This window comes from Lolium rigidum, chromosome 1 (assembly GCF_022539505.1).
Source record: "Lolium rigidum isolate FL_2022 chromosome 1, APGP_CSIRO_Lrig_0.1, whole genome shotgun sequence".
In the NCBI taxonomy this organism is placed as follows: Eukaryota; Viridiplantae; Streptophyta; class Magnoliopsida; order Poales; family Poaceae; genus Lolium; species Lolium rigidum.
The window spans coordinates 60,191,184-60,263,272 of NC_061508.1; the positions used below are offsets into that span (position 1 = coordinate 60,191,184).

General features: G+C 43.3%; 1 protein-coding gene and 1 pseudogene across 2 annotated transcripts; both read left to right on the forward strand.

The window, feature by feature from the left end:
- Positions 1 to 9,873: 9,873 nt before the first annotated feature.
- LOC124673913 lies at positions 9,874 to 12,916 on the forward strand (annotated as a pseudogene).
- Positions 12,917 to 19,033: 6,117 nt separating this feature from the next.
- On the forward strand, positions 19,034 to 24,403 carry LOC124685406. 2 transcript variants are annotated; one of them, XM_047219748.1, is made up of 5 exons: positions 19,034 to 19,096; positions 19,335 to 20,185; positions 22,780 to 22,896; positions 23,019 to 23,452; positions 23,582 to 24,403. In XM_047219748.1, exons 2-5 carry the CDS (start codon positions 19,424 to 19,426, stop codon positions 24,219 to 24,221), a joined length of 1,953 nt encoding a protein of 650 aa, XP_047075704.1. In that variant the 5' UTR covers positions 19,034 to 19,096; positions 19,335 to 19,423; the 3' UTR covers positions 24,222 to 24,403. The 2 variants fall into 2 exon arrangements, with proteins under 2 accessions (XP_047075704.1, XP_047075703.1); XM_047219747.1 differs by lacking the exon at positions 19,034 to 19,096 and having other exon boundaries at positions 19,198 to 20,185.
- Positions 24,404 to 72,089: the final 47,686 nt, after the last annotated feature.

Sequence of the window (72,089 nt, forward strand, 5' to 3'; positions counted from 1 at the left end):
GGTAACAACGCAGGCGGGGAGTTAGATGAATGGTACGGTGGGGGGTGGCCGCAGGGGATGGTTGCCTTCTGCCTCTGCTTTGCCGCGGCGGTAGGCCTCCTGCCTTCGATTTCTGCCGCACCCGGGCAGTCGCCTTGGCCGGTCACGGTTTAAGTTGATGCATTATTTGTTTGTCTAAAAGAAATAAATTAAAAAAGTTAGCTTTCAATAACCGATCACGGTGAATGTCAAAATTTTAATATTTCACTAATTTTTAAATAATAAAAATAAAAAGGTCGCGTGCTAAAAGCTGCTCGCTCGTAACAAAAGTAAATCATGCATTAGAAAATAAATGTTCATGTTGTCCAACAATTGTTCACGGACATTCAAAAAAATGTTTATTATTTTACAAAAATATTCTATTTTCGAAATAGATTCACAAATTCTAAAAATAAATCATGCATTTCGAGAAAGTGAATTATATATGTGCATTTAGAAATAAAACTGGAAGACCCGTGGCAATGCACGGGCATTTATACTAGTTTCTGCTTTAACGTTTACATCCATACGCCACAGCTGCTCTTCGTGTCTTGAAATTAGGCGTTCCTACTTTTGTACAGAATTAACATAGTAAAGGCACATAGCACGCACGATAAAAATTCAGGAAACGAAACGAGTGAACAAGTGAACCGTTCAACTGGAAGCCCCACCGTTTCTGTTGCTCACAACTTATCAACCCTCTGCCACATTATTTATTAACGGAAAATATAAAAATTTACCTATCTAAAAATTTAATTTAATTTAGGATATTTATAGGGACTTTTTTGGTTTATAATTTATCAACCCTCTGCCACGTTATGTATCAACGGTAAGTAATTTATCAACCCTCTGCCACGTTATGTATCAACGGTAAATGTGAAAAATTACCTACCTAAAAGGTTAATTTATTTTAGAATATTTCTGGGGACTTTTTTGGCTCACAATTTATCAACCCTCTGCCACGTCATGTACGGTAAATGTGAAAAATTACCTACCCTAAAAGTTAATTTATTTTAGAATATTTCTGGGGACTTTTTGTCTCACAATTTATCAACCCTCCACTACGTATTTATCAATGGTAAATGTGAATAATTACCGGCCCAAAACTAATTTAATTTAAAATATTTTGGTGACATTTTTAGCTTATAATTTATCAACCCTCTGTCTGTTATATATCAATGGTGAATATGAAAAGTTACAGAACCAAAAAGCTTATATTATTTAGAATATTTTGGGGACATTTTTGGTTCACAATTTATCAAACCATTCTACTAGTTATTTATTGGCGGTAAATATCAAAAGTTATCGACTCGAAAAGCTAATTTTATTTAGAATATCTTTGGGGCATTTTTAACGCCCAAATTTATCAACCGCTCTGCCCGTTATTTATCAATGGTAAATGTGAAAAGTTATCAACCCGAAAAACTAATTTAATTTAGAATACTATTGAGAACATTTTTAACTCATAATGTATCAACCCCTCTGTTCGTTATTTAGCAATGGGAAATGTGAAAAATTTAGAAAAAAAACTGTTGTTTATATCACCAATTGGTACTTTCTTGCTTTGCGATCTTTTGATAACTCTCTTTTCTTGCCATTCAGAACTGAGGCCGCTTTTGTTACTATGCTAGATTCTGGATTCTTATTTTGTGTTATCCAATGAATATCATTGAAAATTCAGATAATGATGCGATGGTAAGACTTGAAGTAATATACAGTGCACTTAGTATCATTAGAAATTAATACCGTGATGTTGTTCATGTCACTCAGCACCTAGATCTTCATGATATTATTGATCTTCAGGTTGATGCCCTTGATAAGAAATACATCAGTACAAAACTAGGCCTATTTATTATGTTTGTGTGTAAATGCTCCCTCAGTTCTTTTCTATCATTGCTACATTTGTCTTGATATTGGTAAAAAAACTATTCAGGTGATGTCAGTCCGTTGCTTAATTAATTTGCTGTTTTACTATCACCAATTTATGTGGCTAATCATGAATGAGAAGGATAAAAGGAGCCCAACAGCACTTCGTGAGAGGGGTTGCATCTCGGTGAACTTTCTCCTACATTCCCTCCTCTTACCTCTTTTCTGCGCTTCTTTTCTTTCCATACCCCTGTTCCGATCATGCAACGGCTGCCATATTGTTCCCTGTTTTGCATTACTTATACAGCTAAGAAATCAGGTACTAGAAAGGAATATCTCTTATAAGGTGTTTCAGCAAAAAAATCTTATAAGGTTAGCACATCATGCTTTTACATGTGTACTCCTTATCTGTAAATTATTTTCCCTTTCGATGTTGTCAAGAAACACTTCTCCCTTCGTCTCTGACATACAAAAATGCTCTACTAAGGAATTATCTCATCCTTTCAGTCATGTGTAGTAATATTTACATTTGAATGAAAGTAAGTAGTATCAGTTTATATCTACATTTGAAAGAAAGGAAGCAGTATCAGTTTACCTGGCTTGACGAACTCTGTAATGAGATCAGAAACACTGTTAATATTATGCAACACATTACTCTGCAGTAAGCTTTTGTTTTCTCCATTTACAAATCAGCCAACAACCAAGCAGTTAACTTTAATTTCTATAGGAAACTAACGATGTTTCAACTGTGGAGAAGATACAGTGTTCTATGTTCGTCGTCCAATAAATGCTAAAGAGCAGCTCATCTGCATGGTATAACTTACTAAATCTATCTTCTAGGATTAAGAAAACGATATGATGCTTGGACTTTGTCTATTCTAATTTAAGATTTACTCCTGCATTTCACGAAATCATGTCTAATAGTGCAAGGTTACATACATTTTCTGTATGGGTGCATGTTTTATTATTATTAGTATTATCTGTCAATTTTGGAGGAGAAATCATTGGTGTTTACGCTGTCCTAATATGCGAATATGTATATATTACAGGAGGTTTAGTTGATGTTCTTTGTTTTGGTTAGTGCTTGAAGAAGGAAAATTATGTATACTACTGTGTTTTAGTTGATGATCAGTCACCGAGTTGGGTGACAAAGTTTGACCTTCGGTTTTTCAGAGGGCAAGGTATCATCTATGCAACACTGTGCTCAGTAGATTTAATACTTGGTGCCACAACCATTTGTTGTTCTACAATCCACACCTCTTCATTACCTCTAATCCTTCCATTCCGACCAATGATTTTTTCAAGAGATTCATACTGACTATGGGCAAGTCACAGCAAACTGAGAAGATAAAAGCTAGAGATAGATAATGTGTAGTGGGATACATTGGAAATGCACTCCACCTAATTTCGTAATTCTGATCATATTTTCTGCTATAAGCGATGTAGTATATGATCCATTCTCTGAAAATTATTCCGTTCCTTCTTACTTAGCGCAATGCTCTGTAATTTTCCCTGCCAATAACTTAGCTTCACTATCCGTAGCTTACAGAAACAGTGAGATCAGAAAAAGGTCTGAAGATACATGCAATGGATGAGAATGGTACCCCCACCTTGGAAACAAGAAACATTATATATCTAGAAGTACTGGACTATATGTAGAAATGCTCGCTGCACCCTACACGTGCAGGAATGTTTGTTTGTGTTCTTATGCTTTTTCATTCAAATATGCTGTGAAGTCAGCAATTCCTATTATTTGTTTTTCCTTTGTTTTCAAGATGCATTTCATCAAGAATTCCAGGTGATTAGTGATATCTTTTCGCTATGGTCTCCCGGGAGGATGTGCTATGAGACGGATGGCTGTTGTGCTCCTTACAATGAAGTTTTTGTTGTGATTCTTACGGCTGATCTATAGGCTTACCTGTAGCTGATCTTTCTATCCGTGGGTTTGACAAATCTTCCTTTGAAGTGTAAGGCTGTACCGTAGTTTTTTTTTGTAACAACAGCGATTGATGTGTGCTTGGTAACTTGTGGATGATTTTTCCTAGCGAATGGTGGTAGCTTTACAGTTGATCTACGGTCCCTCTTAATGTTCCATATATGTGGGGATGTGACTTTGTGTTGTTGTGGCTGACATAAATAAGATTGACAGATTGGAAGGCCAACTCTGTTCTTTTTGTTTAATTCTTAATTAAGATTTTATCCAGTCGATGCCTTTTTCCCCCTAGAGACAAATCATTCCAAGTCTTTAGAGCTACTTACATGAACACTACATCTACTCGGGCCATCAAATTACAACCTGAAGTAAATACATCTTCCAGGCACCATTGCTTATCCATACTGCCACAAATCCCTTACAGCCATCGATACATGAACACTACATCTGTTTGGGACATCAAATTACAACCTGAAGTAAATACATCTTCTAGGCACCATTGCTTATCCATACTGTGACAAATCCCTTGCAACCATTGATATCATTTTACGGACGTGCCTCTCTTGCAACCATCGATATCATCTTACGGGCGCGGCGAGAGTTCTTATAAATAACAAAGCAAGGCCATCACCACTACCGTCTACCGCCCAAAAATAAAAACACCAACTCTACTATGACCTCCAAAAAACCAAACAACCCCAATTCTTATTCAGAAACTACAAGTGGCGGTAGCCTGGTATTCTTCAAAATTCGGAAACAACCATTTAAAGTTTCAAAAAAAAATCTGGAGAAAAGTTCTTGATATAGGCAATGATGTATTCTACAGATCTTCAAAACCTCAAAGAAAAATAGTTAGTATTCTAGGCTACAGAATGACAAAATCTAACTATCTTGGGATTTGAAAAGTTGATATTTCAGATCTACAATTCTGTTAATTTTGCACTGTCCAGAATATAGATTATCTCACACTGATTTTTTGCACACTGATAGATTGAATAATTGTCTACATTTAGAATTTTTTTCATGTTCTTTTGATGTTTTAAATTGTTGATTTCTAATTTTCAAAAAAAAAAACAGCTACATGTTGCATGTCCTACATTTTGCCACTCACATTCTTATTAAGCAATAAAATAAACAAGTCAATTCCCCTCGGCGCGGCGTGCCGCCGCGCCTTTCTTTGCTAGTATGAGATAATAGCAGGACAGATAAAGGCCCGGCCATCCTCTCTCTTTTCCCCCTTTTTCCTCTCTCTCTCTCTCTCTCTCTCTCTCACGCCGCCCGGCCGCCTCAATTGCACGCCGGAACAGCGCCTCCCGCCGCCACCTCCGGCCACACGCTCCGGCCACCCGAGGCCGACCCCGGCTGCGCCGACGCCACCATCCGCCTCGCCTCGAGGCGCCGCACCCCGTCGTCATCTTCACCGGGCCCGGGGGCCATCGGAACGCCGGCACCCTCGACGGCTGAGCCCCGCGCCGCCGTCGTCACCATCACCGGCTGCCCCCATGGTGAGCCTCCTCCCCTTATCCCCTTTCTAATGTTTTTTTGTAGACCATCGGATCTAGATCCGGCGGATAGATTTAGATCCCTGACCCGAATCCCGGCAAGTTAGGACGCGCCACGCGTCGGCCTAGTCAGCACGCCCAGTCAGCATCCAGTCAAACCTTAGTCAAATTTAAATTCAAATGCCAGATTGGCGTCCCAACTTAGAAAATCGATATAAAATTAACCGTAAGTCCAAAAATTACAAACTTTATACCGTTGGAAAAAGCTATTAATCTGTAGAATCAAGCCATGCATAATACAGTACTAGTTATGTGATAACTTTTGCACCATAATTCAAAACAGAGAATTCTACCTTTGCCACTATAAAAATTGTGTAAAATAATCCAGTGGTCCAAAATTTAGAAATTTGTAGTCTCTGGAATCCTTAGAACATGTAGATCATCATGGAACCAGTGTTTACCAAAGTTGATACGTGCACAAACTTGCTTTTGCAAATATGGTCAAATCATTATTCTGACAATAATTCAAATTCTATAAACTATTTTTGAATGATTCCAATTGCTATAGTCTTGTATTAACGTACCCTATACAGAGATGTTAGGTTTAGATTTCTACAAAACATAAAGGTTATAGTACCTAATTTAAATTGGTGTCTATGCATTATTTAAGTTACTAATAATGTTGTAATTGAAATCTTAATAAAACAAATACAACCAGAGAACTTTACCAACATTATAAATACCAGAGAACCGCATTTGCAACATCTTCACATCAACTAATTGTGTGAAGTTAAATCGTGCATATCATGCATGCATACATGTCTATGATTGTTCATCTTGAATATTATGTTTATTTTGCTTTTGTTTGATTGATTAGATTGTGAAGGAGATCAAGGCTACACTTGCAATTGTTGCGAGTGTGCTGGTTGCTTTGATCAAGGCAAGTGACATTTAAATCCTACCTATTTTATGTTATGCATTAGTGATTTTAAATTAGTATGCATGGTAGGGTTTTGTTTTTGAAAGTAAAATATTATGCTATGCTAGCAAACCCAGTAGTGTGTAGCCACTCCTGAACCCACTGTTAGAAATGCTTAGTTTGCCTAGCAACATCAAATGCCAATGCTGTTTCATTGTTTGGTTGTAAGTGTTTGAAAATTGAAAATTAACAATCTCAATGAAACACCTGGGTGGAATGGTTGTATGGTGGGCGGCTACTCAGGACCACGTGCCCTAGTGGATTTAACCAGTGGACTTAAATGGGGGTTATCACCTGAGAGTTCGCAGATGTAGAGTGGTTGCTCTGGACCGCACACTTGGTGGATTTAACCAGGGGATCGTGTGGGGGTTTACTACCTGTAAGGGGTTTTAAGCCTGTGAGTTTCACTTGTGGTTGGCCACCCAGGAACAAAGAGATTAACAAGTCGTTCATGTTTAGATAGCTTCCAGTGCAGCCTTATGGTATTATGGGCTCTGTCAGGATTAATTAAGTTGTGAGGTTCAACTTGTTTGCTAGACATTCGGATGTGGCGACGGCCAATGGGAACGGGTCTAGCTGGTATTATTGAATTCTCCTTCTCAAAGATCTTGTCTCATTCTTCTCTCTGGGTAGAATGGGTCGTAAGGTGAAAGTGCACAACCTCTCGAGAGTTAAACCTAAGATCTTAGCTGTGTCCCCGGTTACGAACAATTTGAGCTCCTGGACAGGGATTGTACGGAAGAATCTCATCACCTTTTCTGAATGTATTAAAATTGTGTAAACAACTCTATAAAACTCATGATGGATGTAACCATGTGATTTCTTCTAAAACTCATGGTGGATGTAACCATGTGAATTCTTTACCCTTGAAACTCATGGTGGATTTAACCATGAGGCTTTTTATAATATCAATCAAAGTTTTCAAAATGTTTTATTTTAAATAAAATATACGATAAAATTGGTTTTATGCAAATTAGCCCAAGACTCCACTTGCCAGATATCATGTAGTTAGTCTTTCAAAATTGCCACCAAATATGTGTCATTTGCCAGTACATCATTGTACTGACCTCCATTCGTGGGGCTGCATATTCAAACGTGCAGGTTCATCTGAAGAAGATTACTAGGTTGGGTCTCGAGTCTGCATTCCAACATGTCTGCCTGTGGCACATGAAGATGATGGAGGCTCCATGCTATTCTATTTCCGTTGTGTTAGACAATTTGAACTTTATTCGAATGCTAGTCATTTGGACTATGCCAGTTGTATTTCCCTTTATTTGTCGTACCGGATCATTACGTTGTAATGTTGATACTATTGCTATGTTTACTACATTTTGAAATGTGTGTGCTATCAGTGATCCCGCAGATATCACTATACACAGGTGTTCTACCTTTGTTAAAAGGTAGGGCGCTACACCAACCACCCCGGCGGCCAGGAACAGCGAGCAACCCCCCATGGACCACCCCTCCATGAGCATGAACAGAGGCAGAAGCAAGATGAGCAGGCCCTCCATCGGCATGCCAAACCAGAGGATGACACGGCGAACGAACCATCCCAGAAAAATCCAAGCTAAGAAGAAGAGGAGAAATTCAATAGCAGAAAAAGAAAGAAAGGAAAGAGGCGGACGGAGGACAGAGGAAAACAGGGGTTAAGAACGATACCTAGGAAGAGGACACGCAGCGGAACACCGCTCCACCGCTAATGGCGTGGCCTCACAACATAACAACGGCAGGAACATATGTGTCCGGTCGAACAGAGACAGAGACAGTGCGGACCCATAATAGCAGCATGAAAAAGGTTAGGCACACACGGAAGGAAGGAAAGAAATCAAGAAGGAGACAGAGGCAAACCCAAAAGGAAAAGCAGGACGTCCCCATACGTGTACACGAAATCAACCGGATGCACCAAACCACACGTGTGAGCAAACGGTCTAAGCAACAAAATTAACCAAAAATCTCAGAAAAATCAGATCTGTTAAGGTTTAGTATAGTAGTTATTTAAAAAAATAAGGGGCCATACTAGGAAGAAACTAGCAGCATTGTGTTATTAATAGAGGTACTTCCGTACTTGTACGCACAATATCGAAAATGCAGTACGGAGACTTGAACTCGGTGTGTTGAGAGCTATCAGCAGCGCTGCTACCTTTTTTTTTTTTTGAACAAAAGAGGGGTCTCGAAGGACCCCAAACCAGCTGCGTTAAAATATCGTTGGTGGGTTTCTGACAGGACACTGAAAGAAAACAGAAATTACAGCCTGATCCTGGACTTTTACACAGAAGACCTCAGAAGAGCTACCAGAAAAGCAATCAAATCCCCGGTCTTCACCACCGCAGAAGAGCTTCCGTCGTCGGGCACCTCGCCTCCGCCGGGGACAAACCACTTGGCAGACAACTAGGCGCTAGCTCCGGCCGAAACTCAGAGAAGGGCCTCCGCTCTGGAGGTTGTAAAGACAGCCATCTTGGCGTCTAGAAGAGTCGCCCTTGCGGCGAAAGATCGCGTCGGCAAGCTTGGCCTCCGCATGATGAGCTCGATGTCGCAGCAGGAACACGGACCACCCGCAAGGAGTTGCAGGAAACAACGCACCGCCCCACCCCCTTCCCTCACCTCCACGGCCGGCCAGAGGGAGCGAAACCACGCCGTTGTACCAGACCTCAAAGCGGAACACAGAGAACTTTATTGGGGGAGCTGTGGAAGCAGCACAACCACCCGCCTCCGGCTTCTTCCACTGAAGCACCACGAGCAGCCACACCACCACCACCCGCCACCGGATGCGGCTCGAAGACATCGGCAGCGAGGCTCCCGTAAGGCATCACGCCGGACGGCATAAAGCCAAACGCCACAGAGGGACAAAAACAACCTACTCTAGCTACTTCTGTACAGGCAAAAGGGACCCTCACCCGAACTCAACACCGGCCGTCGCCGGAGAAGAGGGGGAGAGGGGCCTTCCGGCCCAAATCTGGGAGAACCAGGCGAGGAGTACTGTTCACTGTCGAGAGCCCTGAAGGGGAAAAAAAGAGAGTCCGCAGCGCTGCTACCTGGCTATCACTTGGTTCACTAAAACACTTCAAGATACGTGCGAATATAGACAAATTCAAGAGTAATAGAAAATAAGAACAATTGACCACCTGCAGGCGTGGTGGATTCCTGTCTGTCGTGTCTCCTCGTGGGATTTTAAACCATTTCCTCTGAGCAAAACTAACAATCGATACGGGAATGTCTCATGTCGAGTCAATCTTAATCCACTCCGGCAAGCTTCTTAAACAAAACCACGCTTGAGTATGTTTTAACGAGCCACATAGGTCCTTGAAACAGTACGATGGCTCCCGTTTCTCCCGGTGCCTGTACCTCTGCGCACTGCTACAGTGCTACTGGACCCAACGTATTTAAACCCCAGCAACTCTGTTTCAGCTAAACCACGAAACAAATCTAACCTCACCGACAACGCTACCCGCTGACACGTTGGCCCACACGATTCCCGGGGTCCCACACGTCCGTCTCCACCTCGACTCGAGCTCAGATCCGCGGCGCACTACCCACTCCACTCCCCCCAAACTCCCGACCCGGCCACTCTCACCCCGATGGCCGGCGGCCGCCCTTTCCGGCCGTCCGCGCCGCGCCGCGCCGCGTTCGCGGGCCTACTCACGCTCCTCCTCCTGGCGTCCCTCGCATTCCTCCTCTCCTCGCCCCCCGCCGCCTCCTCCCGCTCCCCGCTCTCCCCGCCGTCCCGCCTCGCCGCCATCCGCCGCCACGCCGCGGACCACGCCGCCGTGCTCGCCGCCTACGCCGCACACGCGCGCAAGCTCAAGGAGGCGTCCGCCGCGCAGTCGCTCTCCTTCTCCGCCCTCTCCTCCGACCTCTCCGCGCTCTCCTCCCGCCTCGCCGCGCACCACACCCTGCCCGAGGACGCGCGCAGGCCCCTCGAGAAGGAGGCCCGCGACCGCATCAAGTTCGCCCGCCTCCTCGCCGCCGACTCCAAGGAAGGCTTCGACACGCAGGCCAAGATCCAGAAGCTCTCCGACACCGTCTTCGCCGTCGGCGAGCACCTCGCGCGCTCCCGCCGCGCCGGCCGCATGTCCTCCCGCATCGCCGCCGGCTCCACCCCCAAGTCCCTGCACTGCCTCGCCATGCGCCTCCTCGAGGCCCGCCTCGCCAGGCCCTCCGCCTTCGCCCACGACCCCGACCCGTCCCCCGCCTTCCACGACCCCGCCCTCTACCACTACGCCATCTTCTCCGACAACGTCCTCGCCGCCTCCGTCGTCATCACCTCCGCCACGCGCGCCGCCGCCGATCCCTCGCGCCACGTCTTCCACGTCGTCACCGCGCCCATGTACCTACCCGCCTTCCGCGTCTGGTTCGCGCGCCGCCCGCCGCCGCTCGGCGTGCACGTCCAGCTCATCGCCTACTCCGACTTCCCCTTCCTCAACGCCTCCTTCTCGCCGGTGCTCAGGCAGATTGAGACCGGCAAGCGGGACGTGGCATTGGTCGATTACCTCAGGTTCTACCTCCCGGACATGTTCCCGGCGCTGCGGCAGGGTGGTGCTCTTGGAAGACGATGTGGTCGTTCAGAAGGATTTAGCGGGGCTTTGGCATGTCGACTTGGATGGCAAGGTGAATGGCGCCGTGGAGATGTGCTTCGGAGGGTTCAGGAGGTATAGGAAGTATCTCAACTTCACGCAGGACATTGTGCGGGAGCGCTTTAATCCCACTGCCTGCGCATGGGAGTATGGGGTCAATGTATTTGACCTCCAGGCATGGCGCCGGGATGGCTGCACCGAGTTGTTCCATCAGTACATGGACATGGTGAGTTGCAACAACCTTTTTTTTTGTTTAATATACTTGCAACAGCCATTATTTTCAGTTAATTGCTACGTTTGTTGTTCTAATGGATACTGTGCATGCCTTGTGGATGGTGGTGCATACTCATGTCTTCAGTTGTTACAATTTCACTAGCTTAGGTGCTAGCTCTACTCAAGTCTTCTTGTTACTCTCATTATGCTCATCATGTGATTTAGGCACCTTCGTTTAGCCTTCACTTTCTGAGTTGCCTTACTGTATAGTAGACTTTTTAGTCCTAAACATTCCATATCATGTTAAACTGTTATGGACGGAAGAAATGTGGTCTCTTGGGAAGGATTCCATTTTTCTCATGTGGTAATCGTACGTTGACAGCATACATAAGCATTTGGCAATTAAATAGACTGGCCGTTGCAATTGCGCCATGTGATCTTTTATAGCATAGAACTTGTTCTGAAATTTCATGACACAAGTTTTCCTTAAATTAGTATATATTACTATATAAACAACAATAGCTTATAAGCTTACAACACTTGCTTACCTTCTGAGTTTGTATAGGTCCCCCGTAACATTCAATGGCTGTGCTCACATCTATATCCAACTAAAAAAATTAATGATGCGTTCTTACTTTAGTTCGAGATGTTTCAGATAACATTATAACCGATCTATTTCTGGGAATATCTAAGCAATGCGCTTCAGTTCTTTTCTTTTCTGTCGCTAGCGAGAATACGTGAGCTTGCGAAGTTGAAAGTCAGAACGGTTATTGGTAGCTTTCTGTCTATAATGGTTGATCCGTTGATGTCTCTGTTTATTATATGTAGTGTGGCCTTGACTCTTGACTTTGTAACTGTCACATAGTTGAAACATAAAATGACAATATCGCCCAGAAAAGTTGTAAGTGAAACTTGAGTGGCATGCAATTAATTTTTTTATCGTTGAGCCCAACCTCTACAATAGCTAAGTTGGTAAATATCCTTGTGCAATTTATGCTTGTTGTTGTTCTGACAAATAAAAAACAGTTCTGCATTATCCTGCCCTATGTAACACATGTAAACAATTTTGCCAACAATGCTCCCCAACTTGCCCTATTTTTATCACAATAGCATACAAATCTTTGTGCTTTCCAAGACAATGTATATGTTTGAATATATGACCCAGTATTATTATTTTGTTCTACCAAAATATGACCCGATATCCTTATGGCAGAACGAGGACGGAGAACTCTGGGATCCAACATCCGTTCTACCAGCTGGACTGATGGCATTCTATGGCAATACAAAGCCACTTGACAAGTCATGGCATGTAATGGGTCTTGGATATAATCCAAGCATCAGCCCTGAGGTGATCCGTGGTGCTGCAGTAATACATTTTAATGGGAATATGAAGCCGTGGCTTGACGTTGCTTTCAACCAGTACAAGGCTCTATGGACCAAGCATGTTGACACTGAAATGGAATTCCTGACACTATGTAACTTTGGTCTCTGAAGTAATTGAAGAAATGTTCTAATAATCAGGAAGCCACCAATATGTTGTTCGTTTTATTGGCAAAAGAGCCTACACGAGTACTATATATATGGTATCTTTAGCGAAGTTATATACCGCTATGGTGGTAAAAAATGTTCTTGTAGATTTTATAGCTTGTTGATGGTAGTAGTTATTTTGTATCTATGTACTGTACTGTTGTGGAGTTGTGGTATAGTAGTAAATTATAGATGAGCTTTTGTGTACTATCTGTAGCAAACATATCTTTGATTGTATATTTACTACAAGGAAGAAAAAAGTTGTACCCAGGTTGACATTTTATAGTTTTTAACTTTTTATGATTCATATTTTGGTTCACTAGTAATAAGTAATAACTCATGATATCACTGGTTGTCTTTTGAGCATGATGTTGCAATGTTGGTGAAATGAATTGCATAGATGGCAACCAACTTCATCATAAATTCCTTCTAAAGTACAGCATGTAATTGCTGCTCCTACATTGGTTTTTCACCTGGTCATCTGCTATCTAGGATCCCAGGTATGCTAACTAATTCTTCCATACATGATAATGAATGGATATTTAACTTGGATATAATTGTAGCTGTCTAGGCATTTAGTGTGAGTCTGTCCTTTTTCTTCCACCTGATTGATTATCTTCTCCAGGAAAAAATTGAATAATTTGTGATTATTGCCGGCATCAGTATGTAATCTTATATGTAAAGCAAATCTTATTATGTAATACCACATAATTTAGCTCCAAAGAAAATGGAGAGGCGTAATGTAAATGATACTTGGTATGATTTTCTCCTAATACAACATATCATGCATTCATTGTGCAGTTATCTCTTCTTTGCTTAGCCTGTTTTCTGTTGTTTTACTAGATATAATAGTGACTTAGGTTATATTTACTCTCAGTATGGGATATTTCCTCACTTTCTCAATATGGGAGAGGTGTAATGCAGATGATACTTGTCATGTTTTTCTCTTAATACAACATATCATGCATCCACTGTGCAGTTATCTCTCTTTGGCTGAAGCATCTTTTCTGTTTTACTAGATATATCAGTAGCTTATGTTCTATTTACTCTCAGTATGAGATATTTCCTCACTTTCTTATAATCCCATCCTGTTCTAAAAACTGTCAATCACTGATTCCTGCCATATTTTCTCTCATTTCATGTGGAAGTATTCCATAAGAACCTTAGGATATGGATGATTTGCTCCATGGATGTCTAGAACATGTGAATCTTGGTCATTCAGGGTACATAGCTACATATCAGTGAAAGCGGAGAGCAGTGATTATTTTGACAATGAACAAACAGCAATGCAAATATTTGTTTATAGTTCCTGCCCTGATGATGCCGTGCTGGATTCTTTTTGTGGCAGTTTTATAGATAGTCTTGTTCACCATTCATCTGGCATTGTACCACGTTGTACGAACTGTGGTTGTATGTTGCTCTTACTATGATCTGTATTAGCTTTTTTAGTAGTTTTGTCAGCATTTTTGCACCAGTTTAGCTGCATGCTCAACCACCTACCTGCTGCATAATCTCGGCGCTTCTACTACTGGCTCCGGCAACAGCATCCATTCGGACAATGAGAGTTGCTGGACGCTAAATACAACGGGGCATAATATTTTCTAATACCGGTTGAGGGTGTCATTTGTTGGATGATACTTAGCGAGATGCAATAATGCTTAGTTAAGCCTAGTAACCATAACTATGTAACTTGCTAGCTTTGTTCCAGCACGGGTAGAGTCCCATTTGTGCTTCACATGTGACATTGAAGAGCTTGGTAAAAAAAATTAAGTTCTTATTTCTGTAGATTTGTCGCCCTGGCACACTGTTTATCTTCTCTGATAAAGTCAAACAATCCAATATCACAGTTTTGGTGGTAGGCAAGTGTAGGCAGCTGGGGCGAAGACAATTGGTACTGAGCATATGTATGTAGAATGTGCAAAGGCATCTCGTTGTCTAGATTTTGTTTCTCCACTTGTGGCTGGGGATTTGGTCAGAAGACTTGTAATCAGGGTACTAAACTACTAATAGGAGGAAAACAAGGAAGATGAGCTATATATCTGTGCTGTGTCTGACCAAGAACAATGTGAATATAATCATGAGATAGAGAAATGCAACACATGCACAGGACAACGTTTATGATTGTTCGACTGCTTTAGCTGTTACTCAGTACCATGCATTTCATGTTAATTTGATGCCTAAACCAAGGAAGATCTTATGAATGCAGCACAAAAGGAGTGATTACAGCATATTACACGTTGCTCTATTCTATTTCTATACAACTATAAGATTGCAACATTTGTACGATTAAAACGACTAGATAAGTAATGAGTCGAATTTACATGATGTTATTGCTATATACGGTGGAGAGAACAAATGCAGAAAACTGGGGAAGCATCCCCGCCTGACCACACTCACACACCTCTCCCCCGGACTTGTCATCGCCTCTTAACACTTTCCTCTTCACTGACTAGCTATGTCACTTGCATGTCTATTGTCTTCATACTCCATTGCAACCTCAGCTGTCGGAGCACCAACATGAGCAAAGCCCTTGTAAGCTGAAGACATGAGAAGGGATGCAAACCCTCTATCCACTTGCATGTCTATTGTCTTCATACTTCATCTTTGTAGCCACAATTGTCGGAGCACCAACATGAGCAAAGCCCTTGTAAGCCGAAGACAGGGGAAGGGGTGCCAGCCCTATTCCAGGAAACCCTAACCTTCCTTGTTGTGGCCTTTGCCAAAGATAAATATATGGCGTTAACGAAGGTGCACACCATAGATGGTCTAACTAGTATGTGTGTTAGGGGAAATAATCCTTGTCCTTACAAGTTACAACCACCACTGTAGAACCACAAACACTAGCAACATTTCTCTAAGCCTATGCTACGGGGAAGAAGATGAGACCCTAACCCTTCTTTGTTGAGGCCTTAATGATGTAGACAACCGATGTTCTAATTATTTATTATGTGCTACAAAGAAACAAAATAAAACACCATTCCGATGAACGTGAATACTCGTGGTTTCTTCGTCACCGCATACTAGCTATACCACTTGCATAGTTGCGTGTCTATTATCTTCATACTTCATCCTTGCAACCACCACTAGTGGAGCGCCAACATGAGCAACACCCCTATAAACCTAAGAGGCGGGGGAAGAGGTGTGGAACCACCATTCCGTTAAACCCTAACCTTACTCGTTGTGACGTTAACTTGAGACGAAGAGATACTCTAAAGATGGTATAATTATTGTGCATGTTAAGGGAAGTATTAACTGTCACTACAATCACCACAGTCGAACCACCAACACGAGCAACATCTCTCTAAGACTAGGATGTGTGCGAGAGAATGGAAATCCTACATGTATGGATGTACCCTAACCCTCTCTATTGTGGCCTTCGCTGGAGATGTAGAGGGAGCATTAACAAATTCACACTCAACTTATGGTCAAATATTTATTGAGTGTACTAAAAGGAAACAAAACAATGCACCTTTATGGTGAAGGAGGATGCTCTCACTTTCCTCTTCCCACATACTAGCTATGCCACTCAAATGTCTATTATCTTCGTACTTCATCATTGCAACCACCACTATTGGAGTTCCAACATGAGCAACGTCAAGCGTTCCTAGGAGATAGTAGAAGGGGTGAACCTTCCATCTTAGCAAAACCTAACCTTTCTTGTTGCATGTTGTGTCCTTCAGCAGAAATGAAGAGAACCTTAATGAGGGTACATTTCATATATGGTCTAATTATTGTGCATGTTAAAACATTTGTGGCTTTCAACGGAGATTAAGAGTGAGCATTGATGTCACACTCAACCAATGGTCTGATTTATTATTATGTGCGCTAAATGGAAATATAATAACACACATTTATGATGAAGGCCAATGCTCTTACCTTTGTGTGCGTAGAGAGTTTAAATTTTTGTACGACGAGACATACTATTTTGTTTAGTAGTGATACATGCATTATGTATCATCTATTCTATGCCATATAACATTAGTTATATTGATATTTAGATAATTTATGTATTATTTATTAGTTTTTAGATGGTTTACATGATTTTTCTCAAAAACCTTTGCATTTATATTTAATTATGGGATGCATAAATCCACCCTTTTGTATTATTTTACAAGGACCTTTTGGACTCCAAATAAATTGAGGTAAAATACCACACAAGTATTTCAGGAAAACGAAGACTACTAGCTTTGGAGGCCCACTAGAGGATCTACGAGGCCCGAGATGGGGCCCACAACGCACCTCCCCAAGCGAGGTGTGTTGAGGTGGATCCCACTCTCATTGTGGCTCTCCTCACAACCTCCCTTTTACCGACACCTTCGTCTTGCGAAAAAATCCTATGCAAGAATTTAATTAGGAGATTTTTCGTAGGTAGCGATTGACCCGAAAGTATTCTCCTTCTCACGACGAGGGAATATCCTGCTCTCCCATGAGTAGTGCCAAGGGGAATTGTTGTTGTTTTCGACACTGATACATGCATAAACAACATCATCACCATCTTCATGATCAACATCGCACCTCACATCTTACGGAAGATCGGAACCATGGATAGGTTTCTAGTGATGTTTGCATGCCAGTATATATTACTCTTTGTTGGTGAAGTTATATTTCCAAACTGTGTTGTAAGGCATATGCACATGATCATTGTCATGTCCCACCATTGTGAGTAGTTCCCAACATTCCTAAGAGCATACGATGAATTAGCCATGATTTGTATGTAACATGCATGCTATAAACATTTGGTCAATTTTTATACTTTATCATGGTCCTACGATGGTAATATACAAACGTCGACTATGTATGTAACTCCACCTATATGGGCTCACATGGCTGCACCCTAGAGTAGGAAAAAGAGGAGGGATGGCTAGAGATGATGAAAACCATGTTGTAAATCATTTGGCCTGCAATAGGGGGTTGTTGATCGGGGACCCTAAAATTTAAGGCGATGGTTCCATTGCTTTCTCATGTATGTGACTTTGGGATCAATCATTAGAGATGTAGTTCCTCGTGTACACATGGGCACCTAACTTAGGCTCAGTTCAGTAAGAATAAAATTTCACAAGATGTTTATCATGCTTCTTGTGAAAATCTAAGTAATTCCATGCCACCATCAGGAGTGTTGTTACATATAAGAACAAGAACTTTGGCTTGTATTGGATAGAGTATTGGGATATCTCTAAAATAAGTTTTTTACATTAATTGTTATTTGCATTTTACATTAAAACAACAAACAAACCAACATACCAATCTTTGCACCTTTTATTGTTAATTCTTTGCCAAGTGTGTTAGCCAAAACCTACATCTTCTCGTGAGTTCGATACTCAACCCTTATCGAGAAGTGCTATAATCGATTCCCTACTATTGTGGTGTGAAGTAGCCAAAAGGGATGTGCATATTGTTTGTGTAGGTGCATTCTTAAGTTTAGGGGCATGTTTTGAGCTAATATGTTTATATTATTTGAGAGCCAAATCCATGTAGGTAGCTACATGTACAACTAATATTGTTTATGTATGTGCAGAACTAACAAGGTATAGACTTTATTTATAGCTCTGCTTGCTTAACTTGGACAATCCAAGAATAATCATGTGAATATTCTATGTACTTTATCGCCTTTCCTTTAAATTTTCCTCTCTTTTTTCCTAGTCTCTGAAATGACCACTATCATAACACCATTAGAAGCAAATCTTTGCCTAGGGTTAAGAGGCAACAGAGGGACGTGAACCCTTGTTTCCGCAAACCCTAACCCTAGTCTGTCTGCGGGTTTTCTATGAATGAAGAGGGAGCGTTAATGAGAGCACATTTGATAGTGTAATTATTGTGTTTATGGAGGGAGACATCATGTCTAAGATACACATTTCCTCTTGAAGATGCAATGATAGGCCAAGATAACGGAAACCGCGTCACATGCTTTCCGATTCTTAGACAAAAGAGAAACGACAATTGTTCGTATTTATTTAAGGGAATGTTCACCGAATCTATGACACCCACTTTCTAGCACCGGTTTGTCGAGTTGCGGAAGAAGCGACGCGTGTTTTTCCGTTTGTTCGTATTTGGCATATTCAAGTTCAGGACGTTGTATCACACTTGTGTTATGTATGAGAATTTATAGTTCAATTTTTGTCTCAAAACTTCAACCAGAATTCTCCAAATGAAATAGAAATGGGATGTGGGGTGGGTAGCCACTCTTACACCCTAGTTCACGTGAATGTTTCTTGAAAATTTAGAGTGATTTTTTATTGAGCGATAAATATCTTTAGATATATCTGTAACTAATACACACATTTATTACAAAATATATGCAGTTGGGGGAATTAAAGGCCTGTACTGAATCGTTCAATCTGAGCCGTCGATCCGTGGCACGAGGATAATCTGACCAAGATCTCCCACCTTGTACTAATCCATCCCCTTCCCCCGGCTCGCCCTCCACCTTCAGTTACGATTGATTCCACACCACCTCTCAGTCGCCGCTCGCCGTCTTCCCGGATCCAAGGTACGCCGCCGCAACCCACCTTGTTCGATTCCGCCGGCTCCTACGCCCGCCACCCTGCTATACCGTACCGTCGACGCCGACGCCCCAATCCCTCGCCCCACCCCCGGCTCCAAACACCCTCGCCTCCCACCGTCGCCGTCGCCGCCGTCGCCGTTTCTTTTCTTCCTCATCGGGGCATCGAGATCCCGCTGTCTCTGCCCCGTCCGCAAGTGTCTGATGAGATTTTTCTTTTATCCAGCCATTAATTGAATCCCTCCGACCTTCACGACTTGTGGGTGTGCCGCTGCACGCCCGGCACACCTTCTAGATCCGCCTCTGCGAACAGGCATGGTGAAGTCTCCCAACAGCACCCCCAAGGCCAAGGCCAAGGCGGCCTCTGCCGGCGGTGTGGCCAGGCCGTCCCAGGCGAGCGCTTCCAGCCCTGGTTCCGCCAAGATTTCCAAGTTTAGGAAACGGAAGGCTAAGGTTGCAGCAACAGCTGCTGTGGCAGCCTCCGCGGGTGACGGGTCTGCCTCTGCTTCCGTGCAGAAACCACCCACCGCTTCGCCTGTGGCATCCTTGAAGCCAACCACGGCAGCGGAAGGATCATCTGCTGCCCAGGCGCTTGCACCAAAGGCAGACACCGCTGAAGCATCGGCTGCAAAGCCGAAGCTGAAGCCGGATGATGCTGCAGCTGGCACCAGCAATGGGGTGGGTGCTAGCGGTGGTGATGGCAGGAAGAGGGCCAAAAGAGAGCGGAAGAAGGAGAGGTCTATGGCCTGGAAGGGAAAGGGGAAGGAGGAGGAGGCGCAGGGGCAGGGGAAGAAGGAGGACAGGAAGGAAGACCGGAGCAAGAAAGAAGTGGGGAGTGGTAGCAAGGGAGCAGGGCTTATTTTCATGTGCAATGCACAGACTAAGCCCGAGTGCTTCCGCAACCGCTTGTTTGGAATGCCCATGGGCAAGAAAGAGATGGTGGAGAAGGTCCGACCAGGGACAAAGCTTTTCCTTTATGATTTTGACTTGAGGCTGCTATACGGAGTGTACAATGCGACATCAAAGGGCGGAGTGAACCTTGTCCGAGATGCATTTAATGGAAAATTCCCTGCCCAGGTAATCCCGTTCTTTCATTATCTAAAACTAGATCCTTATGTGGGGAATATAGTAGCGGCGGGAGCTGTTTTGCATTTTATGCACGTGTACATTGCCCCAAGGGATATTTGTGGCTCAGGTACTCCAATAGCTTTGCCTTTGCTACGCAATGAATGGTAGACATGGAACACGAGTGGAGGTCTTACTGGGTCACGCTACATCGTAGGAATATAGATTCTATTTAGGTCAAGATTGCATTTTCAATTTTATAAGATGCACTTGGGCACGACCAGGGGTTATAGTAATGAGTGGAATTTACATCCTAATTTCTGTTATGCATTTGTTTTGGTAAGCTTTTATAAACAGAGGAGGATGCACGCCTTAGTTTGTAAACCCTAGAAAAGTATCAGTAGTATGTCCAAGGCGTTATTAGCAGAGTAGTGAAACTGCTCCTATTTGTCGTATAGTGCACGTGTCATATATATTTGGAGGGTTCCTTGGTTGTGTAACTTTCGCCCAAGTTAATGTGCCAGATGTTGCTAGGAATCATGATTTGGGCTAGCCATCATCAAATCATAGTTCCATATTTCAGTTATAATGTTATATTGTGATGCATTCATGTAGCATATAGAAATGAATGGTAGACATGACACATGAGTAAAAGTCTTACTGGGTCACACTATCTTAGGAAGGTCTTCCATTTTTTTTTTTTTGAAGTCATGATCTGAATGAGTCGCACATACACCCTAGCACGTGTTCCTCGACGCTGGGGGAGCTCTATTTTAGGTCCAGATTGCATTTTGAATTTTGTAAAATTCAGTGCTACATGACCAGGGGTTATAGTAATGAGCGGAATTATACATCATAAATTCTCTTCTGCATTTTTATGGCAAGCTTTTATAAACAGCGGTAATGAGGATGTGCGCCCTTGTTTGTAAACCCTAAAAAAATATCAGTGGTGTGTCCAAGGCGTTTTTAGTAGAGTACTAACAGTACTCCTGTTTGTCGGACACGATGTGCACGTATAACATATGTGTAGAGGAATCCTTGGTATGTGGCTTTCATCCAAGTTTTTATGGAAAATGTAGCTAGGTGAATCATGAGTTGAGTTGACCATCATCAAATCATAGTTCCGTCTTTCAATTATAATTGCGATGCATTCCTGTAGCATATAAAATGGCCAACTTATGACTTGACACGTTATTCTATGTTTAATCATTCTCACTGCAAACTAAATAGTCTCTTCCTTAATATTATCCATCAATAAATTTCCTCCCCTTTTGATGCTTGAGTTTTCTTCAGAAGTAGAATCATGATACTTTGACTCAGAAGAAACATAGAGACTGAAACAATTGTGTTCTAACAAGTTATATTTATCAAAACTCTGCCAGAAATGAGATAGGTTGTTAAGTTATGCATTGGTTTTTTCTTATAATCTCATGTTAAATGGTTATTGATGAAATTTAGTTGATGTGATGAGGAGTGATTGAGTGCGCACACAGTTTATATTCATGTGTCAGCCCTTAAGCAGTTCTATTCACAGAATCCATTTTTTGGGTGGCAGCATGCTGACTCTTCACATGAATTGTTGGTTGAGATATGGATGGGTTAGATTAAGATGCACTTGAAAATGCAATCGATGTTAACTTGTAATGACCCTCCTAAGGATCCTACCCTGACCTTGACCCCGATCTGTCCAAAGTCCCCCATAGCTTATTCAATTGTCCATGTAAAGAGTTTACATGTTACAACGTTAGCACTTGTAAAATTAGTATGTACTTGGCGCATCCCCGCCATCTTCACAAATTGGAAAATTGCACTCTAACAAGCTCATGCCCTCCTCCTATACAAGTTTATCTATGAAACCCAACTTATTATATGCTACTGAAAGAAGCTAAGTTAGGTCCTCTAAGTTGCCCATTGATGGATGAAAACTAGCAAAAGATATTTGCCTCATTTTTTTTTACAAAAGCATGACTCTACCTAACATCTCTTGTGCTGTGTCCTTCATTTACTTTGTTTCGGTTATGAGTTATCGTATAAAGAACTGATGCTAAAATGGTGACATATATTGTGCACTGGAATTCTGATCGTAATCCTAAATTGTCGTTTGTGGTGATATTGACAATGGGCAATCTATCATGACGGAGAGGAAGTTCCATAGGTGAAATCGTCGATGATCTTTATCATAATTGTATCTTTTATTCAGATATAGTTTTGATTGTAATTGTACTTACTTTCAAGGGTCAATTTGTTTGTTTTCGTATTTACTTAGCTATGTCCTCTAAGTGGCCGAATGGGTGGTTGGAAGTTGAAGTGAGTAAGGTTTGGATTTTGGAGACCATATATTTATGTTTGAAATCTTGTATGTTGGAGTGGTTATGTTACCCCTGTGTTAGATAGCCCTATAATGTGAAGTTTTAAGTTGCACACTGAACACTGGACATTGGCATACACAATTTTCTGCTTTTCTTTTTTTACAATGTCCAGGACTAATTTGTGGGCAGAAGATTCTACACGACCTTTTTATGAAATCGTACCTCATGCCAGAGTAGTTAGTGTTGAAGAGTGGTATTCTTGTTGTACTCAAAACGAATTTTATGTGTTTGATGTAGGTGAAATTTAAGACTGATAAAGATTGCCTTCCTCTTCCTGAGAGTAGTTTCAAGCATGCCATCAAAGAGAACTACAGTGCAAGCCGCAAGTTTGACCCTGAGCTCAACTCTACACAAGTGAGTTCCCTTGGTTTTTTTTTGTATATAAAATGCACAGTTTAATCAACAGAACTATTGGGTAGTGTCAAACATAAATCCCTTTTTACCTTGTTGTTTATCATATTATGCGATTTATGCAGGTTCGTAGGCTAATGGACCTATTCAAGCCTATCAATGTACCTCAATCAGCTCCAGAGGAAAGGCACCGCTATGAGGAAAGAAGGAATCTCCATCAATATGAAGATAGGAGACATGCATTGCCCGTTGAAGAAAGACGCCAGCAGGTGGTTGCACAGGTTCCTCCTCCTGAGGACTCATATAGGGCACCACGCTTGGCTCCATTTCCTACAGAGTCCGGACATGGTCAATTTTTGACTAATGTCCAGGGTGATCATATATATTATCAGCAAGCACTTCCTGCACCGGAGTCTCGGCACATTGCTCTTGCCCCAGAGCCTCGCCATGTGCCTTCTATACCAGAGCCTCGACATGTCCCACTAGCGTATTACCACCATTTGGCTCCTTCATCTGATGATTCCTACTACCGCTCTCGAGTGGATCCATTGCATGAGCGGTAAGTTCAGATTCGCCGTGTTTTGCTAATTTAGACTGACAGTAAAATACAGTGTGGTTACTATGAACACTATGATGTCAATACTGAAGCTACGCTGTGCTCTTGACTAACAAAATTCTTGAATTTCAGCATTGCCGCCAGATCACCTCCAAGGGATTATATAGCACAGCCTGGGGAATTGTCTGCTCGTGCTGACCGCTTGGAGGAGCTCTACCGGACTGGTAATGTTGCTGTTCGTGGTGCTCGCCTGGAGGATCTTTACCGTTCAGGAGAGATTTCTGTTCATGGTGCTCGTCTGGAGGATCCTTACCGTCCAAGAGAGATTGATGCCCGTGGTGCTCGCCTGGAGGATCCTTACCGTCCAAGAGAGGTTGATGCCCGTGGTGCTCACATGGAAGATCCTTACCGTCCAGGAGATGTTGATGCCCGTGGTGCTCGTGTGGACGATCTCTACCGCCCAGGTGAGATTGCTTCTCGTGGTGTTCGTATGGAAGATCACTACCGTCCAGGAGAGATCACCACTCGCGATGCTCGTGCGGAGGATCTGTACCATCCTGGAGGTGTTGCTGCTCGTGGTTCTTATGGGGAGCTCTACCGCTCTGACCGGCTTGTCACTCGTGCTGTGGATCCCCCGCGTCATCCTTATGAGACTTCAGACCATGCTTATGCTGAAACCAGCCAGCGGCCTGTCTCTACAACAAGGGCCAATGGACCTGGCGTGCCGGTCTCGTCTCTCTATTCCTTTGCTGGAGCACCTGTCTATCGATGATTAGCTCTCCGCGACGTGCCCTTGAGCTGTCTGTATTTGCCAATAGTGCTGGATGTTTTCCTTTTGGGTAAAGTTATATCTCAACTGTAAGAAGTCAGGATGTTGTCTCTATGTTGTATACCTGTTAAACTGCTTATCCTGTTAAACTGCTTACTGGATGAAATGGCATTCAGGTTCAAACCTTTTTGGTCCATGGTGTTGGATATGGTTAATACTTTTCTTGTGCTGTTGGGTTTTGGCTTGGTGACCTATGGCCTTGGGCAAGCACAGGTGCTACCAACCTGTGGTCAGTACTCCCATCCAGAGAAGCGCGGACTTTTTGAGGAACGGAACTACGGAGGGCGACAGCTCGCGGCACTTGAGAGCAAGGAAGGGTTGGTGGCTGCTGCTCGTGAGTCTCCCAGAGACGCAGCCGGAACTCAAATTGGTGGGAGCAGTCGAAGATGGTGCAGGTACTTATGTTGCTCTCCGTTGCCTTAGCAGCTAGAGGATGATAGCGATTACAAAATGCAATACTATTCTTATCGCATTCGCGTGTGCTGCGTTGGAGAACATGACCCAAGGAAGCCATCGTTTGTTGCTAATTAATTAATCCTACTAGTCCACAATAATTCACCGCTTCAGGCCTGCAAAAGAAAATTATGCTGCTATACCACGTTACAAATCTTTTACGGAAGACGAGACATTACTTTCGAAAGGGTGGGGCAGACACATATCTCCATGAGGATAGCGCATCTTAGACATGTGGAGTCAATTCCATATCTTATACCTTGGGTGTAATATGTATGGCCATTGCTGGAAGTTTAGTAGCTTGGGGAGTTATTGTTATTGTAGTTCCGTAACAACTAAGCCTTTTTTTTTCATGTACTGAATTATACATGGACACCATGTTCTTTATCATTTTCGCACCCTTTTGTTTATTTCTAGCTCATTTTATGCCACTAAACTATCATACATATGTTATTGTCATTTACCTAGCTCACATATCAAATTTAGGGGTACTATAGACATTAACTACTCAACATCACAAATAACCTCAAAATTCTAGAAACCCAGTAGAATAGGAGGACCAACTTAGTAGGACTCCCGTTCGGAAGCTGCTAGTATACACCTAACAGCATTGGCGAAAGGGTTGAGAAATCTCCCGTGGTGGAGCTTCTCGAAGATGTCGTTGGTGCTCACGCCCTAGGATATCTTCGGAAGCTCCGCCTTGGAAAAATTTCCCTACAAGCCCTTGAAAGGTACTTAACTAGTAAAACAAGCCAACCATCTCCATTGTTAATATCTTACATACAGTAACATCATTACACAAAAATAAATGGGAAAGTGATTTCCATATTGAGATACACAAGTTATGAGGGAGTGGTGTTTTGGCACCCGGGAGCATATGCTCCCGGTTTTTAAATTTTATTTTAAATACACTTTTAAAATTTTGAAAAGTCCAGACATAAAATTTAATAGATACATCTCGAAGTTCTACACATTCACAAAGTGGTTCCATGGAAAACCAACATTTTTTACTGTCGTGTGTAAAAAAACAAATTTTGGTGCAAAAAAAGGCAGCGTACGTGACTTTTTTTTGTCTTTTTCACACAAGTCATCAAAAAAGTTTTTTTTTTGAAAAACTTGATGTTCATATGTAGAATATCGATACATAAGCGCGGAAATTTTTGTTCGAATTTTTTTAACATTTCAAAATGTTTTTCCGGTGGCGGGAGCATATGCTCCCATGTGCCGAATTGAGTTTTTGAAGTTATGATCCTTATCTAGTCTCTTGGAAGAAAAAAGGCGGGAAGAAACCGGTGGCGATCAGGAAGGAAAGAGCCTCTTGGAAGCACGGACAATGTTCACGGAGAAAGGTTTAATACATTATTACACATCACCAACAACATCCCTATCTAGTCTTCTGAGTTTTCTTCGTGTGTTTCCTTTCTTCTGATTGCGGCGCAACCATGGATAATCTTCATTATTTAACATGATGCTTGGGTCAGTTTTCACCTTGAAGTGTGGATTATCATCAAACTTATTATAATCTGCTGACATGTTTGTCTTGTCCTCTACTCCCACGATGTTTCTTTTTCCTGAAAGAACTATGTGGCGCTTTGGCTCATCGTATGATGTGTCCTCTTGCCTTTCTTTTTCTTTTTTTCGGTTTGGTAGATATGTCCTTCACATAAAAAAAACCCGAGCCACTGGCTAGGACGAATGGTTCGGTGTCGTACCCTAGATTCTTGAGATCCACTGTAGTCATTCTGTACTGCGGGTCTACATGTACCCCGTCTTTCAGGTCGAACCATTTGCACCGGAACAAAGGGACCTCGAAACTAGGTCCATAGTCAAATTTTTATATCTCCTCTATGTACCCATAATATGTGACCTTCTATCCATTGTCCTCTGCTACATCAAAGCGGACACCATTGTTTTGGTTGGTGCTCTTTTTATTTTGGGCGATCGTGTAAAATGTATTCCCATTTATCTCGTACCCTTGACAAGTCGATATAGTCGAAGATGGTTGCTTGGTCAACAAGTATAGATGTTCTTCATCAGTGCCATTAATGAGACGTGTTTGCAACCAACCGCCGAAAGTCTTCATGTGTTCTCCATCAATACAATCTTCACGTTGCTCCGGGTATTCCGAGCGTAAAATATTCTTGTGTTCCACTATATATGGAGCCACCAAACTGGAATTATGTAGAACTGTGTAGTGTGCGTGACTGAAAGAATGTTCGTCCATACACATTGTTGCTTTCTTCCCAGCGTGCCTTTTCCACGCAGTCTCCCCTCATAGCGCGATTCAGGAACACCGATCGGCTTAAGGTCAGGAATAAAGTCAACACAAAACTCAATGACCTGCTCTGTTCCATAGCCCTTGGAGATGCTTCCTTCTGGCCTAGCATGGTTATGAACGTATTTCTTTAAGACTCCCATGAATCTCTTAAAGGGGAACATGTTGTGTAGAAATACAGGACCGAGAACGGCAATCTCTTCGACCAGGTGAACGAGGAGATGCGTCATAATATTGAAGAAGGATGGTGGGAACACCAACTCGAAGCTGACTAGATATTGCACCACATCCTTCTGTAAATTTTTTAGAGTTAGTGGATTGATCACCTTCTGAGAAATTGCATTGAGAAACGCACATAGCTTCACAATGGGTACTCGAACATTTTCCGGCACAAGCCCCCTCAATGCAACCGGAAGTAATTGTGTTATAATCACGTGGCAGTCATGAGACTTTAGGTTTTGAAACTTTTTCTCTGACATGTTTATTATTCCCTTTATATTCGATGAGAAGCCAGACGGGACCTTGATACTACTCAGGACTTCAAAAAAGATCTCCTTCTCTTCTTTGGTAAGAGCGTAGCTGGCAGTACCTTGATACTTCTCTAGATTCAGGTTGTTTCCTTCGTGGATACATTGTTGATCCTGTCGTGCATCCGGTGTATCTTTTGTCTTCCCATACACGCCCAAGAAGTTTAGCAGGTTCACGCAAAGATTTTTTGTCACGTGCATCACGTCGATTGCAGAGTGAACCTCTAGGATTTTCCCATAGGGGTAGCTCCCAAAATATAGGCATCTTCTTCCACATGGGTACGTGTCCGTCCACATCATGCGGAACAGATTGTCCGCCAGGGTCCTTTCCAAAGATCACTTTTAAATCCTTGACCATATCATATATAACATCCCCAGTAGGGCGGGTAGGCTTCGTTCGGTTATCTGCCTCACCTCTGAAATGCTTTCCTCTTTTTCTTACGTGATCTTGTTTTGGAAGAAATTGACGATGCCCCAGGTCCACATTCTTGTTTCCTAAATATACTGTCAGTCTGTTGACGTCAGAAACCCCCTGGCGGGCAGAGACGGGCAACACGGTAGAGCCGGGAACAACTAGGGCTGCGGCTGGCCCCAGTCCCTCAGAGCGACGGCCCGCAAAGCCTCCTGGTCGCACATCCGATGTTTATCACAAGGGCGTGCCACCTACCTATACCCAGTCGGGAAGGTGTGGATGATGCCTCGCTTAGTTTCCTGCATGGCATACACGTAAACATTAAATACGAGCCTCGATCGGCTCTCGGGTTATCCCGTGAATCGGCTCAAAGAGCCGATCCACCCATGATCCGGACGGGGTGTCCGAATATATGGTGGTCCTGCTTGATCAAGGTAAAGCTAATGAGATCTACGACGATTTAGGGGTTTTCACCGCATAATCGGATCATCCTACTCACGATTGGGCCTCGTGCTCGCGCACGGTGACCGTAAGCCGATCCTAGACAGGGCCTAAAAACCAACACGAGGTTGATCCCCGGAACATCCTTTCTAGGGCTAGCGAACGCCACCCTACACGCCGCTGGATCCTCCAACCCTTTGTAAGGCCTAACTATTGCGGATGTTAAACTAATCCTTGATGAAACAAGGAGCAACCGTAACGGATCAGATCTACTAAACTATGATCAAGCGGGGTGCCGCCCCTACACCTAAGATAGGTGTAAGGGCGGCTAGATATGCAAGGGTTGCACTACGAAAGCATGTAATTCGAAGAACAATGCTAACCCTAACATATCTAAGATAACTACGTTGCTCGCCATCAAAAAGGCTTCAGTACGAGCAACGCATGAACAACGTAGGCAGGCTTGTGCTGCCTAGATCGCAAGACGCGATCTAGGCGGCATGGTGCTTACCGGAGAAACCCTCGAGACGAAGGAGTTGGCGATGCGCCGAGATTTGTTTGTGGTTGAACGTTGGTTGTTGTTTATTCCATAAACCCTAGATACATATTTATAGTCCAGCGGACTTTCTAATGTGGGCGTGCACTAAACCGTGCACGAGATAAACTCTAACTTTTAATCTAGATACAATCTATTGTAATTAAAGATACATGGGCAATCTAGCCCAAATTCTCCGAACAAGGCCGCTTCAGAGATCTTCCACGTGTAATCCACCAAGCCCATCTTGATCGCGGCCCACCTCCTGATTTAGCCAAAATCTGGTGATAACACATGCCCCCTGGTTTTGGTAATGATAATTTCAAAACCACTCTGTTTTTCCTCCGAGGGGTCATGTCGTGGCAGAGTAGAACCGTCGCAGTATGCTTCATCATGACGACTTGCCTTCCCAACTTCTCAGCACGATTTGACGGTTTTGGCACCATGTCCTCGAAAACTGCTCGAAAATTAAATCCCCATCTCCTTTCATTTAACCGCATCGAACCGTTTTCCTCTTCATCCTCTTCGCATTAGCACTTCCAAAAAAACCCTCCTCTGCCACAATGTCTTCTTCCTCCTCCGCCTCGTCGGATCTTTCCACCCAGTCCTCTCCGTCTCGCGAGCCGACGCCGGAGCCGAACCCGGCGGAGGTCCACGCGGCCAACATCCGCCGCGCCATTGAGGCCGGGGAGGAGTCGAGCCATGACTTCTCCCTCTGGTCGGAGGATGACAAATCCTCGACGGATGGGGAGAGTGACCTCCGCTTCCTCGCCGACGGGGAATCGGAGGAGGAGAGCGATGACGATCGCTTCTCCGGGGACGACTTCACCACCTCCGAGGAGGTGAAGGAGGAGGAAGAGGAGGACGACGACGACGACAGCTTCCCCGACGAGCCGCCGGCCAAGCGCCATTGCCCCTGGCCGGGGAATCTGAGTGACTTCGACAGCGACGACGACGACGACGACGACGACGACGAGGAAGACGAGGACAACGAAGGTCCTGCCGGCGGCCGCTGGAGCAGCGACGACGAGCCGGCCGGGAGCAGCGCCGACAGCGGCGATGACGGCGGCGACGAGGGCAGCAACGGCCCGTAGATAGGACCCTTAGCACAGGATCGATAGCGATAGACGGGGCAATGTACCCCCTTAGTACTCCCTTTTGAGAGCAATCAGCTCTTCTGTGTAAGAAATCTGGTTTATCAATGAAGAAATTCCCCAATTTGATTTTGCCGATTTCCCTTAGGATAATTTAGCCGATTGTCCTTCGTGCTGATTCTGCCGATTGTCAATTTGGTCAAAGCCCAGTGAGCCGATGGCAGCGCATCGGTCCCTCACGATAAATTTCGAGATAGATCATCCGGACCCAAACTCCCGGTCAAACAAGGCCAAGCCATAATCGCGCAAATCCTAGGACTTGTAAATGCAGATCTCACAGGATGGCATGTTAAACTTAGCGGCGAAACCCCGAAATAATGTCCAGTCTCCTTATTAACTTTAAATTTCAGACATTCTTCCGCCGCATTATCCTCTCCAAATTCCGCTCACTCAGCTCCGCGGTTTCCTTACGCAATAATTCATCATCTTTCAAACGAGTCGTGATGAAGAGTAAGCCGATTTCGACAAAATCGGCTAAACCTTGAGGCGAGCTGCCCCCGAGCCTCGGCCGAGGCGAGGATAAACAATGGACCAGCCTAATGGACCATCACCGGCTTCCCAAGCTGTGGTGCCGCATCGGCCGATTCCAACAAATCGGTTTCCCGGATCATCGACATTTCGGGGCGGGCTCGATCACGTCCAAGAGAGTTATCTGCGGGGCCACCAGCCGATCACCTTTCTTCCGTTGGCGGTCGATACGGTGGATGATTACCCACGGCTCCATGGACAAGGCTGACTTGCATGCCATCATTCCTCCGATAGTACTGCTGAGCCGGCAGCCTCGGCAACTTTGCGCACTTGTACTAAGGTCGATGACCGTGCACCGGCTCTGCATCACGAAACACCTCAAAAGGGATCATTAAACCTGATTATGAATCTAACCAGCCCATCTACCAGTCGGCAATCGGCTTCGAGCAAGTGTCTACGACAGAGCCACAGGCTTGTCGCTGAATCGACGGGCATGCTGAAAACTGATAATTTTGCAATATCAGCCCCATTCTTCAGACAAGTTGTGATGCAGAGCCAGCCGATTCCAACAAAATTGGCTTCCTGTAGCAAAGGATCCTTCGGGGTAAGCTGCCCCCCGAGCCTCACCAGCTCAGATCGGCTCATCGTCTTTGGCAGGCTGAGGCAACTCCCGGTGGGGATGTTTTTGCACTTCTGATGCCCTCCAAAACTCTGGACGTAACACCCCCTGGAAGTGATAGCTACCAAGTCACCACCTTGGTCAAAACATTACAACCGATTGCTTCGTCATCGAGCTGTTCTCCCGGTCTTAGGCTGAAGACTTGCCAACGGGAATTAGGGGTCCTCGAAGAGAAGATCCACTCCTGCTCCTTCGATCCTTAAGTCGATGTCTGCACATCGGCTGTGCTTAAATTTTTTTTTTGAATTTTCGGCCGATTTATGTATCGGCCCCCATACTCCAATCATCATCAAAGGATGAGACACTTCTATTGCATATCCTCGTGTTTATATCCACCTGGGTGCCCCCCCGAGCCGACTCTGTCAGGAGGATTGATGGTATCGGCTCTGTTGGATTACATGTTGAGCCCAGGCAGAATGGATGGTGAGGATAATTTTGGCCGATTGCTGGGATCGGCCTCCATGTTGCTTGTTCGGTGAAGGTTTTGTGAGGTCCCTTCAAAATTTTTTTGGGGCCGATCACAAGGATCAGCCTCGCCACGTTAGCTTATTGACGAGCTCTTGCTACTTGCTCAGGCCGGTAGATAAAACCAGCCCAATCTCTGACTTTATCATGTTGGTGCGCCTGTTGTCGTCCACCTTGAGTGTATCATATAATCGTGGAGCACTAAGCTTCGTCGGAAGAACGAGCACCATGTTTGTGCCAGTCGATGTTTCATCATCGGATTTCCTTTGCTTGGGGCGCCACTCCATTTTCCGTGGACGACCCTCTTCATCCAGGGCTCGCTGGATCTTCGCGGCCAGATTAGGCCTTGCCTTCCTCAATGTATGCAAGTATAACCTCTCGGCTTCCTCCAGGCCGCGCAATCGCTGAACCCTGCGTTTCTGAGAACGGCTGAGTCCATCAGGGCACCACCTTGGCCGGTGGTACCTGTCTTCTTCTTCTTCTTGTCCCTCGTTTTCTGAATCCTCGAGATCTTCCCATCGAGGGGACTCAACGCGTTTTCTTTGTGGCGGGAGAGGCCCTAAGCGCTCGAACACGGACACGCTGGCTGCCTCCTTCTTCTTCTGGTTGCATTCTGGGCAATTGCCGATTGTTGGCAATCGGCTCATTCCTGAGTCCCAGCAATGTTTGAAGAACGGACAGTCCCAGTGCCTATCCATGTCATCCTGCCCCCTTGACCTTCCTTCGGCGCGACGATTGTACCCGTCGTTGCTTCTATCATGTTGACGGTACCTCCGACCTCTCGCATCGGACCGACAATTTCTCTCATCATCTACGTCGTAGTGCCGACGTCGGTCGTACTGCTGCTCATATTTGTTGAGGAGGTGCTCGGAGAGTGGATGTTGATACCGCACGCTTCTCATTTCCTCCTCTGTCAGGTACCGTCTGTCATCATCTCGGGGCCGGTCGCGTGGATCGGCCTCCTCTTTGTCCTTGCCACGGGAGTGGCTGCTTTCTGCTTCGTCCTTGCCATGGCGGCTCGCAAGCCCTGCCATGTTGACACCAAAGGAGAACTTTGGCTGGCCTATGGAGTGGCTGGGATCCACCATGTTGACGCCAGGCAACGGACGTGAGTCTCTACCGAGCTTGACATCGTGCGGCCGGGTCTTCTCAGAGGAGCCGATGAGTTCGGCTTCGAGGGTTGCCTTGATCTCGTCATGTTTCCTTTTGAGCTCCTCGGGCAGATCCTCGTACTTCAGCGACCTGGTGCATTCTTCTGACGGGGCGGACAGGTCCACTCCATCGAGTGCGCCTTCAGGTGTGAAACCCTTCCACCTGACGCCATGGGAGTGGGTTCGGTGGAAAGAGCCGATGGGTTCGGCTTCGAGGGTCGCCTTGATTTCGTCATGCTTTTTCTTGAGCTCATCAGGCAGATCCTCGTACTTGACCGGAGTGCCTTCCGCCATCTCGGATGTAGATGGCGATGTTGTGGATGACGAAGGGCGTCCCACCGGGCGTGCCAGAATGTGTTGACGTCAGAAACCCCCTGGCGGGCAGAGACGGGCAACACGGTAGAGCCGGGAACAACTAGGGCTGCGGCTGGCCCCAGTCCCTCAGAGCGACGGCCCGCAAAGCCTCCTGGTCGCACGTCCGATGTTTATCACAAGGGCGTGCCACCCGACCTATACCTGGTCGGGAAGGTGTGGATGATGCCTCGCTTAGTTTCCCGCATGGCATACACGTAAACATTAAATACGAGCCTCGATCGGCTCTCAGGTTATCCTGTGAATCGGCTCAAAGAGCCGATCCACCCATGATCCGGACGGGGTGTCCGAATATATGGTGGTCCTGCTTGATCAAGGTAAAGCTAATGAGATCTACGACGATTTAGGGGTTTTCACCGCATAATCGGATCATCCTACTCACGATTGGGCCTCGCGCTCGCGCACGGTGACCGTAAGCCGATCCTAGACAGGGCCTAAAAACCAACACGAGGTTGATCCCCGGAACATCCTTTCTAGGGCTAGCGAACGCCACCCTACACGCCGCTGGATCCTCCAACCCTTTGTAAGGCCTAACTATTGCGGATGTTAAACTAATCCTTGATGAAACAAGGAGCAACCGTAACGGATCAGATCTACTAAACTATGATCAAGCGGGGTGCCGCCCCTACACCTAAGATAGGTGTAAGGGCGGCTAGATATGCAAGGGTTGCACTACGAAAGCATGTAATTCGAAGAACAATGCTAACCCTAACATATCTAAGATAACTACATTGCTCGCCATCAAAAAGGCTTCAGTACGAGCAACGCATGAACAACGTAGGCAGGCTTGTGCTGCCTTGTGGTGACCCGGCATACCACTGCATGGTGTAGTATGCAAGTCTGATATAACACCAATGAAACACCGTTCCACTAGTATTATATCGCTCAGAGTGGTACAACAGAAACATATGCGGGTCCAAGGCATGTCTATAGAATTACAACACTGACTCTTTACATAAGATCATCACAGCCTCCTACTTTACAATGAGGTAAAACTGCAAATAACTCCAGAAGAACGACTCGTAGACTAGTCCTAACACGAACTCTATTTGTAGAGTATTTAACTAGCTACTGAGGCTAAGAATAGATTCTAGCTAAATAGGAGCTAGGTTTAGGAAGCTAGTTCCCTTCTATCGCTTAATCTAGGTTTTCTCCATGATGGTTGTGGTATATGACTCTTCCGGCGGGTTTCGTTCCTTGAAGTAGTTGTTGACTCCTCGGTCTTCGAGTTGTACCGGAGATCCTCCTTCATGGCCTCCATATCTAAGCGGGGATTTAAGAGTGGGATGAGTACGAGCGTACTCAACAAGTTCATTATAGGGAAGAGGTGTTTAATGCACTAGCTACGACATTAGACCGTAAAGTCTAATACCAATGCGAGTTTTCATAATCATTTCTTCAAGAGGTTGCTTTTATTCGGAAGAGCTATGTCCGTCGGCCTTCACCGGTTTACTAGAACTTCATGGAGCTCCTTTCGGCCGCGTTCGCGATTCCATATCCGGAACAGGGAGTGACAGGTCACGGTTGTTTACACTCTGCAGAGGTGTGTTGCTTTACCCATAAGAGATCTTAACCTTGGTGCCAACCAGGTGTACATTCCTGTCCACACTTCCTATGGTGTGAGGCCCGGTATAAGGTCTAGCCAATCATGTTCCTCCGCTACCTCGAACACCCACCCTTTTGTAAGATTGTCCTCCCCTATATCCATGATGAGACCGTTCGGGCATTCATATGCCTTCCCCTATCATCATGGATAGACCGTTCCGGACACCTTACAATCCCTCATAGACCGCAATACCGTGGGGACTTAAGGCTTCCCAGACCTACCGCTTGTTCTTCGAACGACAAGTGTCTACGGACCGTGCCGTGGGGACTTAAGGCTTCCCCAGCCTACCGCTTGCCGCCGACGGATACAAGTGTCTACGGTAAAACGCATCCGTTGATGAACGAGAGGTGGAAACACTTTTGACTATTCCGTCCCACTCCGGATCTTATGGTTAACACGGGTATTACGGCACAAGAATCATCGGCGACATTTGTTGTTTAACCTAGATGGATATAAACCCGTGCAATGGAACCTCCACCATATCAACACAATCCATGGTTCCATTGCCCACCACTTAGTCATATTCATAGTTATGAAAGTAGTGGTTTTGATTTTTATGCAATAGTGATAACCATAATACTTTGCAAGTAATTTGATAGAAATACTCAAATGACATGAGCAAGTGATGAACTTGCCTTTCTTGACTGCAAGATTATGCAGGCAAGGTCTTCGATACGCAATAACTCCAAATTCTGAAATAGCATCATCGTCCAGTAAGGACGATGTTTAAAAGATTGGCAAAGATGCAATAATGCATAAGTATGAGATGCAATCACTCTAAGCGTGACCTAACCCCGATGATTTAGGATCAATGAGTTGTTGTGATTGGTTCAGGGTGTGTTGCACTTTTAGAGTGATTCACAAACAAGTTCTTATTCGAGTGTGATTACTTGGTATTATAAACAGGTAGTTAATAGAGCATAATAATCAATTGAGCACACAAAGAATGATAATTGGCATAATATTAACAAGTAAAGAACAAGTGGTCAGTTTAGTACTATATGGCATGGTTAATGATTAATTATCATATACTTTAAAAGAATAACTTTTGAAGAACATGTTCTTTAATAAAGAACAAGTATGATAATTAAGTGGGTGGTTTTCTATGGTTGACTATGGCTGCATGTAGTTGTTGGAATAGGTATTAGATGGATCCCAACAAAGTTGGATTCATCAATACCTAGAGCTTGTAGGGTTAAGATAAGCCTAGGCATCCTAAGCAATTTATTATACATGGTGGTTGTCAAGGTGGGTTTATCTTGCTAGTGATAGCTGGCTAGGGTTTATAGGTTCTTATAAGCAGGGTTGATGATGATTCCTTATTTTCTTCAAAAGAATAACTTTTGAAGAACATACTTCTTAATTAATAAGAAGTATATCAATTAGGGTTGAGGTTGTCTAGGTTTTGCTACTTGATCCACTAAGTAAGGAATGATTGGCTTCTGAATAGGATGGTTCACAATTATGAATTAGTTGTAAGGTTTAGTGGACTATAGTTATGTAATGATAAATATTGGGCCTAGATGCTATTGGGGTTCATCACAATGGTGTGATGCTAAGTGGGAATGATTAAGGTTGGTGTTTTGGTAATAGGATCTAGGGTTTACACTTGGCTCACCCTACTTGATTAACTAAGTAGGTATGCATACATGGAATACTGAATTATGGATAATAGGACTCCTACATTTTATGTGAACATGGTAAGTATTTACTTGCTAATTATGGTTCTATGGATCAAAAGGAAAATATCATGATCACTTATCCTATCCTAGGGTTTAGGTTAGAAACAAATTAGGGTTCATATGAATAAATGGATTTAGGTTGCCTAAGGGTATTAGGGTTTTAGGGTCCCACATGAAATTATGGGTTCCTGGTTCTATTACTTATGAAATTAGGGTTTTCTAAATACCCTAAAGTTCTTGAATTAATAACTTCACTTTAAGGTTGAAGTTATTAATAATTTTGAAATAAAATTAATATTGGATTTGGCATGTTATTATTTTTAAATAATTAATAATTAAGATAATTATTAATTAGGGTTTAAATCCTCCTAATAAGGATTTAATAAGTTAATAGCAAAGGAAAAGTAATTTTAATGTTTTCCTTATTTGCTTACTGGTTTTTATTTATTTTATGAATTTTTTTACTAATAATTGAATTTTAATTGTATTTAGAATTAAAATTAAAGACTTAAATAACAATTATTAAATAATTGAATTTTTATTAAAAATAAAAATTTCATTTTATATTTTTATTGAATAGGTTTTATCTTTATAAGAATTTTGATATCTTATACTTATTTTTCTGAGCTATTTTGGATTTTCAACAATTTGTCAAAGTTTCAGCAATTATTGGATTTGAAATAAAATAAACGAATTAGCTAAACGTACCCGGTCTAAACTGTACCCAGGCACTGACTGGTGGACCAGGTGTCCACGTTGGCGGCCACGCGAGCGTGGACCGAGTCAAAATCGAGTTCATATCGAGAGAGCTACTGGGCGGCAGGGAATTCGGCATTCGCCGATGATTTCAGTCACACGCGGTTGGGGAGCTATATGGGTATGACTCAGGGCATCGAGATGAACATTTTGAGGGTGGCGCCGCCGTTGTTGGGTCACCGGAGCTCCCTCGCCGGCGAGACCGAGCGGCGGGGCTCACAGAGACGCGGCGTGATGGCGATGCAGGACACGAGGAAGCATGCCAATATGATCAAACGAACCGGCAACTCACCGTGAGTACGACGGGGGTGTCGGCGAGGTCAATGGGGTCCTGTGTCGCCGGAATTCATGGCGCCGGCCGACGGAGGGGATGAGGTCGGTGTCGGCGCTACGGGCTGCTCCGGCTCGATTCCTTCTACAGGAGTAGCAAGTCGATGACGGCGGTCACTCTGGTGTGCTTGGTTTGGCTCGGGGAGGCGTCCTTCGCCGGCGGTGAGGTGGAGTGGTTCGGCCAGGGTTTCGGAATTGGGAGAAAATGAGACAGTGAGGGAGAAGAGGGCGACTAGGGTTCGTCCACAGCTTTTATATGGCGCCTGGGCGCTTGCCTCGTCAAGGTTCGGTCGAGGAGATGGCGCCAGCGCGAAGGAGAAGGCAAGCACGCCGTCGTGCTGTCCTCCAGGCACGATGGAGAGGATGAGGATGACTTCGTTTTATTTTTTTCTGTCGAAAGGGTACGTGGGATGGTGTTGGGCTGTGCTGGCCTGGTGATGGTGGGCTGCTTCTGGGCCTCTCTTGCTCGGGTCTGCTGCGGTAGGTAAGTCCAGGTAAGCCTTCTTCCTTTATTTCTTTTATTCATTTTCTGTTTTATTACTTGTTTTGAATTTATGATTTTATTAATTCTGTTTTGAATTCATATTTGAATTCAATTATGCTTTCAGATATTTATACCTATTTTTAATTAAAGCTTAGCCCTAATGATCATTGCATGATTCCTTTGTCCAAACTAATGTGTAATGCATGATTTTATTTGAATCCTTGTGAGTTTTAGTTAAATTTCAATTTAGCCATGAGTTGGTATATTCTTTGAAATTCCTTTTCTTCCCTGCAATACAACTCTCTTTTGAATTATTTAAAGTGGAGAATTGCTCCCAAGGCATTTTAAAGATTATTAGGAGGTCTTGGTTTCTTATTTTAGGGTTGGTTTCACTTGCATATTATTTTATGTGATCACCTATTTATTATAGTTTTGTGATCTCTCTTATAACTCTCTTTCAAGGTTAACACTCTTATTATCTTTGAAAATGTCTAAAGTAGATATTTTCCCCATGATGGCTTGGTCTTGGTTACAAGGATAAATAGTTGATCACTACATATATGGTTTAAACCATATAATGGTGCACATGGTTTTTCTTATGTTCAAGAATTGAAGCATAAGAATTGATTAATGTGCAATACTAGGGTTCTAATGTTATTTACCAAATGGCATATGGTTTGGAACTTAGTTGTGGCTTAGGTTTTAGTTATGATCACCCAAGTGATACTCAAACTAGGGTTGAGATTTAATTCTAGGTTATAGAGATGGGATAACACCATATTGCATGTGCTAGGGTTTAGTCTCCCCTAACCATGATAAGGGGTTACTTGCTTAATATTTTATGTTCTCCTCTAGTTACTAAGGTGTTGAGAATTGATTTTATATTTTACCAACAACTTCTATTATTATCCTTAATTTGTTATTAAGGTAACTAAAGTAGTTATATTACTTTTTATAGTTAACTTTGGTTATGATGATGGATGGTTTCTCACTTTGGTTCTTATGGGCTTATATCTTCTACTTCTAGTTCTTAGGGTTTATGATCACTACACAATTTATAATGATCAAAGTTGGGCTTCCTAAGGTATCTCTCCTTGAATGGTTTTCTTACTCCCAAGATCAAGTGTTGTCTTGATCAATTAAATATTTACTTTATTTTATAGTTTCTTGAGAGGGCATGGTTATGGTTGTCTCAATTATCTTGAGTATAACACCATAGGTTGAGCTTTCTCATTTAGGAATGGTTAATCTTGGGTTGATGGTGTACTCCTAATATCTCCTTAGGTATCTAGGCTAAGGTTCCATTTGTCTAGCTTAATTGGGTTGGTCTCTTACTTACCTTATCAATTCATGGATATGGTATTATACCATGTGATAGTGGGTTATCTCACCACTCCAAGGGAAATGGTTTACAACCTAATACTTTAGTTCAAAGGTTGTCCTTTATTCTAAAATAGGTAAAGCTTGGATTAGTATGAATGGTCCCTGTCTCATTTGAGAAGGACTACAATGCTAACTTAAGTTTATTCTCCAAAGATAATGATGTGGTCACCAACACCTATGGTTAACAGAAATGGGTTCTCTCTCTAAGGATTGTCTTGATTAACATCCTAGGTTTTCTCTGGAAAGATGATGATTTGTATAATTGGTCTCTCTCATTTTGGAAAGGACTTTAATAATACTCTAAGGTTCCTCTTAGAGATGATGATTTGAATACTTGGATGTATATCCAAGGTTTAGCTCAAGGTTTGTTATTGCTTCTTTAATAATTAGAATAGAACTCTCACCTCTCTAGGTTTGATGCTTAATAATTTGGAATAGAGAGGAATATATATTTCTTGAGTTGATCTCCTTGTCTTGTTTCCAAGAGTGAAGTAAAATGAATACCATGAGGTCCATGGTAGGATCAAGGATTAGTTTTAAGACATGGAAAAGATAAGTGAAGAATGGTTTCTTCATTTATGGTTAGTTGATTTATAATTGAACAGATGTTCTTATGTTATGGCAAGGAATACCATGTTGTGATATTTAATTAGATCAAGTAGTTGATCCTTGATTAATGATTTCTTGTGTTTATTTTACTTCCATTTGATCTAACCCTTTAGATCAAATCATCTCTACCCAAAACAAGGTTTTAACAAAGTCACATTGAGGTTTATAGCGATTGACTTGATGAGCTACTTCAATTCCACCAAGGTCAAGTGAAACTTCAGTTACTGTGACTGTTTTACTTTAAAGCGCGAAAATTCCCCAGATTTTCTATGCATGAATGCAATGCACACATCTGTTTCCTTTATTTTTGTAACCCCATTACCTGGGATATTACAGTCTCTACCCCTTAAACTAAACTTCGTCCTCGAAGTTTGATCTCTCTCACATTTCGGAGTGTGGATCTGACTTGTGCAGACTAAATCTTTTCTCGAACACCGTGGTGATCTCACTGGATATAATTGAATATATCCCTTGTCCAGATTCTTCCTGGAATCCATTAGTGTTTGACACCAAGCAACTATTACTTCCTTTACTTCCATGATTTCCTCCAATATTATAAGCTTGTTTCCTTTCTCATTGAATATTCAATTATTAGGACTTCTTCTTGTCCTGACAGTCTTAATTGAGGACTAATTGAATAACATTCTCCTATTTGATAAAATAGGTCTTTGTTCTTCTCTTACTACCAAAACTACAATAATGGTACTTGGTAAGGTACTACTATGGAATTGATCATGGTGATTTATTCCTCTAAGAATGGATTAGACTCATTTAGTCCATCCAATCATGGTTTATAGTTGATACCTATAACTATTTTGGGTTATTTAGGTTCCATGAAAGGAATCATTCTATTCGTCTTTGATATTGGTATGTTCAATCTTCTTCATTCTTTGACCATCTTGGCTTTATTGGTCTATGGTATTTTCTTCGTCCAACTTCATTATACTTAGCTTACTTGAACTTCCGTACTTCGAGTAAATTTTACTCACTCTCTCAAGTTATAGTCCACTTCTTACTTCCTCGAGGTATGAACCTTGGCTTCTGGTCTGACATCCTTCTGAAAGTAGTGTTCAACAATCTTATGAAAATAAGATCGAACTTCCTCTCAGTTCAGACCATCTGCTTCTATCTAGCTCAAAATATTGAGTTATTGTACAATCAACTCAATCTTTACTCTACCCCTTAGAGTTTTCTTATGGTCTTCAGCTCCTTTTTCTTCCAACCATTGGACTTGTGGTTAGAATATTGGTCTATGTCAAGTTTATGGTTTGTACTCTTATAAATTCTTGCGGAGAATATCTATGGTGTATCCACTCAATTGTGGACATCCAATGTGAATCCTTCGACTAAATGTTTATAGATCTAGCTATTTGGCTGACAAGATTTTTATTTGTTCACAAACGTTTGTTACAAATAATTAAATCGTGGACTATTTGTATTACCAGCTGATACCGGCTGTGGTTATTATACCAACTGTGGCTATTTGATATCTAAAAATGGATTCTATTATAAGTTCGTATAAACTGGTCGAGACATCTTCTATTTTATCTCGCAGTATTGATCCTATATCAATTGTGATCTTCTGATACCAACTATGGTCTTCTTATATCTTCTATGGGTTCATAGGTCATCTTTCTATCTTCGAGGGTTTATTGTTGCAAGAAAACCACTAGCTGACACTATGATTATAGTATTCGAAGTGATTTCCCATGCATTCCCTCTTCTATGTCGCCTATGGATCTGCTTGAGCGTCACCATAATCACCAGCTTTCTCACCTTCATGCTTCTTATGTACAAAAGTACTCCTCTGTTGAGGTAAAGCATGAGTTTAGGTTGATACTTCCTTCAGAGTATTGTGGTTGCTTCCCACAACTTTGTTTCCTTTATCTGATGAACCTTCTTCTTGTCTTCATAATCTTCAGAAATCGTCACTTCCTCACACGTTTTCCATTACCCTCTAGATCTATAGCATCAATTAAGAACTTGATATTGCAACATGCATTTGCATATCGAAGTCAAACTTCATGCATGGATCTAGTCAAACAATTAAAATCCATTAAAATCCAAGAAGATTCAGCTTTGTGTTTGTAGTACACATCATCATAAGCCTGAATATGATTGTTGAGTAAGACATCTCTAAACATCAGGCTCTGATGTGTAGTATAGAACACCACATAATATAGGTTTATATCGTGATACTTAGCACGAATATAGGGAATTCTACTATTTGTCTCAACCTTTACCTTAATTGCACATTTGCAATGAGATAAACTTGAAACAAAGTGGTTTGGGATGGTTAAGGTTCACCTAATTTCCTTTGGAAGTTCAAGCTAAACTTCCATTTTGTTGAGGACTATTTAATGAGAGATATATGTCTAGGTTCTATCATTGCTACTCTGAACACATAACTATGGAAATGTAGCTCCTATACTTCCAAGTGTTTATACTATCATAAGACTATGGTCATGATGTGCTTGGCACACTTCCCATATTTTTGGAGCACAGTTCCTGCACTATTGTCTGGCTTCTTATTGTTCTCCTCCTAAATGATGTTCTATTCCGTCATATAATGATTCTCAGGTGAATCCTATATGATTAACAACTCTACCATGTAAATAGACATATATTATTCCTATCATTCTTCCTTATTTCCCATGATTGACTCATCATGGTCTATGCTACCTCATTTGACTCATAGTTATTACTTACTATCAATTGTTTCGCATGTCTAAATAATTTTACTTACTCATTATTTATCTGGGTCTACATCTTCTATTAGGATATCTTTATTATCTACATCACTTGATATTACTCCTATTACAGTGTCCGGATAACTCTTACTTAATCATAACATATGTTGGTACACATATTCCAATAGGATATCTTCCTTATGGTTGTATCCTCTCTTTGGACTACCATGTATTGTATACCAACTGTGGTCTACTCATAATTATTTTAGGGTCTTAAGAGTATCCTACATAATTTGAGATTAGCTAGCTAACATTACTTAGGAAATATAGGTAAGAAATGTTGACTCAAGTGTGTCAGGATTATTCTCAAGTGAATATCCATCTCAATTCATAAGAATATTTGGTTTAGCTAAGACAACTTCCTATAGACACTACCAATCCTATAGGTCTCCTTTAAAGGTTTTAATCCTAGGGTCAAAGCATTTGCTCTGATACCAACTGTGGTGACCCGGCATACCACTGCATGGTGTAGTATGCAAGTCCGATATAACACCAATGAAACACCGTTCCACTAGTATTACATCGCTTAGAGTGGTACAACAGAAACATATGCGGGTCCAAGGCATGTCTATAGAATTACAACACTTACTCTGTTACATAAGATCATCACAGCCTCCTACTTTACAATGAGGTAAAACTGCAAATAACTCCAGAAGAACGACTCGTAGACTAGTCCTAACACGAACTCTATTTGTAGAGTATTTAACTAGCTACTGAGGCTAAGAATAGATTCTAGCTAAATAGGAGCTAGGTTTAGGAAGCTAGTTCCCTTCTACTGCTTAATCTAGGTTTTCTCCATGATGGTTGTGGTATATGACTCTTCCGGCAGGTTTCTGTTCCTTGAAGTAGTTGTTGACTCCTCGGTCTTCGAGTTGTACTGGAGATCCTCCTTCATGGCCTCCATATCTAAGCAGGGGATTTAAGAGTGGGATGAGTACGAGCGTACTCAACAAGTTCATTATAGGGAAGAGGTGTTTAATGCACTAGCTACAGCATTAGACCAGAAAGTCTAATACCAATGCAGGTTTTCATAATCATTTCTTCAAGAGGTTGCTTTTATTCAGAAGAGCTATGTCCGTCAGCCTTCACCGGTTTACTAGAACTTCATGGAGCTCCTTTCCGGCCGCGTTCGCAGCTCCATATCCCGGAACAGGGAGTGACAGGTCACGGTTCTTTACACTCGCGAGAGGTGTGTTGCTTTACCCATAAGAGATCTTAACCTTGGTGCCAACCAGGTGTACATTCCTGTCCACACTTCCTATGGTGTGAGGCCCGGTATAAGGTCTAGCCAATCATGTTCCTCCGCTACCTCGAACACCCACCCTTTTGTAAGATTGTCCTCCCCTATATCCATGATGAGACCGTTCCGGGCATTCATATGCCTTCCCCTATCATCATGGATAGACCGTTCCGGACACCTTACAATCCCTCATAGACCGCAATACCGTGGGGACTTAAGGCTTCCCCAGCCTACCGCTTGTTCTTCGAACGACAAGTGTCTACGGACCGTGCCGTGGGGACTTAAGGCTTCCCCAGCCTACCGCTTGCCGCCGACGGATACAAGTGTCTATCGTAAAACGCATCCGTTGATGAACGAGAGGTGGAAACACTTTTGACTATTCCGTCCCACTCCGGATCTTATGGTTAACACGGGTATTACGGCACAAGAATCACTCGGCGACATTTGTTGTTTAACCTAGATGGATATAAACCCGTGCAATGGAACCTCCACCATATCAACACAATCCATGGTTCCATTGCCCACCACTTAGTCATATTCATAGTTATGAAAGTAGTGGTTTTGATTTTTATGCAATAGTGATAACCATAATACTTTGCAAGTAATTTGATAGAAATACTCAAATGACATGAGCAAGTGATGAACTTGCCTTTCTTGACTGCAAGATTATGCAGGCAAGGTCTTCGATACGCAATTACTCCAAATTCTGAAATAGCATCATCGTCCGGTAAGGACGATGTTTAAAAGATTGGCAAAGATGCAATAATGCATAAGTATGAGATGCAATCACTCTAAGCGTGACCTAACCCCGATGATTTAGGATCAATGAGTTGTTGTGATTGGTTCAGGGTGTGTTGCACTTTTAGAGTGATTCACAAACAAGTTCTTATTCAGGTGTGATTACTTGGTATTATAAACAGGTAGTTAATAGAGCATAATAATCAATTGAGCACACAAAGAATGATAATTGGCATAATATTAACAAGTAAAGAACAGTGGTCAGTTTAGTACTATATGGCATGGTTAATGATTAATTATCATATACTTTAAAAGAATAACTTTTGAAGAACATGTTCTTTAATAAAGAACAAGTATGATAATTAAGTGGGTGGTTTTCTATGGTTGACTATGGCTGCATGTAGTTGCTTGGAATAGGTATTAGATGGATCCCAACAAAGTTGGATTCATCAATACCTAGAGCTTGTAGGGTTAAGATAAGCCTAGGCATCCTAAGCAATTTATTATACATGGTGGTTGTCAAGGTGGGTTTATCTTGCTAGTGATAGCTGGCTAGGGTTTATAGGTTCTTATAAGCAGGGTTGATGATGATTCCTTATTTTCTTCAAAAGAATAACTTTTGAAGAACATACTTCTTAATTAATAAGAAGTATATCAATTAGGGTTGAGGTTGTCTAGGTTTTGCTACTTGATCCACTAAGTAAGGAATGATTGGCTTCTGAATAGGATGGTTCACAATTATGAATTAGTTGTAAGGTTCAGTGGACTATAGTTATGTAATGATAAATATTGGGCCTAGATGCTATTGGGGTTCATCACAATGGTGTGATGCTAAGTGGGAATGATTAAGGTTGGTGTTTTGGTAATAGGATCTAGGGTTTACACTTGGCTCACCCTACTTGATTAACTAAGTAGGTATGCATACATGGAATACTGAATTATGGATAATAGGACTGTAACGCCCCAACTTTTGCAACCTTGCCTAAGTGTCCAGAGTGCAAAAAAATCAGGGGGCACAAAAACTTTTTCTAAAGACTAAATAAGATGAATTTCCTTGACGTGCTTGTTAACATGAATTGGTTTTGGTTTGCTTGTAGATGAATTGTCTTGATCTTCTTGTTTAAAATCTTCTTGACCTACCTAACAGTAAATCTCTTTGTCAACTATCACTTGATGCCTTTCTCAAGTACTTCACCACATCAACATCACCCAACACAATCCTTGTGCCCTAGTGGTCATGTCTACTCAAAACACTACTATCTATTTGATAAAATCATTATCTTGGACACTTCCCTCTTTTCAAGTGGTTTTAATTTTTATAAAATAGTGAGCCAAGATTTATTTTGATACAAAGATTTTTAAAACTAAGTATTTATAAAATCTACAGGAATCTATCAGTTGGTATGATTCCACTACTTTGCAAATATTTATTTTATTAATGTTTTACAAAAGGATTTCAAACACTTTTGAAACCTTATAAAATTGAGGAGATGTTCCTATCTCCACTATTTTCTGGAAAATCTCATCAAAGCTTTGCCCCTTTATTTAAAACCCTTCCTAAACCCTACCAGGGCATGATGATCACTGAGCACTTGTTCAACAATTTCTTCTTGATTTGTTGGATAGTTGTTTGTATTGTTTTTGTTGACTGTGTGTGACGAGTTGACAGTGTGTGTGTCTTTGTTAACTTTGATTGAATTGCTTTTGGGGTGTGACCCTTGCCTTGAAGCTTGTTTGCAATATTATGAAACCAAACAACGCCTCTTAAAATCAATACAATGATTTATGGCATCAAATCATGTTTTCCAAAATTTGGAGTTTCTCTCCATTTTTTTAACACCATAAAGCCCTAAATTCATCTTCCCTATTTTCACTACAAAACTATTTCTAGTTTTAACAAATATTTTCAAATTATTTTATCAAACAAAATGGGGAATGTGACTGGTGCTTTACATCACCTTATTTCCACCGAAAAATAAATTCTATATAATTATTCTCTTTGTTCCATTTTCCCATTTTGACAAAAGGCTTGTTATTGGTGTATATGCCATTTTGTGCACTATTACTCCCCAAATAATTTGGGAAAAATTTCTACCAAGCTATCATTTCTAGTAGAGCCTTATGAACCCAAAACCCTACCTCGCCATTGTTCCAAAATATCAAAATCTTTTTCAAATGTTCTCCTTTCAAATTTGGACCAAAACACATATAATGTTCGAGCCTAACTCAAAATAGAGCCAAATCTACACGACACCTTTTATACCTCATTCTCATTTCCCTGATCTATTTTCCAGCTTCAACTATTCCACACAAACCCTCTTTTGATCAAAAGGTTATTTGATCAATTACATCCATATCGAATACATTTTTTTCTTCCAAGATCTCTCAAATCCCTCTCTAATGCAATCAATGGCCCTCCCATCCTCTACATGTTTTTTTTTCTTCTTCTTTTCTCTCCTTAAACACCTACCTTGATCTTTGAGCAATGTTTTGCTCGTTTAGGCTAGGCACAAAAATTAGGAGATGGTCACGCCGACCATGCATTGTGCCATGCATGCACTCGCTCTCTCTCTCTCTCGTCTCCTATCTCTCTCAACCACCACGAGCTGCACCCAGACCCAGCCATACTTGAGGTCATTTTGTCTTTACCCTTTTTGTTGCCACGGAAGGAAGTGGCCAAGCCTTGACTTGGTGCACTTATGCACATGAAGCATCTCCCCTCCCCACTTCTTGCCAAATCAATGAGCAACCTACACCCTGTCTCCCTCCCGCAAGACCTGCACCTCATTGCTTCCCTAGCTGGCTCTAGACCCTCTCCCTTCCTCTCTTTATTTGGGAACCGACTGGATGGACATCTCCCTCTCGATCTCCTGCCGCTCTCCAAATGATGTCGCTTGAGGCCAGCCCGTGGGCGACCTCAACTCCCTGCACCCCTACCACCGGTACCTCCCTCCCGGACACGCTCACGAGCGGCGCCGCGCCCGCCTCGGTCCGCGCCGGTCGACGCCGACCTGGTTTCTTTTTAGCGAGCACCTGCCGGGCGGCGCGACGTGAGGCGCAGCCTCTCCGCTTTCCGCGGCACTGGGCCATCCCCTTCCTTTCATTTTGTCCGTCGTGACCAGCACACACTTGATAAGACCCCTCCCCGTTCCAGAACATCCCCTCCTCTTTTCCCTGGTACCGACCTGGGCGCCCTCGACCCGTCTTTTCATCGAGCACCCCTCTGGCACGAGTGACTGCTCGATCACCGTGGCTTCCCACGCGAGAACCGGACACCTGCTATCCTCCAAATCGCCTCTCCACGCGCGAGGACGCTCCAGCACCGCCCTTCGTACCCAATGGCCGACCAGGGGCGCCTCCATCCCCGCCATGGTCGCCATGGATAGCGTCCACCGTGCACCGCTGCCTCCAACTTTTTAACTCGGACCCGAGCCCTTCCTTACCCATCCCTTGTCTCATTTCCTCTTCCCTCCCCTCTCTGTGCCTCTCGGAAGCCGCAGAGGTGGAGCCCTTCCCTGCTCCTTCTCGCCGGAGAAGAGGCCGAGTTAGGCCGGCCCTGCTGCATGTCGTGCTGCATGTCGCTGTCGTCGCCTCCTCCTCTCCCTCTCTCTATTCCGTTCTTTTTCGTTGGATGTGAGATCCTTACCGTCCCTCTGTTTACTCTGCAGCTCGCCGGGGAGCAGCCACCGCCGAGCCCGACGTTTCGTCTCGCGAGTAGCGCGCCGGCCGCGTCGACCCTCGCGGGCGCGTCTGGGCGTCTGCACAAACCGATGAGATCACCCAAGCGCCATCACTCGTCTGCATCCGCGCCGCCAGCGCCGTTCCATGCCTCACCTCGGAGCGCTCGTGGAGCCGTCGCCGTCGCGTTCATGCTCGTCCCCGGCAATCGTAGATCACGGGGTAGGTCGCTGTCGGCATGGCCGCTTCTTCCATTTTTCTTCGCCCTCCAGACGCATCTAGTCGAGGTCGATCTAATGTGTCCCTTTTTCATGACCTAGGAGTTTTTGATGCCATCGCCGTCGTCTTCGCACCGGCACGTCCGTCACCGTCATCACCCGGGATTCCGGCGTTGCATGCAGCTTCTGCCAGGTTCCCTGCACGGCGGAGACTCCTCCGCATCTCCGACGACGGCCTCCATCGCCTGCAGCCACCCCTAGGTGACCCCTCTGCCCTTCCCTCGTCGCTAGGACTGATTCCGTCGGACTCTGCGTCGCGCGAGGAAGAAAACGCCGGCGCCGTTCGATTTTAATCCAGCGACCGCATGCCGCATTGCTGCCCGGCCGCATGCATGGCCCGAGCCCGCGGGCCCCGCCCGGGCCATTTGAACGCCACTCCTCTCCCGCGCAGCTGCAGCAGATCCGGGCCGGATCTCGGCTCGGCCAGGGTTTCGGCCCGATTTCCTTTTCCATTTTTCTCTCTATAAACCTGCCAGTAAATCTCTGTCCAGTATTTGAAATACCATAAATTCTTTCAGTAACCAAATGGGTTGATTCAAAGTTCTAGATGCTCACAGATGTTTTACCTACCATGAATAATTGTTTTCATGTGCTGATTGATGCTGTATTTGTGTATAAAAATCTGGTGTTAGATAGTTGCAGTTTGTGTATTTTAATTAGCATGAGTGTTGTACTAGCTCTTTTTGAGTGAGGTTAATTCTGTAGTGATACACATGTAATTACCTTTCATTTGGCACTGGTCCCACACGCAAAAGCCTCCTAGATTTTGATTGATAAATAAATTAAAAACTGTCCAGAGAGCTCTGCTATGTTTTTTAATTCAAAAACTATACATGCTCTTGAAGAAAATCCAAAGGCTCCCAGTAGATATAATGATAGGGTATTTCTGTACCAAAGGACATAATTTTTAGAGTTATATATAATGCCTGGTGAATTTATATCTGAAACAGGGCACCTTATAAGTATTTTATTTTTCTAAATTCTTTTACAAATCAGAAAAATACAAATCCAGTGGGGTTAGTTCACATATGACATTAGCTATCCATAGGTATGCTTGGATTTTGTTAGTGATGCTCTGATACTGGTGTGAAAAGCTATTTGAGTGCTCTGGTCTATGTCTTAATTAATTTGTCTAAGCCATTTAAGATTTAATTTGCATGTGATTCTTGTGCATGTGTGTTATACATGTCATTAGCTTTCAGTAGGTATGCTGCATGCATTTTTTTGACTTCCGTAAAGATTTAGGATATTTAAATGGTTCATAAGTCAATTCTGAAATTGCAAAAATCATATCTTTTGTTTTAAAAATTATAAATGGGTGAAACCACTTTCGGTAGTTTGCATTTGTGAACCTCTACATACTGTGATTTTATCAACATTTTGTGTGCATTATTCTGGAGTGGCTTATTAAATCGATGCTAGTGCTTATTTTACCCATAGGAAAATTTGGGTTCTTTTTGTTTAAAATGATTTGTGATAAACTCTGGCACTAGACCCTACTCGGTGGTTTTCGAAAGTCATTAGACCCCCCTTGCTTGTGTAGATTATGATTTGTGTGAGGTAGAGCATTTTTAGCAAAATAACCAATTGTCCCTAGGTGCTAATTATGGATATGTTCGGTGTCTCCGATTTAGTGGTTTGTCTGTTGTGTGTTGATTGTGTGGTTTGATGCTATGGCTATGTGTTGATTGTTCTCCCTTTTCTTTTGCGACGTTAGAATGCGAACGTTATCGGAGAAGGAGAGGATCTTGGTGAGGATTTCGAAGAAGAAAGAGCTGATGACTCATGAAGATGAAGTCCAGGGACATTTAGCCAACAAAGGCAAGCCACCTCTTGATGCATACCTTGTCCTAAATATCTTGCTCTTGCATTATTACAAGTTCTTATAAAATTGCATGGTTTTTATTCTATTTATGTGAGTGGTTCCGCCACTCGAAGTTTTATGATTCCACCCTTACGGGTGCAGCCCTCGTGATGCCTACTGATCCAACACTTGCTAGAGATATGGTGCTTAACGCCTTATCATCCTTGTCGCCGCTTTTCAAAGAAAAGTCGGACTATAGGTCGGGAGCCCTCTTTAAAAAGGTTTGTGAAAATATTTTCAGGAAAGAAGTGTTTCGAAAACCTTGGAATGGGGTAGCCCTGCCCAAGTGTGAGTTTATTAAAAGGAAAAGGTTTTTGGGAAGAAAGTTGCTCGGAGGCAAGTGGAGAAAATTGTTTTCGAAAAACTTTGGTGACCGAGTACCTAACCGGACCTAGCCGAGTACAACCACATTACCCTTTAGTGGGACGGGGCGCAGCGTAGTAGTTTGTCTCGCCTTAGTTTGGGTCCTGCAAGTGTAAGGGGTAGTCCGAACATGGACACCTATCGACCGTGGCCTTCCCGACGTACTGGGGACGCCTTTCCGTCTCTTCAGATGGCAGGGGTACAACCTATGAGCTCCCATTGAATAATGCCTCACAGTTGGTCGCGGCATTCCGGAGGGTCGAGCTGGTCGGGGAATTTGCTACTCCTGGGTAAACGACCCCTCGGACTCTGGTGTTGGGAGGTACAACTCTAGGCGGCATGTCTTAGGCTAAGGCGAGCAAGCGAAAAACTGCGATCGGGTATTTGTCGTGGCATATGTTGTTATGCAGGGATGATGCCCACACGATAAGTATTCGGATCTTGTGGGGAAAGTGTACAACCTCTCGCGAGTGTAAAATCTATTCGAATAGCCGTGTCCGCGGTTATGGACGTGGGAATGGAAGCTGCTTGGCATTAAAGAAAGTTTTGGTTTATAAAAAGAGTTTTCCAAAATGAGTTTGGGAAATGGTACCAGTGGGACTGGTGGAGATGTACCTGGGAGGTACGGTGGAAAGTTGGAAAAATTGTTTTGGCCATATGAGATGGCCGGAAAGGAAAATGGGTCACCCTTACCTATTAGTCTTCAAAAGAAACTTGTTTTCAAAAAGGTTTTCAACAAGAATATAGAGATGTCATACTCTCGAGAGGAACAACCTCTCGCTCCTTGTCGCCCTAGTATAGTGCCTATTCCTTGCTACTGCCAAATTGCATATCCTTTACTTCTCTCTAAGGTGGTTTGCGAGTACAATTCATAATGTACTCATGGCTTTGTCCCTGGCTATTTACTTGGCCGGACTTGGTGGAGTTCGACGGATGAAGAAGAAGTTGACGATGTCTATGCGAGCTAGGAACGTCTTCCCGGCCGCTTGCTCGTAGGGTTATGGCATGACTTGGGCCATGCGAATGCTTTCGTCTGAAGTATTTCCGCTGTGTGATTGTTGATCTCCTGCCATTGTAGGCTCTTATGTAAGTATTGGTCATGTGACTTGTTGTAATCTTTTTATTCGGTAATGTAATGGATGATGTATTTGATACCAGTTCGGTTATGCTTTCACGACACACTGATCATGGGATCGTGAATGTGTATGCATAACGGGTGTTTCGGACAGCTGGTCCGGGGCCCCACAGAGCTGGTATCAGAGCCATCCTGACTGTAGGAGACCCTAGTTAGCATGGACGTTAGTTAGAAATCAAGTACTTTAGGAAAAACTATTTACGAAACAAATTCTTTCTTCATTAAACAGAAGAATAGCTTCTAATTTTCTTATCGCTTCAAAACTTCTAATTCTTACCTCGCTCTCTGATTTCGAAAGACCTTGAAAACTTCTGATTCTACTATCTCATCCTCTTCCAAATCAACATATTGGACGATGCCCCCAATTCAGACTCGGAGACTCGAAGTCGAAGATGGATCAACCTTTCAGGAAGTCTCAAGTATCTCCGACTGCAACTATTGAAGATGGACGTCGACTTAGCAGTACGCGTATAGGGATAAAAAGAACATGTCTTTGGTTGTCACCAAAGTCTGTCAAGGAGTTGACCTTGTTTTTCTTTGGACTTGCACTTTTGCAATCGTCAAGGATCAAGTCCTCACTTCTTGACTAGTAATTTTTAGGCCAGTTACAAGAAGTTGTCGACTTGGAGTACCTCAACAGCTACCCTTCTGAACCCCTCCGAAGACCTCATATTCCCGAGATGTGGAGACCAGAAGTCCTATGCAGTTTTCGCCTTCGCCTCAACATCGACGACTCAACAGCAGACCTGCTTCACCACCAACTGCTCCGAGGATTCATGCTGAAGTCGATATCAGCAAGATGAAGACGTCTACACCTCTGACCATCCCAAGCCTATAGGATGGATAGGACAAACTCAATTATTTTTGATTGAGATACCCCCGCGTATTAGGTATACCCGGGTACTTAAAGTACCTCGTGTGGTTTTCACGATTGCTTGTGGTTGTGAAATTGTTGTTTGAGTGATTGTGTTTGTTGCGATTGCTTGTTGCGTGTATGTTGTTTTGGCCTATCGGCCTGCAAAACACTTTTTGTGTGACAACTCTGTCCAGGAAACCCCCCCAATATGTTTTTCTTCGCGTTCGCTCGAAGTTCTGGGAGAAATACCAACTGTTAGTTTGGAAGACTAACGGAGAACCCTAACTCTAACTTAGGTAACAACTATATCGAACCCTGTTTTCCTGGAGTCCCCAACTTAGTACGCCATTCAACCGAAGACACCCTGCAGCTCCAATGAAGCAGAAGCCAATACTTCAAGACTGAGTGCAACCTGCAAGAAGATGAAGCCTACCAATGGGGTCTAACCGAGGATAGAACCCTGCTAATTAAAAAAAAAACTTTTGAAACCCCAACCTTAGGATACCATCTGCCCAGTGGAGCAGCCAAGCGAGAAGCTGTATCGAAGCCAAGATATCCTTCATGGTGCATCTAGTTATCATCAAGCGAAGCCGTTGAAGAGAATTCAAGACTCATGATTTGGTGTACTTTACCCGCTCATTCCTCAACTGATGGGAATCAGCGCCAACCCGAAGGCTGAAGCCTGTTTTCGACAAGTTCTACATTTTGTGGAGACTGACCAGGATTTCCGCTGACTCACTAACTTAACGAGCGCCTTACAAGAATAGTAAACACCGTGTGTACCTCTTGAAGCCGTGGACTGCACTTCACCCCTGAAGATTCTTCAACTCAGGATGGGAGATCGATGACTTCTTCAGAAGCGCCCGACAAGACCCCCATGGCGGAAACTTTGATTTTTTTTATGATCCCCCTTTGAAAAATCTTAAGGGTGGAAGACTTCGTCTTCCACTAAATTTTTAAGCCAACTTTGAAAACTTTGAACCTTTCCAAAACACCGTTTGGATGCTCTAACCCTCCAATAATCTTGGAATCCTTGAAGATTGTTTGGAAGCTACAGACCTAACACCGATATGGGGAAGTAAACCTCTTCACGAAGCTTTTCCCCGGTGGAAATCTACCGTGTCTCTCAGAACTTGAAGTTGTGATCTTCCGACAATAGCACGTCCACCGTAGGATGGAGTCTAACATGGATTAACCTATAAAACCTTTCTAGTCCTACACTTAGTAATCTCGGGACGAGATTATTTTAAGGGGGGAAGGATTTGTAACGCCCCAACTTTTGCAACCTTGTTTAAGTGTCCAGAGTGCAAAAATCAGGGGGAACAAAAACTTTTTCTAAAGACTAAATGAGATGAATTGCATTGACGTGCTTGTTAACATGAATTGCTTTTGGTTTGCTTGTAGATGAATTGTCTTGATCTTCTTGTTTAAAATCTTCTTGACCTACATAATAGTAAATCTCTTTGTCAACTATCACTTGGTGCCTTCCCTCAAGTACTTCACCACATCAACATCACCCCAACACGATCCTTGTGCCCTAGTGGTCATGTCAATTCAAAACACTACTATCTAATTGATAAAATAATTATCTTGGACACTTCCCTCTCTTTTCAAGTGGTTTTACTTTTTTATAAAATAGTGAGCCAAGAATTATTTTGATACAAAGATTTTTAAAACTAAGTATTTATAAAATCTACAGGAATCTATCAGTTGGTATGATTCCACTACTTTGCAAATATTTATTTTATTAATGTTTTACAAAAGGATTTCAAACACTTTTGAAACCTTATAAAATTGAGGAGATGTTCCTATCTCCACTATTTTCTGGAAAATCTCATCAAAGCTTTGCCCCTTTATTTAAAACCCTTCCTAAACCCTACCAGGGCATGATGATCACTGAGCACTTGTTCAACAATTTCTTCTTGATTTGTTGGATAGTTGTTTGTATTGTTTTTGTTGACTGTGTGTGACGAGTTGACGGTGTGTGTGTCTTTGTTAACTTTGATTGAATTGCTTTTGGGGTGTGACCCTTGCCTTGAAGCTTGTTTGCAATATTATGAAACCAAACAACGCCTCTTAAAATCAATACAATGATTTATGGCATCAAATCATGTTTTCCAAAATTTGGAGTTTCTCTCCATTTTTTTAACACCATAAAGCCCTAAATTCATCTTCCCTATTTTCACTACAAAACTATTTCTAGTTTTAACAAATATTTTCAAATTATTTTATCAAACAAAATGGGGAATGTGACTGGTGCTTTACATCACCTTATTTCCACCGAAAAATAAATTCTATATAATTATTCTCTTTGTTCCATTTTCCCATTTTGACAAAAGGCTTGTTATTGGTGTATATGCCATTTTGTGCACTATTACTCCCCAAATAATTTGGGAAAAATTTCTACCAAGCTATCATTTCTAGTAGAGCCTTATGAACCCAAAACCCTACCTCGCCATTGTTCCAAAATATCAAAATCTTTTTCAAATGTTCTCCTTTCAAATTTGGACCAAAACACATATAATGTTCGAGCCTAACTCAAAATAGAGCCAAATCTACACGACACCTTTTATACCTCATTCTCATTTCCCTGATCTATTTTCCAGCTTCAACTATTCCACACAAACCCTCTTTTGATCAAAAGGTTATTTGATCAATTACATCCATATCGAATACATTTTTTTCTTCCAAGATCTCTCAAATCCCTCTCTAATGCAATCAATGGCCCTCCCATCCTCTACATGTTTTTTTTTCTTCTTCTTTTCTCTCCTTAAACACCTACCTTGATCTTTGAGCAATGTTTTGCTCGTTTAGGCTAGGCACAAAAATTAGGAGATGGTCACGCCGACCATGCATTGTGCCATGCATGCACTCGATCTCTCTCTCTCTCGTCTCCTATCTCTCTCAACCACCACGAGCTGCACCCAGACCCAGCCATACTTGAGGTCATTTTGTCTTTACCCTTTTTGTTGCCACGGAAGGAAGTGGCCAAGCCTTGACTTGGTGCACTTATGCACATGAAGCATCTCCCCTCCCCACTTCTTGCCAAATCAATGAGCAACCTACACCCTGTCTCCCTCCTGCAAGACCTGCACCTCATTGCTTCCCTAGCTGGCTCTAGACCCTCTCCCTTCCTCTCTTTATTTGGGAACCGACTGGATGGACATCTCCCTCTCGATCTCCTGCCGCTCTCCAAATGATGTCGCTTGAGGCCAGCCCGTGGGCGACCTCAACTCCCTGCACCCCTACCACCGGTACCTCCCTCCCAGACACGCTCACGAGCAGCGCCGCGCCCTGCCTGGTCCGCGCTGGTCGACGCCGACCTGGTTTCTTTTTAGCGAGCACCTGCCGGGCGGCGCGACGTGAGGCGCAGCCTCTCCGCTTTCCGCGGCACTGGGCCATCCCCTTCCTTTCATTTTGTCCGTCGTGACCAGCACACACTTGATAAGACCCCTCCCCGTTCCAGAACATCCCCTCCTCTTTTCCCTGGTACCGACCTGGGCGCCTCGACCCGTCTTTTCATCGAGCACCCCTCTGGCACGAGTGACTGCTCGATCACCGTGGCTTCCCACGCGAGAACCGGACACCTGCTATCCTCCAAATCGCCTCTCCACGCGCGAGGACGCTCCAGCACCGCCCTTCGTACCCAATGGCCGACCAGGGGCGCCTCCATCCCCGCCATGGTCGCCATGGATAGCGTCCACCGTGCACCGCTGCCTCCAACTTTTTAACTCGGACCCGAGCCCTTCCTTACCCATCCCTTGTCTCATTTCCTCTTCCCTCCCCTCTCTGTGCCTCTCGGAAGCCGCAGAGGTGGAGCCCTTCCCTGCTCCTTCTCGCCGGAGAAGAGGCCGAGTTAGGCCGGCCCCGCCGCATGTCGTGCTGCATGTCGCTGTCGTCGCCTCCTCCTCTCCCTCTCTCTATTCCGTTCTTTTTCGTTGGATGTGAGATCCTTACCGTCCCTCTGTTTACTCTGCAGCTCGCCGGGGAGCAGCCACCGCCGAGCCCGACGTTTTCGTCTCTGCGAGTAGCGCGCCGGCCGCGTCGACCCTCGCGGGCGCGTCTGGGCGTCTGCACAAACCGATGAGATCACCCAAGCGCCATCACTCGTCTGCATCCGCGCCGCCAGCGCCGTTCCATGCCTCACCTCGGAGCGCTCGTGGAGCCGTCGCCGTCGCGTTCATGCTCGTCCCCGGCAACTGTAGATCACGGGGTAGGTCGCTGTCGGCATGGCCGCTTCTTCCATTTTTCTTCGCCCTCCAGACGCATCTAGTCGAGGTCGATCTAATGTGTCCCTTTTTCATGACCTAGGAGTTTTTGATGCCATCGCCGTCGTCTTCGCACCGGCACGGCCGTCCACCGTCATCACCCGGGATTCCGGCGTTGCATGCGGCTTCCGCTGGGTTCCCGCACGGCGGAGACTCCTCCGCATCTCCGACGACGGCCTCCATCGCCCGCAGCCACCCCTAGGTGACCCCTCTGCCCTTCCCTCGTCGCTAGGACTGATTCCGTCGGACTCTGCGTCGCGCGAGGAAGAAAACGCCGGCGCCGTTCGATTTTAATCCAGCGACCGCATGCCGCATTGCTGCCCGGCCGCATGCATGGCCCAGGCCTGCGGGCCCCGCCCCGGGCCATTTGAACGCCACTCCTCTCCCGCGCAGCTGCAGCAGATCTGGGCCGGATCTGGCTCGGCCAGGGTTTCGGCCCGATTTCCTTTTCCATTTTTCTCTCTATAAACCTGCCAGTAAATCTCTGTCCAGTATTTGAAATACCATAAATTCTTTCAGTAACCAAATGGGTTGATTCAAAGTTCTAGATGCTCACAGATGTTTTACCTACCATGAATAATTGTTTTCATGTGCTGATTGATGCTTGTATTTGTGTATATAAATCTGGTGTTAGATAGTTGCAGTTTGTGTATTTTAATTAGCATGAGTGTTGTACTAGCTCTTTTTGAGTGAGGTTAATTCTGTAGTGATACACATGTAATTACCTTTCATTTGGCACTGGTCCCACCTGCAAAAGCCTCCTCTATTTTGATTGATAAATAAATTAAAAACTGTCCAGAGAGCTCTGCTATGATTTTTAATTCAAAAACTATACATGCTCTTGAAGATAATCCAAAGGATCCCAGTAGGTAAAATGATAGGGTATTTCTGTAGCAAAGGACATAATTTTTAGGGATATATATTAGGCTTGGTGAATTTATATCTGAAACAGGACACCTTATCAGTATTTTATTTTTGTAAATTCTTTTACAAATCAGAAAAATACAAATCCAGTGGGGTTAGTTCACATTTGACATTAGCTATCCATAGGTATGCTTGGATTTTGTTAGTGATGCTCCGATACTCGGTGTGAAAAGCTATTTGAGTGCTCTGGTCTATGTCTTAATTAATTTGTCTAAGCCATTTAAGATTTAATTTGCATGTGATTCTTGTGCATGTGTGTTATACATGTCATTAGCTTTCAGTAGGTATGCTGCATGCATTTTTTTTGACTTCCAGAAAGATTTAGGATATTTAAATGGTTCATAAGTCAATTCTGAAATTGCAAAAATCATATCTTTTGTTTTAAAAATTATAAATGGGTGAAACCACTTTCAGTAGTTTGCATTTGTGAACCTCTACATACTGTGATTTTATCAACATTTTGTGTGCATTATTCTGGAGTGGCTTATTAAATCGATGCTAGTGCTTATTTTACCCATAGGAAAATTTGGGTTCTTTTTGTTTAAAATGATTTGTGATAAACTCTGGCACTAGACCCTACTGGTGGTTTTCGAAAGTCATTAGACCCCCCCCTTGCTTGTGTAGATTATGATTTGTGTGAGGTAGAGCATTTTTAGCAAAATAACCAATTGTCCCTAGGTGCTAATTATGGATATGTTCAGTGTCTCTGATTTAGTGGTTTGCTGTTGTGTGTTGATTGTGTGGTTTGATGCTATGGCTATGTGTTGATTGTTCTCCCTTTTCTTTTGCGACGTTAGAATGCGAACGTTATCGGAGAAGGAGAGGATCTTGGTGAGGATTTCGAAGAAGAAAGAGCTGATGACTCATGAAGATGAAGTCCAGGGACATTTAGCCAACAAAGGCAAGCCACCTCTTGATGCATACCTTGTCCTAAATATCTTGCTCTTGCATTATTACAAGTTCTTATAAAATTGCATGGTTTTTATTCTATTTATGTGAGTGGTTCCGCCACTCGAAGTTTTATGATTCCACCCTTACGGGTGCAGCCCTCGTGATACCTACTGATCCAACACTTGCTACAGATATGGTGCTTAACACCTTATCATCCTTGTCGCCGCTTTTCAAAGAAAAGTCGGACTATAGGTCAGGAGCCCTCTTTAAAAAGGTTTGTGAAAATGTTTTCACGAAAGAAGTGTTTCGAAAACCTTGGAATGGGGTAGCCCTGCCCAAGTGTGAGTTTATAAAAAGGAAAAAGGTTTTCGGGAAGAAAGTTGCTGGAGGCAAGTGGAGAAAATTGTTTTCGAAAAACTTTGGTGACTGAGTACCTAACCGGACCTAGCCAGTACAACCACATTACCCTTTAGTGGGACGGGGCGCAGCGTAGTAGTTTGTCTCGCCTTAGTTTGGGTCCTGCAAGTGTAAGGGGTAGTCCGAACATGGACACCTATCGACCGTGGCCTTCCCGATGTACTGGGGACGCCTTTCCGTCTCTTCAGATGGCAGGGGTACAACCTATGAGCTCCCATTGAATAATGCCTCACAGTTGGTCGCGGCATTCCGGAGGGTCGAGCTGGTCGGGGAATTTGCTACTCCTGGGTAAACGACCCCTCGGACTCTGGTGTTGGGAGGTACAACTCTAGGCGGCATGTCTTAGGCTAAGGCGAGCAAGCGAAAAACTGCGATCGGGTATTTGTCGTGGCATATGTTGTTATGCAGGGATGATGCCCACACGATAAGTATTCGGATCTTGTGGGGAAAGTGTACAACCTCTGCAGAGTGTAAAATCTATTCGAATAGCCGTGTCCGCGGTTATGGACGTGGGAATGGAAGCTGCTTGGCATTAAAGAAAGTTTTGGTTTATAAAAAGAGTTTTCCAAAATGAGTTTGGGAAATGGTACCAGTGGGACTGGTGGAGATGTACCTGGGAGGTACGGTGGAAAGTTGGAAAAATTGTTTTGGCCATATGAGATGGCCGGAAAGGAAAATGGGTCACCCTTACCTATTAGCATTGTTAAGAAAATCGGTAATCGTTAACTGCTCGGCCGGCTTGGGAGTAGCGATTAATCGGAATTCGGACGATTAACTGATTTAATCGGTCGGCAATTAATCGGTGCAACCTACACAAATTAGCACTTAAAACAATTTATATAAGAAAAATAATAGTATATGAGCCTCTATATGTCTCTCCCTACTTCTCTAAAGCCTAAAATCCTAGAAAAACTTGTACGCTTCTCCTCCATGAAACAATCTTTAAGGTCAGGAGCGAATCAGGATCCACTAGACGAAGCCGCATTCCTTCCTTCCACTTCTTCTCCTCTCACCTTTGAAGTTTATATTCTCCCACCACCTACCTAGGGTACGACCCCTCTTACACCTCAACCACCTAACCTATTGAAGGCGTCCTCCAATTCCTAGACGAGCTCCTCATGTGATCGAGCTCCTATAATCTGAGGTCCGGGAAACTATGAGTAACTGGTCTGGGAGGGCAAGAAACTATTTGGCAAAAGTGGAAATGAAGCTACTGGAGGCTGCAATCAAGCGGGAGCTTCGCAAAATCTACTTTATTGGGGAGGGGTAGCGCCTGTATTAGCGATATGCATTGAAAATATTGTAACTTTTTTTGACCAAGTGTGGTAGTTAATCGGGAAAATACCTAGTAATCGGACTTTCTGACTGATTAATCGGGCTAAAGGATTAACACAAGAGATTAATGGTAATCGACACGGTCAAGCCCCTAGTAGCGATTAATCGGCCTAGTAATCGTTGAATCGGCCTAGTTTTTGAACAGTGCCTATTAGTCTTCAAAAGAAACTTGTTTTCAAAAAGGTTTTCAACAAGAATATAGAGATGTCATACTCTCGAGAGGAACAACCTCTCGCTCCTTGTCGCCCTAGTATAGTGCCTATTCCTTGCTACTGCCAAATTGCATATCCTTTACTTCTCTCTAAGGTGGTTTGCGAGTACAATTCATAATGTACTCATGGCTTTGTCCCTGGCTATTTACTTGGCCAGACTTGGTGGAGTTCGACAGATGAAGAAGAAGTTGACGATGTCTATGCGAGCTAGGAACGTCTTCCCAGTCAGTTGCCTGTAGGGTTATGGCATGACTTGGGCCATGCGAATGCTTTCGTCTGAAGTATTTCCGCTGTGTGATTGTTGATCTCCTGCCATTGTAGGCTCTTATGTAAGTATTGGTCATGTGACTTGTTGTAATCTTTTTATTCGGTAATGTAATGGATGATGTATTTGATACCAGTTCGGTTATGCTTTCACGACACACTGATCATGGGATCGTGAATGTGTATGCATAACGGGTGTTTCGGACAGCTGGTCCAGGGCCCCACAAGGACTCCTACATTTTATGTGAACATGGTAAGTATTTACTTGCTAATTATGGTTCTATGGATCAAAAGGAAAATATCATGATCACTTATCCTATCCTAGGGTTTAGGTTAGAAACAAATTAGGGTTCATATGAATAAATGGATTTAGGTTGCCTAAGGGTATTAGGGTTTTAGGGTCCCACATGAAATTATGGGTTCCTGGTTCTATTACTTATGAAATTAGGGTTTTCTAAATACCCTAAAGTTCTTGAATTAATAACTTCACTTTAAGGTTGAAGTTATTAATAATTTTGAAATAAAATTAATATTGGATTTGGCATGTTATTATTTTTAAATAATTAATAATTAAGATAATTATTAATTAGGGTTTAAATCCTCCTAATAAGGATTTAATAAGTTAATAGCAAAGGAAAAGTAATTTTAATGTTTTCCTTATTTGCTTACTGGTTTTTATTTATTTTATGAAATTTTTTACTAATAATTGAATTTTAATTGTATTTAGAATTAAAATTAAAGACTTAAATAACAATTATTAAATAATTGAATTTTTGTTAAAAATAAAAATTTCATTTTATATTTTTATTGAATAGGTTTTATCTTTATAAGAATTTTGATATCTTATACTTATTTTTCTGAGCTATTTTGGATTTTCAACAATTTGTCAAAGTTTCAGACAATTATTGGATTTGAAATAAAATAAACGAATTAGCTAAACGTACCCGGTCTAAACCGTACCCGAGCACCGACCGGTGGACCAGGTGTCCACGTTGGCGGCCACGCGAGCGTGGACCGAGTCAAAATCGAGTTCATATCGAGAGAGCTACCGGGCGGCAGGGAATCGGCATTCGCCGATGATTTCGAGTCACACGCGGTTGGGGAGCTATATGGGTATGACTCGGGGCATCGAGAGGAACATTTTGAGGGTGGCGCCGCCGTTGTTGGGTCACCGGAGCTCCTCGCCGGCGAGACCGAGCGGCGGGGCTCGGAAGAGACGCGGCGTGATGGCGATGCGGGACACGAGGAAGCATGCCAATATGATCAAACGAACCGGCAACTCACCGTGAGTACGACGGGGGTGTCGGCGAGGTCAATGGGGTCTCGTGTCGCCGGAATTCATGGCGCCGGCCGACGGAGGGGATGAGGTCGGTGTCGGCGCTACGGGCTGCTCCGGCTCGATTCCTTCTACAGGAGTAGCAAGTCGATGACGGCGGTCACTCTGGTGTGCTTGGTTTGGCTCGGGGAGGCGTCCTTCGCCGGCGGTGAGGTGGAGTGGTTCGGCCAGGGTTTCGGAATTGGGAGAAAATGAGACAGTGAGGGAGAAGAGGGCGACTAGGGTTCGTCCACAGCTTTTATACGGCGCCTGGGCGCTTGCCTCGTCAAGGTTCGGTCGAGGAGATGGAGCCAGCGCGAAGGAGAAGGCAAGCACGCCGTCGTGCTGTCCTCCAGGCACGATGGAGAGGATGAGGATGACTTCGTTTTATTTTTTTCTGTCGAAAGGGTACGTGGGATGGTGTTGGGCTGTGCTGGCCTGGTGATGGTGGGCTGCTTCTGGGCCTCTCTTGCTCGGCTGCTGCGGTAGTTAAGTCCAGGTAAGCCTTCTTCCTTTATTTCTTTTATTCATTTTCTGTTTTATTACTTGTTTTGAATTTCTGATTTTATTAATTCTGTTTTGAATTCATATTTGAATTCAATTATGCTTTCAGATATTTATACCTATTTTTAATTAAAGCTTAGCCCTAATGATCATTGCATGATTCCTTTGTCCAAACTAATGTGTAATGCATGATTTTATTTGAATCCTTGTGAGTTTTAGTTAAATTTCAATTTAGCCATGAGTTGGTATATTCTTTGAAATTCCTTTTCTTCCCTGCAATACAACTCTCTTTTGAATTATTTAAAGTGGAGAATTGCTCCCAAGGCATTTTAAAGATTATTAGGAGGTCTTGGTTTCTTATTTTAGGGTTGGTTTCACTTGCATATTATTTTATGTGATCACCTATTTATTATAGTTTTGTGATCTCTCTTATAACTCTCTTTCAAGGTTAACACTCTTATTATCTTTGAAAATGTCTAAAGTAGATATTTTCCCCATGATGGCTTGGTCTTGGTTACAAGGATAAATAGTTGATCACTACATATATGGTTTAAACCATATAATGGTGCACATGGTTTTTCTTATGTTCAAGAATTGAAGCATAAGAATTGATTAATGTGCAATACTAGGGTTCTAATGTTATTTACCAAATGGCATATGGTTTGGAACTTAGTTGTGGCTTAGGTTTTAGTTATGATCACCCAAGTGATACTCAAACTAGGGTTGAGATTTAATTCTAGGTTATAGAGATGGGATAACACCATATTGCATGTGCTAGGGTTTAGTCTCCCCTAACCATGATAAGGGGTTACTTGCTTAATATTTTATGTTCTCCTCTAGTTACTAAGGTGTTGAGAATTGATTTTATATTTTACCAACAACTTCTATTATTATCCTTAATTTGTTATTAAGGTAACTAAAGTAGTTATATTACTTTTTATAGTTAACTTTGGTTATGATGATGGATGGTTTCTCACTTTGGTTCTTATGGGCTTATATCTTCTACTTCTAGTTCTTAGGGTTTATGATCACTACACAATTTATAATGATCAAAGTTGGGCTTCCTAAGGTATCTCTCCTTGAATGGTTTTCTTACTCCCAAGATCAAGTGTTGTCTTGATCAATTAAATATTTACTTTATTTTATAGTTTCTTGAGAGGGCATGGTTATGGTTGTCTCAATTATCTTGAGTATAACACCATAGGTTGAGCTTTCTCATTTAGGAATGGTTAATCTTGGGTTGATGGTGTACTCCTAATATCTCCTTAGGTATCTAGGCTAAGGTTCCATTTGTCTAGCTTAATTGGGTTGGTCTCTTACTTACCTTATCAATTCATGGATATGGTATTATACCATGTGATAGTTGGTTATCTCACCACTCCAAGGGAAATGGTTTACAACCTAATACTTTAGTTCAAAGGTTGTCCTTTATTCTAAAATAGGTAAAGCTTGGATTAGTATGAATGGTCCCTGTCTCATTTGAGAAGGACTACAATGCTAACTTAAGTTTATTCTCCAAAGATAATGATGTGGTCACCAACACCTATGGTTAACAGAAATGGGTTCTCCCTCTAAGGATTGTCTTGATTAACATCCTAGGTTTTCTCTGAAAGATGATGATTTGTATAATTGGTCTCTCTCATTTTGGAAAGGACTTTAATAATACTCTAAGGTTCCTCTTAGAGATGATGATTTGAATACTTGGATGTATATCCAAGGTTTAGCTCAAGGTTTGTTATTGCTTCTTTAATAATTAGAATAGAACTCTCACCTCTCTAGGTTTGATGCTTAATAATTTTGAATAGAGAGGAATATATATTTCTTGAGTTGATCTCCTTGTCTTGTTTCCAAGAGTGAAGTAAAATGAATACCATGAGGTCCATGGTAGGATCAAGGATTAGTTTTAAGACATGGAAAAGATAAGTGAAGAATGGTTTCTTCATTTATGGTTAGTTGATTTATAATTGAACGGATGTTCTTATGTTATGGCAAGGAATACCATGTTGTGATATTTAATTAGATCAAGTAGTTGATCCTTGATTAATGATTTCTTGTGTTTATTTTACTTCCATTTGATCTAACCCTTTAGATCAAATCATCTCTACCCAAAACAAGGTTTTAACAAAGTCACATTGAGGTTTATAGCGATTGACTTGATGAGCTACTTCAATTCCACCAAGGTCAAGTGAAACTTCGATTCATCGTGATCTGTTTTACTTTAAAGCGCGAAAATTCCCCAGATTTTCTATGCATGAATGCAATGCACACATCTGTTTCCTTTATTTTTGTAACCCCATTACCTGGGATATTACATGCCTAGATCGCAAGATGCGATCTAGGCAGCATGGTGCTTACCGGAGAAACCCTCGAGACGAAGGAGTTGGCGATGCGCCGAGATTTGTTTGTGGTTGAACGTTGGTTGTTGTTTATTCCATAAACCCTAGATACATATTTATAGTCCAGCGGACTTTCTAATGTGGGCGTGCACTAAACCGTGCACGAGATAAACTCTAACTTTTAATCTAGATACAATCTATTGTAATTAAAGATACATGGGCAATCTAGCCCAAATTCTCCGAACAAGGCCGCTTCAGAGATCTTCCACGTGTAATCCACCAAGCCCATCTTGATCGCGGCCCACCTCCTGATTTAGCCAAAATCTGGTGATAACACAGTCTCACCTAAATAGTGTTTGGATGCATTGTATCCCTTGTTTGACTGTCCTGAAATGTTACTAAGAGCAGGACAATCATTGATGGTTACAAACAACAACGCTCCTAGGTTAAATTCCTTTTGTTCGTGCTCATCCCACACAGATACACCTTCTTCACGCCACAACTGTAAAAGTTCTTCGAGCAATAGCCTCAGGTATACATCAATGTCGTTGCCGGGTTGCCTCGGGCCTTGGATGAGCACTGGTATCATAATGAACTTCCGCTGCATGCACAACCAAGGAGGAAGTTTATAGATACATAGAGTCACTGGCCAGGTGCTATGACTGGAGCTCTGCTCCCCGAAAGGATTAAAGCCATCTGTACTTAGACCAAATCTTAAGTTCCTTGCGTCATCTGAAAATGACTTGAACTCTCTGTCGATTTTTCTCCACTACGACCCATCAGCGCGGTGACAAGGGATTAACTTATCAATGCCTACGGGTTGTAGACTAGGGTTTTAGTCGGAAGTAGAGGGCAAGTAGATCTCGAAGGTTTCAGCCGAAAAGTACTCGACGATATGAAAACCAGGGTTTGTGAGACAATCATTCGATGCTTTCTTTGTCCCTCGACTCCCCCTTATATAGGAGGTGGAGCCGAGGGATTCGTAATACACAAGTTACAGAGTCCGGGAGGGTTTCCAACTCATCCCGCAAGATTATAAGTATTGCTTCCTAATACAACTCTAGTTTCCTTAATAATAATTTGGGCTTCCGATTCTTCTTATCCTTCGGGTCGTGGGCCTTCAGTAAACCCCGGGTACCATCTTCGGCAGGCCCATTGGGGATGCCTATGTCAGTAGCCCCCGAGATTTTACTTGAATCGCAGAGTCTGGGAAAATCTCCAACTTTATATTCGTTCAATAACTCTGAACTTTATCATATCTTTGGATATGAAACTATATATTGTACAGGGATAATGGTAATTGGGGCTAGTTCATCTGACGGCTCAGGTACTAGTTAACTGCTCTAGTGGCAATCCGCAAAAACCTACTTCAAGATCACGTCCCTGGACATGATCTCGGGATACTGGTGTAAACTTCGACAGGTGCCGCTTAAGGTTTTACCATTCTGTCGAGTCCCAGTCATATTTTATCGGGTACCTAACGCGTCCGTTAGGATTTTTCTTCGTATCTGTTGATACGGAAAAAAGTAGCAAACCGATGTCAGAGACGGCGCCACGCCACTCAGAACGGATCTGGGGTCTTACCTTCGCAAAGTTTTGCGGCATTCAGAGATTGGTCGCAACTTTGGCGCTCTGAGAATATATTGTCGAGTGCTTTTTCGGCTGATGGAATAGCACATTTTATTGAGTCAACGGATGACTTATATTGCATTCCCGATGGGAGTATATGTAGAGTTATTTACATAACTCGAAATATGCTCACTTTTTCTTCTTATCCTTTTTTTTATAATTTCATCGGGCACGCGAACAGCGTTCCCGACGGGAGTAGCCCCCGAGGCTACAACCAAGGACTTGTGCTTGGGTGTAGGCTCAAAGCCTTACGTTACTATATTTTCCTACTTTCTCGAAGTTTTTATATCTGTCGGGTGCGCGAACAGCGCTCCCGATGGGAGTAGCCCCCGAGGCTATGAACAAATGCTTGTATTTGATCATAGGCTCTCGCCATTTCTATTTTGTCACTCTCGAAGTTTTCATTGTTCCAAAGTAGCTCCCAAGTATTTGATCAAAAACTTGTATTTGATCAAAGGCTCTCGAAATAATCAACAATCTTCTGCTGTCGCCATTATTATGAAGCTGCTTAGCCGAATTTTTCTCTTACCAAGGTGACATCATTGCTGACGATAGCCACGACCGCTGTATCGGGAAAACGCGAGAACTGCTCTGTCTCTGCCTTGCGGGCCCAAATTGCTCATCAAGTTGACACGTCGTGCAAGTGGGGGACACACGTCCTCCACTTTTCCTGACGCACGTACTGTAGCTCCTGTTCTTTCTCGTCTGAATGAAATTACTTTTTACCCCTTGTCCACGTGTACACCATCTATCCCGCAATCTCTTCATCCGACGGTGCGTCGTTTCACCGCACCTCTATTTAAAGCCATCGTCTTCCTTCGTCAATACTTTCGCTCGCGCCGCACCTCTGTTCTTCCTCTGCAAAAATCCTCCCCTGCTCACATTGCCTCTTGCGCTCAATCACGCTCGCACCTTTCTCCTCCACGCTCATTGATGCCACCTCGCGCGCGTCTGACCAGGCACATCACTCCGGAATCCAAGATGGCCGCCGAAGATCTGGAGTGGGAGAGATCCAAGATCTCCAACCAGGATATGAACCTGCTGAAGAAGCTGGGGTTCACCAAGAAGGAGAACGCGCTGCGCTTCCCCAAGGAGGAGAGCTATCCATCGCCTCCAATGGAGTACCGGGTTAGTTTCGTTGACCATCTCATCCGCGGTCTTTCTCCCCCTATCCACGAGTTTCTCCGAGGTCTTCTTTTTGTCTATGGGCTTCAGCTGCATCAGCTGACGCCCAATTCCATCCTCCACGTGTCGATTTTTATCACACTGTGTGAGTGCTTCCTCGGAGTCCAACGTAATTGGGCTCTGTGGAAGCGTATCTTCTGCCTCCGCCGTAATGGCTCCCACAACGTCGCCTACAACATTGGCGGCGTTGTCATCTGTGTTCGTTCTGACATCGAATACTTCGACGTCAAATTCCCCGACTCCGTCCAAGGTTGGCGGAAGAAATGGCTGTATGTGCACGAAGAGAGCTCCGATTCAGTGGAGAACAACATCGCCCCTTTCGACGTAGGAGTCAAAATCCTTCGCCGCCGTTCCTGGGATGCTGAAGCCACGGAAGATGAGAAATTGGCGACAGAGGCGCTGATGACTCGCATCCACCAGCTGCAGAACACCCGTGGCAAGGAACTGTCGGGTATTCAAATCACAACCTATTTCCTTAGGATTAGAGTGCAGCCTCTCCAGGCTCGCAAAAATCCCCTTTGGATGTACGCTGGTGAAGAAGACGTCGACAGGCTCTCCAAAGACCTTCCTATGAAGGATTTGGAAAAACTGATCCGAAAGATCTCGTCGCTCAGCAAGAAGGATCCTATTCCATCCTCTTGCCGCATTACGCCATATAGTGGCGCCAATCCCCTTCCCGAGGTAATTGTTCCTCTTGACTACTATATTGTCTTCTCGAGTTTTCGGTATCTATCGATTACTATCTTGCTAGCGTCCATTGCATAACTCGTTTGTCGACACTCTTTGTTTTTCACGGAACCACCACTGTTCGGCTTCTCTTCCTCCTCTTCCCGAAGGTGGAGAAGTCGAAGAACGTACCGTTGTCGAGGAAGACAAACAGGGTGCTTCTCGCCACGAAAGTGAAGTCGCGGGTTCTCAAAAATCCGCGGCTTCCTGCGAAAAGAAGCCGAGTCTGAGGCCACTGTCTCGACACGCTCCCTTCCTTCCGCTGTTTCTCCAAGGAACAAGAGGAAAAGGGATGAAGTCGCCGATTCCGGCGCCTCCAAAGCCGAAGAAGCTGGTCCTTCCGAAAGGAAAGCAGCTTTCAACCCCTACGAGGATGCTCTTGTCAGCTCGTAAGTTCTCTATTGCTCTTTATTGTTTTGCTCTCGATGTTTTTGTCGATCTCGATTCTTATATTGTCGCCATTTTTATTGCAGTGGTGACGAGGAAGAAGAGCAACCTATTGACGCGACTGCTCGAACGAGTACGTCGCGTACTTTAGTTGTGTCTGAAACTCAGCCTGATGGAGATGAAACTTCGCCTCCTCAGCAAAATATTGAGCATCCAACTCCGCCTGCAAGCCCCCGCATCCCTTCACCAAAGAGGGCAAGGGTCGAGCCAACCAAGGAGCTTGCCTTACTACCTGGTAGCTCCACGACTCCTTCCTTGGATGATGTAAGTTGTTCATTTCTTCTCTTCTATTCCGAATTTTTCAATGTTGTCGAATCTTTGTTTTGTTTTTTGCTTCCCTTTTTCTTTTTGCTGTCGACCTTTTTACTGTATTGATGCTTTCTTTCTCTATCTTTTTTGTCAGCCTTTGATGAAGGAATTCATCCGTTTCGGTACCCAATTCATCGGGTACCGTGATCATGCCAAAAAAGCCGAAGGTATTATTTTGCTACTTCTGGCAAATGACCTCTTCCTCCTTTCTTGTCATGATTTTGATTGCTGTCGATTATTTTGTCAGAAAATCTTGTGGAAGCCAACAAGCGTGCTGACGCACTTGCTCGTAAACTGGAGCAAAGTGAAAAAGCTCGTAAGAAGGCTGAAGCAGATGCCAAGAAAGCTACGGCAGAGGCCGCCACTGTCGAAGATCTTCGAAAAAGACTTCATGAGGCGGAAACTGCTTTGAGCGATAAGATGACCGAGCAAGCTGCTCGTGAAAAAGAAATCCTTAGTCGTTTGCAATCGCAGAGTCGACGTTTTGTTACTAAGTACTCAAATCCTTGTGCATTTCTTCGGGTTGCTTCACTTTCTCTAGCGTACTTTTTGACGAACTTCCTTTTGCTTGTTTTCAGGGAGAACGCATCAAGAGTATGAACTGGAAAATCCTGAAGGCGATGAGCTTATCGACGCGCTTTCTCTCCTTGAAATCCATGGGGATGAAGCACATGATGGCCTTGCTGACGCCGAAGCAGGTTTGTCGAAGCTTTTCCCCTATTTCTTCCCGAAGAAAGAAGAGCCCAACACTTTTACTGCTCTCGCCAAATGCTTCAACGTTACGGAAGATCTTGGGCTCAAACTTTGCCAAGAAGGCCTAAAGATTGGCGTTGAAGGCACAATCGCTCTGGTTGCTGACAGCAAGCAAAATGTCGACTGGGCTAAAGTTGGCGACATAAAGGATATGGAGACGAAGAAATGGCAATCTTTAATTAAAGCTGCCAAGCCACCCTCAAAGCCGATCCTTTCCTTCCTCGGTTGCAAACCCACTCCTGCTCCAAGCTCATCCAAGCCGGAGGTCAAGTAGACCACCCTGTCTTTGTTACTTTTTTCTTTTTCTTTCTTTCTTTTGATGCTGTCGCCAAAGTAGCTTTTGGCGACACTTCTCCTACTAGTCCACTAGGGTGTCCTCCATTGTAATGCCTTGTAAATATTTTTGAGAATCAATGAAATTCTATTTTGCCTGATGATTGATGTCCAACCTTTTGTTTTCAGTTGATATTTGATAACTACACTTCAACTCCTCGTCCCTCCGATGTTTTTCCTGCTTCCTCTCACTCGAAGAAAACGCCTATTGATAATGAACTTGGTGAAGATTCCTCGAGTAAGGGTTTAGTGCAAGATTTGGAGGAACTTCGTCAGCAGCTTCAGTATGCGAATAAGCAAACACTTGTGATGATGGAACAATCTCGGAAGGCATCCGAAAAAGAGAAAGTTGCGCTGCAGCAGGCTCAGGAAGCCATAGCTGCCAAGGAAGCCGCCATTTCTGAAGCTGCGAAGGCTACCACCCGAGAGAATTTTATGCTCGAGTTGATGAATGAAGCCAGTGTGGATATGTCAGGTATACTTTTGCAAACAAAAACTTCTTCTATTTTTTTCACTGTTTCCTCCTTTGAAATTCTTGTGCTGTCGCCAAATAGGTTCCTTTCTAGACACAGCTGCCGAAGATCAAAGGGTAGACACAAGGACAAATCTCCTGGTTAACCTTTCACTTGACCATGGTTCTCTATTCTGGGCCACTCCAGAACGCACCCGACAGATTGTTAGATTTCAAGACTGCGCTTGTCAGGTTCGTGAGTTCCTTGATTTCTGTACAAGAACCTTGTCTTTGGTTTATAGCTCCTTGTTTCCGCGCAACAAGATGCCAGAAACTCTGCCTGCTCTGCTGGATAAATTCCGGGATGCCCCTCGAATCCATGGATTTGTACGGGCTCAAATGTCTGCTGGCGCGAGATTTGCTATGATCATGATACAAATCTTCTATCCGAAGTTAGACATGAGTCGGATTGTTGCCAAGTGCCTAGCCAAGATGGCGAAGAGGAAAAGGAATATTGACAAAATTGATGATGTGGTAAAGCCCGTAGCCGAAGATATGATGGATGAATTGCTTCGGATGGATGCTGAATTCTTCGTGAAGGGTAGCTATGCTGAACATAGCACTCGCACTTCCAATAATGAACGAATGACCATAGATAACATACTAGGCGGCCATTATTAATTTTTCCTTTGTTCTAGCCAATTTTCGTCAATGATTTGTACCTTGTATATTGTAAAGCCATGAAAGATGTATTCCTTTATTTTCTTTGTCAAGCCCCCGAGTGTTTCGGTGGCGATTTTCTTTATTGTGTAAACGGGGTTGCACCAA

Coding starts and splice junctions, on each gene's coding strand:
- LOC124685406 (XM_047219748.1), top strand. CDS start 19,424: ATGGTGAAGTCTCCCAACAGCACCCCCAAGGCCAAGGCCAAGGCGGCC. Junction 22,897..23,018: donor CTGAGCTCAACTCTACACAA/GTGAGTTCCCTT, acceptor CGATTTATGCAG/GTTCGTAGGCTAATGGACCT. Junction 23,453..23,581: donor GTGGATCCATTGCATGAGCG/GTAAGTTCAGAT, acceptor CTTGAATTTCAG/CATTGCCGCCAGATCACCTC.